General features: G+C 36.0%; 1 protein-coding gene across 3 annotated transcripts; it reads left to right on the forward strand.

Annotated features, from left to right (window-relative positions):
* The first annotated feature begins 32380 nt into the window (after positions 1 to 32380).
* On the forward strand, positions 32381 to 53152 carry LOC131030525 (uncharacterized). Of its 3 annotated transcripts, none has more exons than XM_057961384.2 (10): positions 32381 to 32574; positions 48498 to 49089; positions 49196 to 49326; positions 49511 to 49558; positions 49681 to 49734; positions 49880 to 49981; positions 50070 to 50276; positions 50421 to 50506; positions 50597 to 52347; positions 52469 to 53152. In XM_057961384.2, the coding sequence occupies exons 2-10, from the start codon at positions 48609 to 48611 to the stop codon at positions 52843 to 52845; spliced, it is 3237 nt and encodes a 1078-aa protein (XP_057817367.2). In that variant the 5' UTR covers positions 32381 to 32574; positions 48498 to 48608; the 3' UTR covers positions 52846 to 53152. The 3 variants fall into 3 exon arrangements, with proteins under 3 accessions (XP_057817367.2, XP_057817362.2, XP_057817372.2); XM_057961379.2 differs by having other exon boundaries at positions 32382 to 32574; positions 48494 to 49089; XM_057961389.2 differs by lacking the exon at positions 32381 to 32574 and having other exon boundaries at positions 48928 to 49111.
* The last annotated feature ends 18937 nt before the right edge of the window (positions 53153 to 72089 follow it).

A 72089-nucleotide genomic window follows, 5' to 3' on the forward strand; every position in this document is an offset into this window, starting at 1 on the left:
AAATGAATCAGTAGTTGAGTTTAATAAAAGATTTAATAAAGTATTAAATAGAATACCCAGAGATGTCAGACCTGTTGATTCATTTTTGATTAAATTTTATTTGAATGCTTTTGACAACAAAACCCATTATGATATTTTGTCTCATAGACCTGATACTTTACAGCAAGCATTCAAGACAACTACTACCATTGAGAATAACATGAAATTTGTTGGGAAGGTTGCCAAGAGAGATGATCTGAAGTTGTACAATATTAGGGTTCCAAAAAAAGATGAGCTTACTCAGATTATGGACATGCTTAAGGACCTAAAGGGTAAGGAAAATCCTAATGAAAAGCCACCATATAGAAACAATAAACAAATGAATTACAATAGACCAAGACTACATGATATGCCATATAACACAAACTGGAAGGATGGGAAGCCAGTGAAGCCTAATGTAAGCAAAGAAACTCCTGGTCCATTGAAGAAGGCCACAAATTTTTTGGATGAATATCCATGGTGTGATATGTGTAATTTACCTCATGTTGCTGAACAGTGCATGATTTCCCAAGGTTTGATAGTGGAGGAAAATTATAATGAGGATTGTGAACCTACTGTAAATGTACTTTCATCTGATCCATATTGGGGAAGGGATAAAGACTCATCCGAGGGTGAGCATTTTTCTGATGTGCAACAAATGAGAGAAAACCAGCATTACAGTATACAATAGGTCTTTTCAGATGATGACGATGATGACATTCCAACTTTGAGAAGATTGTTTCAGGATGATATAGTGCCTTCACTAAGGAACTTAAAAGAGGAAGAAAATAAACCCTTCACTATTGCAATAGTAGAACAAGTTAAGATCAATTATCAATTGAGAAGCGGGAATGTAAATAATGAACAGGGCAAACTAGCAAGTATGTTTGCCAAAATTAAAAAACCAAATAGGAACAAAAATAACACTTTCAAAAGTAAGGATGCAAATGCCAAAAAGGGAAAGGAAGCAATGCCAGAATAGGTCAAGAAAGAAGAAATGCCAAAACTAATTAAGCCTATGGAGAAGAAGCAAGTAAGTAAGCCCTTTTCAAATAGTAATTATTTCATGTCTCAGGCGTTGTCTCAAGTAAAGATATCTATGCCCCTGCTAGAAGTAATGAAATTTCCAGACTACAAGAATGAGACGTTGAAAATTATATCCAATGTTGGAGAAGTAAGTAGGGAAGGTCTTAAATCAAAAGAAGATCCTCCTATGGTGTATCTTGGCACGTCTATTACCAAAAATCTCACTTAGGTAGATCCTTTCTATTTAACATTGTTGATAAACACAAAAATACTAAAAAATTGCATGATAGATTCAGGAGTAGCAGTAAATATCATGCCAGAGGACGTCATGAAGGAATTGGGAATGCATGTTGATACACCTTATGGTAAATGCTACGCCATGGACAATAGGTCAGTTCCTATAGTAGGAATTATGAAGGACGTTGAGTTCAGATTCCCAGCCTGCCCAGACACTACATATAAGACAGATATCACAGTTGTACAAGTGCTTGTGAACTATGGGATGTTCTTGTCCAGACAATGGTCTAATTTGGTGGGTGGACATGTCCAACTTGACTTATCATATGCCACTATTCCAGTAAAAGGGACAGAGGTGAGGATAAACAAAGAATCAAGATCCCCCTACCTCATAGAAGAAGTTGATCCTGATGAAATGACTTGTTTTTTCCACTCATATATGGACAACTTTCAGGTAAGTATTTCTAAACCTTTAAATTTTAATAAAATTACAGAAACAGTTAAACAAAATTAAAATTTTATTTGGAAATTATATTTTGATAGTGCATGTAGTAAAGATGGAAATGGAGCAAGAGTTGTACTTATTTCACCTAATGAAAAATCTTTTAAATACTCTTTCTTGTTAGCTTTTGAGTGTACTAATAATATTGACGAATATGAGACTCTTTTATTAGGACTTAAAATAGCAAATAAACATGGCATCAAGTTACTAACGGTTTATGGTGATTCGGAATTAGTTGTTTCACAAGTTAGAGGCAAATTTGCTACAAAAAATACAAAATTAAGAAGCTACAGGAACGAGGTTTGGGATTACATTGATCTTTTTTATGCTTTCTCCATAAATTGGACTGAAAGGGCAAATAACATTTTGGCAGACTTCATGGCTAATCTGGCAATCAAACATAATGATATCCCTTTTGATGATATTACCCAAGTAGAATTCAAGACCGGGCCATCAGTCCCTGACAATATAAAGAGTTGGCAAGTATTTGATGATGACGGGTATTTGCTAAAGTTTTTGTTTTGTGAGAATCAATATGAGCACTAGCTGATTGATTGGAATGGACTTGTCGAGGAAATTGATGGCAAGGGTACTGTACTTGGGCAAGACGTATTGCAGCTAAAAACAAATAAAATTCCAAAAGGATTGATAGAGCTTGAAAGAATGTTTGATGATAAAGTTTCAGACCTAATTCAGGAGGATGTGAGGATGTTGAAAAAATAAACTTGGGAAGTGAAAGCAATCCAAGAGAAGTATATATTGGAAAAAGGCTCACACCAAAAATCACAACGGTATTGATTAATTTGCTAAGGAAGTACATGCATGTCTTCGCTTGGTCATATGATGACCTTATAGCATACAGAGAAGACTTGTTCCAGCATGAGATACCCTTGAAGCCTGATGCAAAGCCTTTTAGACAAAAGAAAAGGCCAATAAATCCTACTTTGGCTCCCAAGAAGAAAGAATAACTGATGAAAATGAGAAATATTGGTATTATGAGGCCCACAAGGCATTCAACATGGGTGTCCAATTTGGTTCCAATCAGAAAAAAGAATGGTGATATCAGATTGTGTGTGGACTTTAGGAATTTAAATGTTTGATCTTTAAAAGATAATTATGTTTTACCTAACATGGAGGCTCTTTTGCAGAAAGTCACTAGAAATGAATTATTATCCATGATGGATGGTTTCTCAGGGTATAATCAAGTCAAAGTTAGGGAAGCAGAAAAGTTCAAAACCGCTTTCACCACACCTTGGGGCACCTATGTCTATGCTAGGATGCCTTTTGGAATGACAAATGCAGGAGCCACATTCCAGAGGGCTATGGATGTAGCTTTTGAGGGGTTGATTGATTATATCTTGGCAGTTTACCAGGATGATATGACTGCTTATTCTAAAAGGGCATAAGACCATTGTAATGACCTAGAAAAAATCTTTATCAGAGCATTAGAATATGGCATATCTTTAAATCCCCAAAAATGTCATTTTGGAGTTATTGAAGGGAAACTGTTAGGTCATATTGTTTCAGGAGATGGTGTGAGAATCAATCCAGAATGGATTGCTGCTATTAATAAGATTCAAATCCCTAAAATAGTTAAAGCAATTCAATCTTTTCTCGGTCAAATTAACTTTGTAAGGAGACTTGTATCAAATTTCTCTGAAATTGTAAAACCTATTGCTAAGATGTTAAAAAAGGGTGCTGAAATAAAATGGACTAATGAAGCCCTTGAAGCTTTTGTAAATATCAAAAGAGCCATCAAGGAAGTTCCTATATTAAAGTCCCCTAATTTCTCCAAACCTTTCCAAGTGTTTTCATTTGCTTCATTCCATACAATTGTTGTTGTCATGTTACAAAAGAATGATGAGGGCCATGAACAGCCAGTGGCATTTTTTAGCAAAACATTGCAAGCATCTGAGTTGAACTATGATTTGAATGAAAAACAAGCTTATGCTCTTGTGAAAGTAGTAAAAGCTCTCAGACCTTGCCTAGTTGGGGCCACTGTTATTGCATATGTACCAAATGTTGTTGTTAAAGACATCTTTAGACAATTAGAGACTAGAAGTTGGTGAGGGGTCAGGGTTTAGCAAAATTGATGGCAGAATCCAATCTTGAAGCAGCGCATGTAAATCAAATAGAGTTGGAGGATGCACAAACGAGCATTGAGAGGTGCCCTTGGTATACAAATATTGTTTATTACTTAAAGTACATGAAGTGTCCTGATAGTTTAAATGATAGTCAGAAAAGAACTTTAAAGCTTCAAACATCTAGGTATGTATTACTTAATGGAGATTTATACTAAAAAAATAGAGATGGTATTCTCTTATTGTGCCTATATGAGTGTCAAGCATCTGTTGTTTTAAAAGACTTACATGAAGGTGTATGTGGAGGCCACTTCTCAACCAAAACCATTGCTCATAAAATTCTTAATGTCGGTTATTATTGGCCTCAATTTTTCAAGGATTGTCATACTCATATCAGAAAATGTGAAGCTTGTCAAAAGTTTTCAGGGAAGCTCAAGTATAATGGAGCTATTCCTCTCAGACCCATGCATACAGAAGAACTATTCCAGATGTGGGGTATTGACTTCATAGGGGAAATAGCAAATTAATCTAGTGGTGGGCATAAATGGATTTTGGTGGCTACTAATTATTTTACTAAGTGGGTTGAAGCTATTCCCACAAGACAGGCTACAAGCAAAGTGGTGACAAAGTTTCTCTTCGAAAACATTCTAACCGGATTTGGGGTACCTTGGAAGATTGTGGTAGACAATGGAATGTGTTTCAAATCTAAGAAGTTCTCTGATTTTTGTGAAAAATATGGCATCACTATATCCTATTCATCACCTTACCATCCCCAAGGAAATGGACAAGTTGAATCAAGCAATAAGAACTTGTTGAAGATTATTAAAATGATGTTAGGTGAAAATAATAGACCTTGGGATTCAAAATTGATCTCACTAGTATGGGTTGATAGAGTGACAGTCAAGAAGTCCACAAGATTTGCTCCATATGCGCTTGTATATGGCAAAGAAGCAAGATTACCCTAGAATAATTTGCTTCTAGTTTATAAATTTGTTACGGAAAAGTGTTCAGAAGAAGTAGACCTCATGGAGGACAGGTTGATGGTGTTGGCTGAGTTGGATGAGTGTAGAAAGGAGGCCAAGGAAAGAAATATTTAGAGGCAACAGATGGTTAAGGCTTTACATGATAAAAAGGCATGTGACAGAACATTTGAAGAAGGGGAATGGGTACTTAAATGGAATGCCAAAGACCAAGACAAAGGAAAACATGGAAAATTTGATGTCCTCTGGCTAGGACCCTATATCATCTTGGAAAAACGTGGAGAAAATTCATATTACTTGCAAGATACTGATGGCGAAGTGTTAGAGTTTCCAATCCATGCTCAATACCTTAAACATTTCTTCTCTTGATAAGCAGGGAGTATTTCTTGTATCATAGTACTATAGTTTTCTTTTTTCTGTTATCGGTTTTCAATTTTCTATTTTGGTCTGCTTTCTAGAGATAGCTAAGATCTTGCTATGTCCCTAAAAAGAACATACATCCCTAGAAAGAGCCATTGTTAGCACATATTTTTATAAAATATTTGTGTGCTATATATGGATGCTTTTGCTTATAATTCTGTCATGGGAGCATTTATTTTTTGATTGTATGTGCAGGTGACATGATTGCAGTGTCTTCATAAAAAGGCATAACTTGGGCATATTCAAGGGAAGTGTTGAGTGAAATGCAATTAGTCTCATTACAAAAGCTAAGGCATTCGGTGTGGACATCAAGCATGAATTTACTGATTGCAAGGATATTGTCAGATATGGTATACCAGATATTATGGATGAGGCAGAGCAGTTGAAGGACAAAGGGATTTGGATTGCAGAATGCCAGAATGTACTCAACACAACCCTTAATGTTGTCCAGGAAGATGTTTTGGATATGAAAGAGATAGGTGAGCAGATGGAGAGAATGGTTACCATGGAGATCGCTGTCAGGGACATTGTATTCAACACCAGCACTCACCAGGATAGCAAGTACTTGGAACATATTCAGAAATGTAACACATTATGGGACGACCAAAATTGACTTCTTAGTTGTAATTTTGTTTTATGTCTGGTAGTTAGGCAGTTAGGTATTAGGTTTTAGTTAGGTTTAGTTTAACAAGATGAAAGGGTGTGTCCTTTCACTTGAATCCTTTGGCTCACATATATGTAGTGAGTCATTTTTGTATCAAAAAGAGATAGACAATATTCTGCCACTGGTTGGGCTACAAGTGTTATGTTTTAGAAAAGTCTAATAGGAATGAGGATTTTATTTTGTGCAAACTGCATATATTGGAGTATTTATAAGTGTATTTTTGTGTACATTCTTATTCCATAAGTTAATATACAAGATTTCATGCTCTTATCTTCAGATTGTTATGTGTAATTTTTGTGTTGGATAGAATCATATGTCCTCTTGATAAATCTTTTAGATTTGTTGTGATGTGCCATCACATGATGTTGTATTGAATGTTAAATTGGATTTTTATTGTTCATGCAACACATAATAAAACTTTCACAGTGATGATCTTATAATTGTCTCTTGAGTTGATAGTGATTCTTTTCCGCAAGGTTATTCATTAATGGTCAGATAAAGGCACTGGTCTATTATTAATCTTTGTTGAATAAGTTTGTATGCATTAAGTCCTTATCAAAGAAACAAATCTTCAAATTTCTATCAGTACCGCTCTTTTTCATAATGGCCTAAAGTCCTAACAGTAACCTTTTGCGTAATACACTATATTCACACTTATTTTATCAGTCTTAAAGGCATTCAATAAAAAGCACTTATGTTAGCATAGTTGCAAGAAAACCTTTTTCCATCCCTACAAATGCTAATTCCCACAGTTTAAACTCACTCAAAACAAACCTCTTTTGTGTTTGAGAGTGTAAGGTACACCCACCTAGGTTAAGTGGAGCCTAAAGTGTAGAGGGATTTGGTCTTCAACCGTCCCTGTTTGTTGGCCAAGGCTGATTGGATCAACTAAGGATTAGGCAAGTCATTAGTTTTCCAATCTGTGGTTTTGGGCACCAACACTACCAAGGAATCATCATCGAGTTCCTTTACCACAACTGAATCAGGTGTAAACTCAACCTTTTTCCCATTCCCATAGTGAGTGATTTGGTAGATAGAGAGAATGTTGGTAAACAAGTTAGGAACATAGAGAACATTCTCAAATGTTCCATCATCCATGTCAACTGAACCTTTCCCTTCAACCTCAACTTGTGTATCACCACCTATGTAAATGGGAGGTACCTTTGATGGCTCCAATGAAGAAAACTGCTCCTTTGTAGAACCCATGTGATAAGAGGCACCCGAGTCAAGTATCCACTGCTGTGAAGAACCTGTTGTAGCCACAAATGCTTGCCCTTTTCCCTTAGACTGTGAGGAAGAGGAAGGAGATGAATCCTTCTTTGTGTAGGCAGATGGCAAGTTGATCTTGTTTTTCTTAAGAAGATTTGTCAACTCATCAAAATTCTTGGTGTGGCATCGATGCTCATCATGACCATACTTCTTGCAATATGCACAAGTTGGTTTATCCTTCTTAGGTGGAGTCCCCTTCTTGGAAGAGGATGAAAAATTACCTTGTGATGGAGAGGATGATTGCCCTTTTTCCTATTGTGGCTTTGACTTAGATTGCTTCTTCTTGTTGGAATCTTTGCCTTGACTCCCTTGATTAGCCACCAAAGCCTTGGACTTTGAAGACTTGAGAAGCCCCATGTTCAACAACTTAGATTGTTCCAATATCAACATTTTTGTGAAAGCATCAAATGAAGGCATAGTGTAGGAACTCCCCACTGTCAAACGATGAGTTTGGAAGCTTGAAACAAATGCTGCATATTCTGGTGCAAGCTTGTCCAACAAGTTGAATATCAACTGAGCATCCTTTTTGTCAATTCCACAATCCTTAAGCTTTGCTCTTAGCTCATTTGCTTTGGTGACATAATCTTGGATTGTATCGAAATTCTTGGGAACCAAGTTGGTGAGCTCATTGTCAATCTTGTAACCTCTGATTTCATCAACTTGACCATACAATTTCTGAAACATATCCCAAGCCTCTTTGATTGTAGTACACTTCTCAATGTGAAATATGAGGTCATCTGATACATACTTACGTAAAGTTCCAAGAGCCATGTAATTCTTAGTGAGCCATTCTAATTGAGCATTAGGATCAGGTAGTGTTGCTATTGTTCCATCTATGTAATGCGTGAGACCTTTTTCCATTAATTTGCTCCATACTTTAATTTTCCATGATGCATAATTATGTGGAGTTAAAGGTGGAAATTTATGAGGATTCATTGCAATAAAAATGAAAGAGCGCAAGGAAAGAGAGGCACAATCACACAAGACACCCCCCCAAATTCACTCAATCAAAGAACCCCCCCCCCCCCAAATGATGATTTGGCACTTTATACTTAGTGCGTGTACAATGGGCCACTTGCAAAAAATGGCAAAGTGGACTTCTGATTTCAACTTACAACTGCCTCAATAAGGCCAAAGGAGACTCAAACTAATAATGCAAGAGATCTAAACTAATATCCAAGCAAATTACAAGTACCAAGTAGGCCAAAAAAGACCAATATCTGAAAGTACAATATCCACTCAAAATCTCTGAAAACTGATCATAGATTATGAAAGTAGAAGGAAAAATATGCACTTAAAAAAAAATGGCACCTGAAAAGGAGGTTGTATGAGCTCAAACGAAGCCTTTGAAGTTGCAAAATTGAGGATTGGACAGGTACAGCTAAGAGAATCCAAAAATTCTGAAAAACCTGTGCACCAAAATCAGGAAATAACCACACCACTACGAAGAGCACGAAAAATTAGCCCAAATAAAAAAAAAATTGCATCCAAAAAGGAGCAAAATTGAGCAAGTTATGAGCCTCCAAAGTTGACCCAAAAATCCAAACTGCTCAACGGAGAGGGGTCTAAAATTTTCAAAAAGTGCTGACGTCAGCAAAAAACTGTGCTAAATTTGACAGTCATCTAACCATCAAAATGGTCGTCGCACCCCTGGACCAGGTTAACTGTGCACTGCTGATTGGACAGAAGGTACGAACCCCCCAAAAAAAAAGATTTTCAACTTGAAAATTATTTTTCAGAAATTTTATTTTATTTTTTTGAAAAAATCCAAAAATTTCATACCGTACCTCCCGAATTGGGCAAAAAAATTTTCGAACACCCAAAATTTGACTTTCACCAAAATAAGACGAGTTTATACTCGATTTTTATGGAAACAGCCTCCCAGACGCAATGGTGAGGTCAAAAATGCTCTAAGATGCCTCAAAAATGCATAGAACCTCAGATCCAAAAATATAAGCCTTCCAAAATGTCTTCCAAAACCAATCAATGAAGCCCCAGTAGCTTTGATACCATGTGAGATTTTGCCAAGATCAAGGGCACAATGAAAAGCATAAAGAAAGACAATAGAATGACAAGAACAAACTGTATTCTCATCAATATACAAATGATCAACTAGATTAACCAATACAATGAATATGGGTCTACTTATATAGGTAAGGCCATATGGATGTACGAGCACACAATCATGACATGTGGCTCAATGAGAAACAAGGGTGGGTAAGAAATACTAGGGGTAGGTAGGAGAAATAATATAGTATTCCACAAGAGGTGGATGACCCACCGAATGTGGAGTGTAACAACAAAATAAGATCACAAAAGGTGGAATTTCTCCTACAAGCTATATCCTTATGTGCACACTTTCCTAAGTGTCTCATATCCAAACTACGAAGAGATGCATTATCCTAAGTTAACTTAAGTAAAGTGTAATAATATCCATGATGAATATTTATTTACACCAACATGTACCTCAGTATTGAGGATTTTCATTAGTTTATGATGTTCTTATGTTTCATGTTCTTGCTTTGGTATTATGCCTACGAGGCATTTGTGAAGGCCCTATGCTTGTAATGATTCATATGTATGCTCTATGTGCAGTATGTACTCAGTGATGTTATATGTTCTTAAAGGCCTTTGTGAGCATTATTTCATGTGTTGTGATGTCATTTTATGTGTTGTCCTATGGCTTGGCATAGATTAGGGGGAGTGGGCTTCCTTGTGATGACCGAGGTCACTTGAGTTAGGTTGCTTGGCACCTAGACCACCAGGGCACAATGGGAGTTTTCCTCTTTGTAATTCAATGATAACATGTAATAATTTATTGGGTTTGGGTTTCACCTAATAAGATAATTATATTTGGTTTGGCCATATGAGATGACAAGATAATCTCCCTTGTACTTACATAGGTTGAGATGGTTCCACATGTCTATTAAGGTATTGTTTTCACCCTTCTTTTGTGAGGGTAGCTTGTATGACTATTAGGAGTATATATTTCTCTTCTTTGTGAGTATAGCATACATGTCTACTATGGGTGCATATTTACCTTCTTTGTAAGGCTAGCACATAGGAGTATGACTAGTAAGGATGGCCATATTCCCTTCTATATGAGGACATCATGTGATGACACTCTATTCCTACATGTGACCATGTCCATATGCCATGATTTTATTGTACGCCTTTGGAAGAGTCTATTGTTGATTTCAGCCTTGTGTTGTCATGTGATTATTGTTATGTTGAGTTCATTATGTGCTATGTTGAGTCCCATGGTTGTTAGGTGTCATCATAGGTCTTGAGTGAGTGTTGGAACCCCATGTCATCTCCTAGCACAGGGGGTGGTTCCTATTTGGTTCCACATGGTCGAGTGGTTTGATGCCTTCTCCCATTGGGATATTCTTCATTGGAGTTGTGTGTGTGGATGTGGATTCTATTGCTCTTCATTATGTGAGAAGACTTGTAGTTGATTCTATGTATTGTATTACTCGTGTATTCATGATGGCATTGTATTAAGGAAAGGATCATGTACCTTGTAAAAGTGAATCTATGTAATGTGACATTGTAAGACTAGAAACTGTATGTAGTAAAATGATATTCTTGAATGTGACATGAGTTGTCCTATTGTATGTTTAAAGAAGTTTATGTACAATTCTTAGATAGAATATGTACTTTGATTAGATATCATGGATGTATGTTAATGTAATTGTATATGAAAGTAATCCTAAGGTTATGCATAAGATTCCTATATCTAAGGTAGTCTTAATGGAAGTAATGATTGATTATGGAATTAGTATCATGATGTTAGGAAGGACATGTGTTAGCTTTATGATGATAGAATGTATGCAATATATGGAATTAGGAACATTTGGTATTGGTGCTTAAAATGAACCTATACTATAGGATGTTACTCTTAAGTAGTGACGTTGAGATACCCTAGGGGAAAAGATGATATGATATGTTATTCCGCTTGCGTAAATTGTGTTATGATGTGTTATGTAATGTAGTAATTAAGAATAAGATGTAACTTGTAATGATGCATTTAGTCGATGAAGTATTTGATATGCATTAGATGGATGATATAGATGTATATGTTGTTTAGTATATGAGTTTTAAAAAAAAATATCTCTATTTGTAGTTAGTTTAGGTGTATTTCTCTAGGGTATTTTGACGGGCATTACATAAATCAAATTTGAAATCACCGTCTTCACAACTATAAAGAAATGAATTAATCACATTATGGAAAAAAGATCCAATGTAAGAATTGGAATTCAATAATAATGAAATGTAATATGGTTTGAAATGTAATTAAATGTTGATAACTATTCACTATCAATTAATATGGAGTGATTTTGAAATCCATAGAATATATACGAAAGAAAATAGTCTTTGGTAGACACGGTTTTTGGCATACACGATATCAAAAAAACTCAAAATTCATCTTTGAAAAGAAAGAACAAGAACTTAAGTGGAAAATTCACAGCTAATAGCAGAGAAAGGAAGGTAGCTAGCTTCACATTGAACGAGAGAGTCCTCTCAACAGTACTTGTAGAACAAACTCTTGCCAGGTTATGTGCCTTTCGTCGGGCTTACTTGTTATTCTTTTGAAAAGAAATTAAAAGTTATATTGAGCATTATTGAGAAAAGTCTCATTTATTTAGCTAATAATATTTATGAACTCTTTCCCATTGAATATTGTTTACTATATAAAATATTAGCTAGATACATGTGTAGCTAAATTGAAAGCTAGACAGTGCAGCATGAGAAACATAATATGATTTAACTTCGATAAGTTACTTGAATATAAATTGAAGTTAATTAACACAAAGATTGTTATGTTTACCATGAATTGGTATCATACACAAATATAAACCTGAAATTTCTCAAGGAAGGAATTCATTAGATGCATCTACAACTTTGAAATGGATAGTTGCGACTCATTTGGGAGATATAGAAGATAAAGGAAGTTTAACCTGGTAAACTTAGCCATGGTTAGAATCAACAAACACACTTCAATTTGGATAGTAGAACCAAAAGTTAGAAACCAGAATTCTGATATGAAATACCATGAAAGAATAAGCACAGAGGTTTTGTGATTTCTACAAATTAGCAAACTTCCAGACTTGATGAAAATCTTGGAACAATTAATAATTGAAAGTATAATTATAGCTTGATGATAGATTGAGTTCCCATACCCATGAATAGGAGAGAGCGGGTTAGCTAGCTCATGAGCACAAGTATGGGACCAGTAGATAACATCAACAAAGAAATTAAATATAAATAAAGTGGGTTTCATAAAGAATGAATAATAACCAATATTCTTATTACAACAAGTATGTTTTCTTCTAAATTAGAAACATATGTGTAAGCCTAGTAAGCCTCAAATAGAGCCAGTATGCAGTTAGCATAAGAGACAGTCTTGATGGTTTGGAAACCTATCACTTGTTTTGGTCTAGCTGAGTAGGGTGATGAATAGTTACTACACCCATTAACATGTTGCAAACTTGTGAAACCTTCGGTCGAGGTGATGCTACGATAAGTATGCATCAATCAGTTCATTTGGGATGGATGTACAACCCAGGTAGAGGTCATACTAGTTAGGAGCTGCTTATGGTGTGTGATCAACTAGGGTTGTGTAGGGTCAAACATCAGTCTTAGATGTCATTAGATCTATCATTCATTTATACCTTGCAAAAGGTTGGGCCCTTCTAGTTAGAAGTGGCATGAAGGATTGATAAGTTTGTGGTTGGATGAAAAATTGCCCTGATGATACTTTCTCTCTTATCAAAATGCAATGATTACTTAAAAGTTAAGAATGAAAACCGAGAATCAGTAAACCCTAAACTTCTCTTGAGTAAATTTGTTTTGTAAATGTTAATAGTTTAGTTTCTTATTTTGTTTAAGCTTATATAGTCATTCTTGAATATTTGTTGATATTACTTTCTAGATAGAATCATTTCCTTTTGTTTCAAAAAAAAAGTTGAATCTAAATTTATTTAAGTTAAATTGTTTTTATTCTTTAGAATGTTACAAGATACCTTATGACAGTTGAAAGAGCATTTATAAGAGGCTGTTTTTGGAGGTAGGTGTGAGTTTTCCAAGGGGTTTTCTTTCCTATTGTTTGGTGATACCATAGTGATATTCATCCTCACAAAATCCTATAAATTGGTGCCTTGAGCTGGTGTTCTTCATTTAGTCTTATTCAATTTTTAGGGTAATAGAGTGTTGTCAAGTTTTACAAAGTTCTATATAGAAGTGTATTATCATTATATTCTTCATTGTATTAGTAATATGCTTACTTCTCTTTTCGTGGTGGAGTTTTTTCCCCCAAAAGGGTTTCTCCACATAAATAAGGTGTTTCATGTGCAAAGGTTTTCTTGTTCTTGTTTTTATTCTACTGTCACTATGTTAATGGTTAATCTTTAATTTGCAATAAATTTTAATTTAAGTTCATATTGCAAGCTTTCTTGACCCTTTTTTACAATAGTCATATGATGAGAAGCTCCTGAATCTAGAATCCATCTTCTTGATACATGACTTGTATTAACATGAAGAGCTTGTCCTTTGTTCTCACTTGTCCTAAAAGTGTCTCTCTTTTCCTTATCGAATTATGTTTGTTTTAGATGAGAAGAAGAATTTGAAGTAGATATTCTACAAGGAAAACTAATTATATTCCTCTTAAGAAGACGATTCAATTCATCAATATCCTGCTTATAACGATAGTGTTCTTCGTGTCCCATCTTCTTGCAATATATAAAATTAGGCTTCTCCTTTTTAAACGATTCTCCCTTAGGAGAGGAATTTTTATATTCTTATGTGGAACTAGATGTGGATTGTGTGTTCTTCTTAGGCTTGTTCTTAGATTATTTTTGTTTCTTGCTAGATCCTATTTCATGGATAGCCACTAAAGCTTATGACTTGGATGACTTAAGAATACTCATGGAGATCAATTTTCATTATTCAAGCATCAACATTTCTGTAAATGAATCAAATGATGGTGTAGTATATGCACTCCCCATAGTCATCCGATGAGTTTGGAAACTAGAAACAAAAACCGCATATTTTGAAGGAAGCTTGTCCAACAAATCGAAGACCAATTGTTCATGCTTCTTATCAATGCCACAATCTCTAAGTTGTGATCTTAGTTCATTTTCCTTAGTTACATAGTTTTGTATTGGATCAAAATTCTTAGGATCTAGATTAGTGTGATCATTATTAAGTTTGTATCCTCTAGTCTCATCAATTTTTCCATACAATTGAGCAAGTTTATCCCAAGTATCCTTAGCTATTTTTCACTTATCAATATGAAATATCTAACCAATAGATACATATTTTATCACAATTTCAAGAGCCATAGTACTTTTAATGAGCCAATCCATTTTCAAATTAGGATTGTTGGTCTGGTATTGATCCATTAATTTAGTGAATTAATCCTTTTTCCATTAGTTTGCTCTGTGCATTTGTTTTCCATGTTGCATAGTTATGTGGAGTTGAAGAGAAACTTATGATGACTCATGGCTAAAATTTGAAGAGCACAAGATATAATTCAAAGCAAAACCACCCAACACGACCCCCCAAATTCACTCAATGAAAGAAACCCCCCAAAACAAATGATTTTACACTCTATATTTAGTGCAATTACAATTGCCACTTGCAAAACAAAAGATAAGTGGAATTTTTATTTGAATGCTTTTAATTTCCACAATTATGCTAGATCAAGCTATGATCAACAACAAAAAGATTAAACTATGATCTATGTAATACAATTGCCCAAATATGCCAAATAAGGCTATGTACTAAAAGTACAATTTTTTCTTACAACGACTACAAACTAATAGCACCATTACAAAGTACACAAAAAATTATGCACTTTTTAAAAAAATGCACATAAAAAGGAGCCAATATGAGCGAATAGAGGCTTATGAGTTACAAACACTATATTACTTAGCAATATCATTTGCATAGGTAGGGACATATGGCCCACATAAAAAAAATTTTGCCTGAAAATCAAGTTCATCCAAAATTGATGAATTTATAGTCAAAATTCATCTCTCGGGCCTTCTAAGTGTAATGGTGAGGTCCTTTTTTACCATAAATCCTCCAAAGTAGTAGCCACCTCCTGGATTTGGTAACCACCTTCAATCTTCAAATTATTGTAGATTTGGCCTCCAATGCTCAACTAGGACAAAAAAAAGGCAAATATGGATTTCTTGAGCACTCCATATGTAATGATGAGCTCATATTTGATGCAAAAAGATCCTAAAATACACCTATAATATAAATCCAAAAAGGAACCCTCCATAATCTAGTATTTCTATCACACCTTTTTTATTCTCAAATTCGTATGGAAATGCAAGAGAAGAGCATACTTGATGTTTCAATAAAATATAAGATTTGCACTCGAGATATCTCAAAAGAATAACCAAAGATAATCAACAAGCTCTGACACCATGCGAGATTTGGCTATGGAGATGACCACCCAAGATCTAGAGGTCAAATAGAAGTCACAATAACATGGGAAGATCAATATGACAAGAATAAATTGTACTTGTATCAAGAATGCAATAGACTAGATAGACCATGTATGGGGGACCCTTGCTTATATAGGTCAATATGAGACATAGGATAGCATAAGATTATGAAAATTATATTAAGCTTAAGATATGAGACACAAAGTCATAACTTATCATCCACTTAAGGTGAAAAATTAATAATTAACCACATATGGTGGAAAAGTGATAACTATCCACTTAAAGTGGGAAGTATCCTATGTGGTCCCTAAGTAAAATTAAGCAACATGTTTGATTAGGACCTAAGTGATGAACAAATTAATTATGACACCTTATTTACACCAACAATAATCCCAACAATGGACCATCTTCATTACAAAAAGAATGTAAAGAAGAAATAAACATGACCTATGAATAATAATGACTCACAAACACAATAATTCATGAATCTAAGCAATAGGAATCCATATATATCGAATAAGTCAATGCTATAATCACACAAGTCATATCTTAAGTTAACAATTATTAATGGACACGATGTCTAAGATATATCCATGCTATGGAAAATTATAAAAGACAATAGAATGTGACTAGGATTGTAAATTTAGCCATGATAGTAATTGTCGTGCCTGTGAAGTGTATATCTGCAGCTGCAACACAAAACACTCAATAGATCATTACAAGCATGGTTAGCAAATTTAAAACAAATAAAGATAAAACTATGGCTAATCAATCTATTGCCTCCTAATAAATGCGAGTGTAGATTTTCTCTCAGATCTAGATAAGCAAATTCCAGTGACTTGACTACATCTAGATGGAGGATTTAAGATGATAATGATGCATTTAAGGTAGAAAAGAGAAGATTAAGCTACATGATTCAACAATTATGCTAGGAAATAAGCTAGATCTAAGAATGCAATTGCCTATAATAACAATTCTCAAATGATATGCTAAGAGATATTATGCCTATAGTAACAATGATCAAAATGCAAATGAGATGAGATGATTATTGCTCCAAAATGGGGTCTATTTATAGGATTTCCAAGGCCAGGGGTGAGGTGGTAGGAATCAACGGTCAAGATTAAGTCTAAAGATATCGATGGTAAAATTGGAGAAGGTCAGAAAAGAGGTTGGATGAAAGGGAACATTTGCCATCTCTATGGTGACAAGTGTCAAGAAGCTTCTAGAAGAGGTTGGATGAAAGGGAACATTTGTCATCTCTATGGTGACAAGTGTCAAGAGGCTTTGTTCATGAGAGAGCAAGTGTCTAAGGAAATGGGACATGTGGCCCAAGAATGCCATGTGTCTCAAGGGGAGAGTATCCACACCATAGGAGGTTAGGATAAGGAGGTTAGGAAGTGCAAGCTAAGATAGGTTTAATTAAACCCAGGGTTAGATGGAAGGGGTTAGGTTTAGAAGGGTTAGAAGTTAGGAGGCATGTGGGTAATTTGAATTTAAAATTCAAATAAGACTAATTAATTCTCAACAACTCATTAATTGATTTGTTCTAATTAATTAGAAGATTAGAATAATTAATTAATTTGAATTAATTAATCAAAGGGGATTATGAAAATGAACCTATTAAATAAATCCTTAGATTTATTAATAAGTAGATGAAAGGGGGAATTTAATCAAATTACTTAGTGAATTCGATTAAATTGGGAAAGGGGATTAATTAAATAATTGCTTATTTAACTAATTATCTTCGGACCATTTTCAGGTGTATACAATAATTACTTCTCTAAAGCCAAACCATGTAGGGATATCAATTCAACATTTAGATAAAATATTGAAGACAACTATTAGTGTAATTAAGGTGTTTTACCTTCGTTATTCTCCACCTAGGTACTAATTACACATCACTTAAGCTTACTTAGGGAACTACATAAGAGTTGCTGGAGCATTTCCACTTTAGGTGAACTTATCATGTTATCACATTATTATATTCACCTTTTGTGGTTGCACTTTTCCACCTTTTGTAATGTTATTGCACTATCACTTTTCCACTTTAGGTGGCATGATAGATTATCTCTTTTTGTCTCATGTCAAAAGAGTGTGACACTTGTCATAATCTTATGCACTCCTATGTTCCAACCTTGGCTATATAACAAAGGGCTCTCCTATGTACATTCAATCAAGATGATCATATTGCATTGCATCATTGATGAGAATATAGTTTATTCTTGTCACGTTATCTCTCTCTTGTTTATGTGCTTTCCATTTGGCCTCAAGATCTTGGATGGCAACATTCATAGCCAATTTTGACAACAACACTCTCAAACATACATGATATCTTTTTTTTGTTTTTGAGCAAACATACACGATATCTTAGATGCCTATGTAATACATATTTCTTAATGATACACACAAATAATTGATAGATCTAAGAATGAGATTTAGCATGTAATGATTGAACCTATGAGATGATAGTCATATCCAAAAAAATAATCGAGGCTTATCTATTTAAATACAACACAAAGAGTCATATGAAATGATTTCACACCTTGAATTAGCTCATAAAAGTTTACAAAGGGAGGCAAAGACAACCCCATTTTTAAATTTGAAATTTAAAAGTTTAAGAGATTATTTTTACATGTGTGAAAGTGATCTAAACCATATTTTATAAATGAATCCTTACTAACTCTAAATTTTTTTCTCTTAATCATGGATATTTTATCATCATCATTATCATTCATTAATTAACTAACATACTTATGTTTATAAAAATACATGTAAAAAAGTGTGATAGATATCAAATAAAAACAAATCAAATCCAATTTTTGCTTCTTAAAAACAAATCAAATCTAATTTTTATTACTTTATATGGTGCTTGCTTTGTTTATTGTTTTTCTTAAGTTAATTAAAAACAAATAATCCATTTTTTGCTTTTTAAAAACAAATCAAATCCAATTTCTACTTTATTTTAGGTCTCCTTTATTTATATTAAACTTTATGTTTTTCTTACATGGATTGTGCTCACCTCCTATAGACCCTACTACCATTGTAGAATGCCTATTGACATAATAATAATAATAATAATAATAATAATAATAATAATAATAATAATAATAATAATAATAATAATAATAATAAATCAATTGTTCTCCACCAATCAAAAATGATTATTATTTTTGTTTTATAATGTTAGGATTTATATTTTTAAACTTAATATATTAATTTTTTTTTATCTACACTCTAATTGGTTTAAATTTTTTGGTGTTATAGGAGCAATTTTTTAGGAATGATAGATTTTTTAGGTTTTTTTGGGGATTTCTTTATATTTAAAAAAGAAATGTCTATTTTAAAAAGTTATTTTTTAATTTTTAATTTATATTTATTGTAAATAAAGTGACTTTTCTATTTTATAGACTATTTAAATTAAATTAAATAAAAAATTAAAATATTTCATTACAGACATATTACACAACAATATTTCTATTGAAAAAAAAATTAATTATTGTGTTTTTTTACAATTGTAATTTTATGTAATTTTTCTTAAATCATGTAATACATTTTGAAAATCATAATTTTAATATATACAAAATAATTTAATCACTTCTAATTATAAATTATATATTTTTGTCTTAAAAAATATAAATTTTCACTCTAATGTTTATATTATACAATTTTGTAACTATTAGTAGTTATTTTATTAAGATTAGTTATAATTAATATTACATAAATATAGCCCTGTTAATGGGCTGCTGAGGGCTAATCTTCAGAGTAAGGGAAATCCAACCCCAGAGTGGACTCCACCTGAGAAGGGGGGGATTAAGATCAATTTTGACCAAGCATCGAGGGGCAATCCAGGGCCCTCGGGTGCTGGGGTGATTGCTCGAGATGATCATGGTAACATTCTGGCTATTGCGGCCAAGTGATTGGTGGATGGGTCGAACAATGTTGTCGAATGTCAAGCTGCGGTGGAAGCAATCCTTATGGCTGGGAAATTGGGAGTTAAGAAACTTCATTTAGAAGGTGATTCTCAGGTTGTGGTGAATGGGATTGCGTGAGGGCGACTGGAAGCGTGGTTTCTAGATAAGTTGGTGCGTAGGATGCAATTGCTGCTGAACAATTTTGAAGATTTTAAAATAACCCATGTCCCGAGGGAGGCTAATTTGGAAGCTGACAAACTTTCTAATGTGGGAGCAAATGGTTCCTTGGAAAATTTGTTTAGCATGTTCGAGGACTTTAGAGATTGTAGTCTTCTTGAGTAAGATTGAGTTGATGGCTTTGGAAAAGTGAACCCAAGTTTGAATTTTTGTGACCACATGCAACCTTAGCACTATGGGAATTTAAGTCCCTCGTGGTGTGTGTTCTTCAAACTTGTTGCAAGTGGCCTTGAAGTGTTGGTTGATGATGGAGGTGTGCGGAGGGAGTGACTGGCGATGATGTTGGGAATAATGCGAAGCGTGTGAAGCTTTCATGTCAAGAGATGGAGGCGGCCTTTAAGTCTCTTGTGGGTTGATTCCTGACATTTTGTGGGAAAGCTTGGTTTTTGACGGAGTGTTCAGGGTTGTTTTTCATGTAGCGGAGAGATAGAATGGAGGCGAATTTTTCATTGGAGTCGGACGGACAATTGCCTGCTTTTCGAGGGTCGGTTTCGAGTATCAGGCTTTCGAACGTTTTCAGAGTGGACAGAGATGTCTTCTGGAGGGCAATTAGGCTTCTGTTGGGAGAGGAATTTCTTTTTCAGGACTGGCGACCCAGAACAAATCTTGACATCTTGTCTCTGTTTACTGCCTTGGCCTTGCAGGTGGGGAAGTCGACGGAGGAAGTGCAGCGGATCTCTTCACTGGTTTTACGACCCAAATGGGCAGGAGGTTTGTAGGATGTGGTGGCTCGTTCTGTCATTGGTGTGGGGTTGAGGATGGCGGAGGGCCCAAGCAGGAGGATTGGTGTGGATGTTGGGGAGTTGCAGCCTTTAGTAGTTTGGTCTGCTTCTCGGCCAGTCGCTTCGCAGGTGGAGGACGCAAGAAATGGCTGGGCGGAGATTGTGAACTTTGTTCACTAGTTGGGGCCGACTGAGCATTTCAACATCCATGGGAAGGTGACTCCCATTCAGTCTAAGACCCCCCTGGACGAGAATGGGAGGCCTTTGGTTCGACATCGGCTCCCAAAGAAACCAGCAAAGGTGGTGGAACGTGGGTCATTGTGTGGAGGAAGGCCTGGAACGGTGCCAGGTGGTGGGAGTGAGCAGCAAGTGGCTGGTTCCAACAGGGGCATTCCCAATTTCTCAAGAGAGGAAGCTTTGGGATGGTTTTGTAGCTAGGTTGGGCTAGCTGGGGTTAGTGGTGTGGTCCTTTTTGTATTCGTAAGCGACCCTTTTTGAGACTATGGGTCTTAGTAGGTAGATGCTTGGGTTTTTTGTAGTAGGGGCGTGACCCCTTGGTTTTGCAGATTGTCTTTCTGCCCCTCGATTGTAATACTTCTCTTTCAAAGCAATATATTACTATATGTTATCGATCAAAAAAAAATATTACATAAATATTATTTAAAATATATAATATTAAACTAATAATTAATAATTGAGTTTAAGATTAATTTTATTATTATAATTATATAAATTTGTTAATTAAATTAAAATTATATTTTTACTATATTTTTAAGAAAAATGTATATTTCTACTATAATATTTATATTAAATTATAATCATTAATAATATTTTATTTAAGTGAGAGATAATTAATATTACATAAATATAATTAAAATATAACAATACAACATAGAGAATGGAGCGGGAGAAGGGAGAAGCGCTGCATTTGAATTCAAGGTAGGGCGGGAAACCCTGCAATGGATAGGCAAACCAGGGAGAGAATGGAAAGGATGATTCCCGAGACTGCCTGGATTCCTCTGAGCCGAGTGGAAAGGACCCGACAGATGGGGACTCACAAGCAGGCGACAAGCCTATCGATCCTGATGGAGAAAATGGAGAATCATGTGCTGGAGACATTCCTAAGCATGAACCTGTTCGAAGGGACATCGGTCGGTCTTGGACTTCTCTATTCAGTGTCAAACCAAGTAGAAAGTCCTTGCTCCCTCTAGTTCGTAACATCTCAGACCCAGAAAAAGGTAGATTTGCAAATTCCAGACCCTATTATTGAACATAATATTAATCTTATGGCAATGACACTGGTTGGAAATTTTTTGTGCCCGAGGCCAAATATTGGTATTCTTAGGGCATTTGCTAAACACAAATGGGCGCTTAAAGGTCAAGTAAAGATCACTGCTATGTCCAAAGGGGTGTTGTCATTGACTTTCTCTTGCAAGGAAGACATGTCAAGGGTGCTTGTGATGGCCCTTGACTGATCAGGAAATCAACGCTAGCTTTGCAAAAATGGTCGCCTAAGATGGACCTAAATGAATCCTTCTTTGTTCAGGCTCTAGTCTGGGTTAGACTATCGAGCCTTCCCTTAGAGTTCTGGATGGAAGATGTGTTTAAGGGAATTACCAGCTATTTCAATGAACTCCTTTCTATGGACCCTATCACAATGGCTAGAAGAATACTTACTTTTGCCAGGATCTGTGTGAGAGTTATGCAAGGCACACATATGCCCCTATCCATTGAGATCAATTCTAGATTGGGAAAATGGAACCAACCTTTGGAATATGAAAGTGTCCCTTTCGCTTATTTTCATTACAAAAAAGTGGGACATACAGCAAGGAAATGCCCTCTTCAAGTTGTCAAAGAGAAAGAAAAAAAAGAAAAGGCAATGCAATGGAAAGCAAAAAACCCTGTTAAGCAACCCAAGGGCTTTGAAAAAGAAAAGAATCGAAGCAACCCAGAGTGTCATCATCCCTGACACGATAGAACAACAAGTGGATGTTAATGTGGAAAACCCAGAAATACCTTTGCTTGAAGAAGGTAAAAAGGATCAAATAGGCAAAGACAATAGAGAACAACAAGATACAAATCAGGAGGATCAAAGAAGTGATAACCTGGAAGAAGGATAAATACAAGTGGTGTTACAGGACAATGAGGAAGCAGATTCGAATCATATTACAGATAACACCAACAAAGATGACCTTAGTAGCGACTATGAAGAAGCCCAAAAGCGTTTGATCCTTGGAGGAATCTCGTTGTCGAGATCACAACAACCTGTGGAGATGGTGAAATCCACCTTCCAACAATCACCAACTACCTCACTGCTTAATGCTAAGTGGGCTGAGGTCGAAGATGTTGACTAGAAGATAACCGCCCAGAATATTCAAGAGGAAGATTTCCATACAAATGGGCCTGTTAATGGGCTGTTGGGGGCTAATCTTCAGAGTAAGGGCAATTCAACCCTGGAGTGGACTCCACCTGAGAAGGGGTGTGGATTAAGATTAATTTTGACGGAGCATCGAGGGGCAATCTAGGACCCTCGGGTGCTGGGGTGATTGCTCGAGATGATCGGGGAAACATTCTGGCCATTGCGGCCAAGAGATTGGTGGATGGGTCGAACAATGTTGCCAAATGTCAAGCTGCATTGGAAGCAATCCTTATGGCTGGGAAATTGGGAGTCAAGAAACTTCATTTAGAAGGTGATTCTCAGGTTGTGGTGAATGGGATTGCGCAAGGGCAAATGGAAGCATGGTTTTTAGATAAGCAAGTGCGTAGGATGCAATTTCTGCTGAACAATTTTGAAGATTTTAAAATAACCCATGTCTCGCGGGAAGCTAATTTGGAAGCTGACAAACTTTCTAATGTGGGAGCAAATGGTTCCTTGGAAAATTTGTTTAGTATGTTTGAGGACTTTAGAGATTGTAGTCTTCTTGAGTAAGATTTGAGTTGATGGCTTTTTGGAAAAGTGAACCCAAGCTCGATTTGTTGTGTCCACTCACAACCTTGGCTCTGTGGGAATTTAAGTCCCTCGTGGTGTGTGTTCTTCAAATTTGTTGCAAGTGGCCTTAAGGTGTTGGTTGATGATGGAGGTGTGCGGAGTGAGTGACTGGCGATGATGTTGGGAGTAATGTGAAGCGTGTGAAGCTTTCATGACAAGAGATGGAGGCAGCTTTAAAGACCCTTGTGTGTTGATTCCTGGCACTTTGTGGTGAAAGCTTGGTGTTTGACGGAGCGCTCAGGGTTGCTTTCTGTGCAGCGGAGAGATAGGATGGAGGGGAATTTTTCGTTGGAGTCGGACGGACAATTACCTGCTTTTTGAGGGCCGGATCAGGCTTTCGAACGTCTTCAGAGTGGATGGAGACGTCTTCTGGAGGGCAGTTAGGCTTCTATTGGGAGAGGAATTTCTTTCTCAGGATTGGCGACTTAGAAGAAATCTAGACATTTCATCTTTGTTTACTGCTTTGGCCCTGTAGGTGGGGAAGTCGAATGAGGAAGTGTAACGGATTTCTTCCCTGGTATTATGACCCAAATGGGCAGGAGGTTTGCAGGATGTGGTGGCCCGTTCTGTCATTGGTGAGGGGCTGAGGATGGCGGAGGGCCCAAGCAAGAGGATTGGAGTGGATGTTGGGGAGTTGCAGCCTTTTGTAGTCTGGTCGGTTTCTCAGCCAGTCGCTTCGTAGGTGGAGGACGCAAGAAATGGCTCGGCTGAGATCGTGAACTTTGTTCACCAGTTGGGGCCGACTAAACATTTCAATATCCGTGGGAAGGTGACTCCCGTTCGGTCTGAGGCCCCCCTGGACGTGAATGGGAGGCCTTTGGTTCGACACCAGCTCCCAAAGAAAATAGTGAAGGTGGTGGAGCATGGGTCGTTGTGTGGAGGAAGGCCTAGAACGGTGCCAGGTGGTGGGAGTGAGCAGCAGGTGGCTGGTTCCAGCAGGGGTATTCCCAATTTCTCAAGAGAGGAAGCATTGGGATGGTTTCGAAGCTAGGTTGGGCTAGTTGGGGTTTGTGGTGTGGTCCTTTTTGTATATGTAAGTGACCCCTTTTGTGGCTATGGGTCTTAGTAGGTTGATGCTTGGGTTCTTTTTTGTAGTAGGGGTGTGACCCCTTGGTATTGCAGATTGTCAATCTGCTCCTTGGTTGTAATACTTTTCTTTCAAAGCAATATATTACTATATGTTATCGATAAAAAAAAAGATTTCCATACAAATGAAGTAGCGGAGCGAAAGAGGGGGTAAAAAAGGGCCTAAATCTACCCCTTGAGCTAATTCAGTCAAGACAAGAAACCGAACCAAAGTTGACATGAGTTTTAACCCATCTCCTCCTGGAAGGAAAAAAGCAAGTCGGATCAGAGATCAAGAGGCAAGCAAGAATATAGCCGATGGTACTCAACTAACCATCCATGAGGTATGTTCCCTAGTTAGAAAATGAAAATAATTACATGGAATATACGTGGACTGAATAGTCCACATAAATAGGATGTTCTTAGAAATTTAGTCAGAGAACATAAACCAGACATTGTTATTATCCAAGAAACTAAAATGACTAAAGAGAAAGTAGAAAAGATTAAGCTTTTTAAGGATGAGGGAGTTTTTGGTGGAAGCTCTGATGGTGCTTCTAGGGGAATTGCCATTTTTTGGAACCTTAGGCATGTTTCTGGGGAGCCAGTCAAGCAGGATAGCAATCTAACTTTTATCAGGTTTCATCACATTGGGGACGACACCTCTTTACTACTTACCAATATTTATGCCCCTAATAATAGACTTGGTAGAAGCAAATTTTGGAAAAAGCTATAAGTTATTCAGGTTCTTTATAAGGAGGATATGTGGATTGTTATGGGGGATTTCAACACTCGTCTCCTAGACAACGAGAAATTTGGAGGTGTCCCTTCACAGCTAGAAAGTAGAATGGACCTTTTGAACTTTATCAACAACCAGGGTCTGCATGATATTGAGCTCCAAGGAGCCAATTTTACCTGGACGAACATGAGGTCGAGGGAAGATCTTATTCAAGTCAGACTTGACAGAGCCCTTATTTATAATGAGTGGTTTAACCATTATCAGTGCTCCCTCTTTGCTATCTTTCGGATAGGTTCTGACCATTTCCCTATGATTTTTATTGCTGATAATATCATTGTTAAAAGAAATTTCCTATTCAGATTTGAAAGGATGTGGCTGGACCACCCTAACCTTGTGAATGTCATTAAGAAGTAGTGGTGTATTGATGTTAAAGGTATTGTTATGTATAGAATGGTGAAAAAATTAAGGAATGTGAAGGACAATATAAAAAAATAAACAAGGAGGTTTTCGGAGATCTGTTTGCTGCCAAGACCAAAACCTAGCTGGAATTCAAGGAAATGCAGGATACAATCCAAAAGAGTGGATACAATGAATGAAGTGCTAGTGAAGTACCACAAGATTATCAAAAAAGAAGAAGAATTCTAGAAACAAAGGTCTAGATCTCCATGGCTTAAAGTTGGGGACAAAAATACTAGATTCTTCCATATGACCACAATGAAACACAAGTCTGCTAATAAAATTTCTAAGCTGAGAATTGGGGGAACTGAAACGAGGAAGGATGATGAGATCGGGAAGGAAGCTAGGAATTTTTTTACCTCACTTCTTTCGGTGGACTCTGGTATGGATGGTCACTCCAAGAGTGCCATCCTTGAGAACATTCCTTCAACTATTAATGAGGATCAGAACAAGGCCTTGGTGGCCATCCCTTCTGAGGAGGAAGTTAAAAAAGCAGTTTTTTCTTTTGATGGGAATAAATCCCTGGGCCCGGATGGATTTTTGTTGTTCTTCTTTCAAACCTTTTGGGACATCCTCAAAGTTGATGTGGTTAAAGGTGTGCATGAGTTTTTTGGGGCTAGAATGATCTTAAAGGAACTCAATGCAACTTTCTTGGTTCTGATACCCAAATGCCCAAGGGCTGACTCTATGGATAAGTTCTGGTCGATAAGCTTATGCAACTCATTCTATAAAATCATCTCTAAGGTGGTGACAAGCAGGTTGCTAAGGATTCTTCCTCTGATCATTTCACCCTAACAGAGTGGATTTGTTCCCGGCAGACAAATCCTTGACTCTATCATTGCTATCCATGAAAACATTCACTTGCTGGTGGATTCAAAAAAGCAAGGATTTCTTATGAAGCTAGATTTGTCTAAAGCCTATGACCGAGTGGACTGGAGTTTCTTGGGTAAGGTGCTTGGAGCTTTTGGTTTTGGGTTAGGTTTATTCAGATGATTGATCAACTTATCTCGACCCCTTCTTTTTCTGTTATTGTCGATGGGGTGCCTTCCCCTTCTTCAAAACTTCTAGGGGTATCAGGCAGGGGGATCCCATAACCCCTCTTCTCTTCATCATTTTGGCTGAATATCTGGGTAGATTTATCAGCAAATTTGTTTCTTTGGGGCTTCTCTATGATATATCACCCTCTTCTAGTTTTAGAGCATGTACTCATCAACAATTTGTTGATGATACCATTTTAATGGGATCATCCACTACCAAAGAAGTGTCCAATCTGAAGAACCTTCTCAACACTTATAGCTTGGCCTTGGGTCAAACCATCAATTGGGAGAAAAGCTCTATTTTCTTCTTCAACACCCCAGAGGATAGACAAATGAGGATGGCCCGGATCCTTGGATGCCAAATTGGTAAGCCTTTTTCTATCTACCTTGGCCTCCCTTTGGGATTGAAACCCTTAGAGTTATTTTGGAATAGTCTTGTGGATAGATTCAGTAGAAAGCTGGTTGGTTGGAAAGGTACCCTTCTTAGTCAAGCTGGAAAAATACAACTTTTAAAATCTTCTCTCCAGAGTCTTCCGATGTATGCTTTAAGCCTTCTTAAAATCCCTGGCAAATTTGTTGATGCCATTGAGAAAATCTAGAAAGCCTTCCTGTGGTCTAGAGTTGAGGAGAAGAAGATGATGGCTCTCATAGCCGGGGATAATGTGTGTAAACCCAAAAAGAAGGGGGGTCTGGGCTTAAGGAATATCAAAACTTTGAACAAAACTCTTCTTGCCAAACAAATTTGTATAACTTATCAGGGAAAAGGAGAATGGAATGATATTTGGAAGGCTAAATACTTACGGAAAGTTCCCACCATAGAGGATTTCCTGGTCTCTGATAAGATACCAAATGACTCTTTCATTTGGAATAGTGTAATTCAGGCTAAAGGTATTGCTAGTCTCGACAATGTCTGGGCTATAGGTGGTGGCAGGAAAGTGGAATTTTGGGACGATGCTTGGATTGGTAGAGCCCCTCTTAATAAGAAGGCCTCTCAGATGCTCATCCAGAATTGTAAGGAGAAGATCGGTGCCAAAGTGGTTGATTATTGGAAAGATCAAAAGTGGGTGGAGCTCAGTTCTATTGATCCCAAACTCAAGTAGGTAAATTTAATGATCAACCATGCTGTCTTAAATACCAGAAGGGAAGACCACATGGTGTGGAGTGAGACCTCCTCAAGGACTTATTTAGTCTCTTCTGCTATCCTTTTATTGGCTCAATCCCAAGACCCTACTCCTTGCTGGGCTAAGGATTGGTATCCAGGTTTGACCCCTAAAATCAATATGTTTTTGTGGATCCTTTTGCAAAATAAGATTCTAACTACTGATAATTTGAGAAAGAGGGGCTTTTGTTTCCCAAATATATGCTATCTTTGTCTTAATAATGAGGAATCTGTGAACCACATCTTTATACACTGCCCTTTTACTACTCCTATTCGGGGGATGCTTTTTCAAATGTGGGGGTTGAATTGGGTTTTCTGTAAGGAGATTGAAGATTGTTTCAGAAGCTGACATTATTCTACCAATAACATCACCATAGGACATCTGTGGAAGTTCTCTTTTGCCCATATCTTCTGGGGGATATGGAAAGAGAGAAATAATAGAATATTTAGGAATGATATTAACACCTCTGAAGTGGTGTGGATCAAGATAAAAAATAATTGTGTTGAGAATGTGATGGCCAGGGGGGTGCATTGTTGTAGCAATAAGGAGGATTTTGATGTTCTCAAAAGCTGGAATATCCCAGCCTTTTTGGGCTTCAACATTAACCAAATCAATAGAAGAATGAGTTGCTGGTCTTTTCCCCCAATGATTGGTTTAAGGCCAACTTTGATGGCGTGGCAAAAGGGAACTCGAGACCTACTGGTTGCGGTGGTGTTATCCGAAATGGGCTGGCTTTTGCACTAAGGCGGTTGCCTATCCCTTGGGAATTCAGACCAATCATCTGGCAGAAGCTATGGGTTTCCTTCAATCAATTAAATTGGCCTATAACTTGGGGGTCAATATGCTATGGTTGGAAGGTGACTCTAAAAACATTATTAACTGCCTTCTAGGTAAACATCAACCTTCATGGACAATTAAAAACATCATTGATTCCGCCAGGGAGTTGCTTTAGGGGTTTAAAAAATGCCACATTTCCCATGTTTACAGAGAGGCCAATAGGAGTGTTGACTGGGCTGCCAACGAGGGAGTACAGTGCGAGCAAATTATTACCTGGAATGAAAAAGGGGAGCTACCGTGTGTGGCACGTGATATCTTAACTTATGAAAGATTGCATGGTAAGCAAGGTCAGATTTGAAATCATTTCCCGAGGTGTAAGGAGAGGTCATGGCAGCAAGAGCTAGTTTTGTAGGCAACCAAGAAGGAGGTACAATAATCATTGCAAGATCACTTTGCATGCTTTATGGGCATTTTTCTCCCTTTTGAACAAAAGTATTAGAAACTCCTACAAAATTTTGCTGGTTTCTCACAGAAAATTTGTTGCGAAGAAAGGTATTAGTTGGAAATTACAGACAATTGATATCAATAGCATTATGGATGGAAAATGAAAGAGAACGGAGGCTACCACCATTGATAAATGGAGGAATCATTTGTAGGTTTGGCCGGTACTTTAAGTTGCCAAGATGATTGATTTTATGGAACGCATGCAGGAGAAACGACCCAAAATTACGAGAATCTTCAAGAAGGGTTGGAACAAAGGCACATTAACCATAGGCAACAAGAAGGTCAAGGTGATTGAAACTATGATTGCAGAGGCTACAGGTCTTCCGATGGACGACATCAAGTTCTATAGGGATAGAAAGATTTCAGACGCTGTCGTGAAGAAATTTTTGAAGAATGAGGAGAAAGCTAGACTGGTGAAGGGCAACCATACCTACTTCTTGCCAAAGGTAATTAAATTAATTTGGCGAAGGGTTTTGCTTGCTATAATGGAATTTATCACACTCGATGGTAGATATACTAGGGTTTACAACTACCATTTTGTCTTACTTAATCACTTTAGGTATAAAGATAAAATTTCTATTCCATATTATCTTTTCTGCGCCCTTAATGCTGGGATCAAGGATGCAATATCCAATCCCAACATCAACTCAACAATGCATGAAGGTTTGATGGTGATTCTGTATAATCACATCAAGAACACTACCGTCCAGTTGAATATAGCTGAGGTCTCCGAGTCGGAAAATGATTTTGATGACTCTGATGATGAGGAAGGTGAAGGCTATGACACGAAAGCCAAGATAGAGGATGACCCTCAAATTGCTGGGTCGAGCAGGAAAAATAGAAAAACAAAGCATGGGAAACATAATAAGGGTCGACCAAAAAGAAGTAGAGAGTGGAGGATGAGGATAGCTGGTATGAGGAGGATAATGAGACTGACAATGACATGGATATTGTAAGCGAGGAGGTCCAAACCCTTGTGAGCCAGAAGCAGAAAAGGAAGACTCCTAATACTAAGGATGTGGGAACCAAGAACTGATCGCCTCTCATGACTAATTCTAAGGATAAGGGCTGGATGGGGGAGGATACAACCATGAAAGAAGCTTAGAGCTTTGATGTCAGGGAGGTGGGACTGGAAGTGAATCTTGAGACTGCAGGTGATAAGACCTAGGAAGAGCATCACCTAGATATTGACCTCTGTATCAATAATGGCATGGATAGCTTCAAACAGGTGCTCCTCTGGATGCAAAAGGAAATTAATGGCATTAAAACCAATCAGGCCCATGAAGCAGGGAAAATCGAGACTCTACAAGCTTTAGGCTCGAGTAAATTCAATTCCCTCCCAGATTGTCTCAGTGAGCTTACCAAAGTTATTGGTAATGCAGAGGAGATTATCAATGCTAATAGAAATATCTTTCTTAGCTTGGAGAACAGAGTAGGGGCCATTGAAAAAAGACTTGATGGAGTTGGGAACATGCTCAAAAAAATTGGTGAGCAAAGTCATAAGATTCTTAAGGCTGCCTTGGCTAGTATGAAGGCTCTTATCACTAAGCTTGAAAATGACCATGGGGATAAGGCTGCGGCGGACATTATTGAAGTAAATGATGATACCTCAGAAGATAAGGAAACAGATCTCGGGAGAAGAACACAAGCGAGCACTGGAAAGATGCAAAGCCACAACAAGGAAATTGAGGAAATCCAACGAGCAACTAATAATATGGAACAAATGGAGTTGGAAGCTGCTGAAATGCTTTGGAAATTAACCTAAATCTGGGCTTTTGTTGGTCCTTTTGGTTTTTGACTAGTTGTCTATAGTTTGTTGGCATTTTGTTCGTCAACTGTCTTTTTCTTTGTGTGTTGTCCTTTGTGTTTTGCTGTTCTTTAATGTAAATCTTTTGATCTTTTGGATATAATGGGTTTCAGGGGCCCATCAAAACCTGTTTTCCCATATTAAAAAACTAAACAATTATTTGTATTACAATACTACAAGGCAAGTACTCGTCTAATTCAAAATTATAATAATTAAAAACTAAACAATTATTTGTATTACAATACTATGAGGCAAGTACTCGTCATTAAGTAACACTTGTTTTTCTAGATTTGATTGTGTAGATTTTGTTGTTGCCAAGATTTTAGATCAAACACCAGGATCCATCATTAGGGCAAGAGAGCAAGTGAGAGAGCAAGTGAGAGAGCAAGTGAATTGCTAACATTTCATATCAATCACCATGATCCTTCATTAAGGCAAGAGAGCAAGTGAACAAAAAACAATAACAAGCAAGTGATCATTCAAATCAAGAAGAATAACAAGCAAATCATTATGGATTGTGGAGATTTCATGACTTTAATATTTTATTATTTAACTAAGTGAGCTAATTCTCCATTTCAATTAAACATTCATATTCTTGTCTTTTCAATGGATCCCTTCTTTGATTAGTCAACTATGTCTGATTTTAAAAACTTCTTTTTTCACTTACAAGTTTAACTGTGTCTTCTAGTGACAATTTCATCCTCACATTTATCTATCGATTAACTTGAATAATTCCTAACTCATCATTTTGAAATGATAATTTCCTATTTAACAATTAAATTAACTTCACACACTTCATTAACTCATATCTTTGATTTTATCCTCATCTTCTGGCTGATTTTTTCTTCACAAAGTCTATAAATAAGATCAATCCTTTATCATTTTCATATATCTCAATCTTTATACAATTATACTTTGTCAAAATCTACCATCATTCCAATCAAAAATGTTATACTATTGAATCACATCCATATTCCAATAAACAAAACATCACTTATTCTAAGATTTGTAATGAAATTATTAAATTTAGAATCAAATTTAATCTTTATTCATACTTTCAATCTTTATTATTTTTTTAATTTTGGATTTCACTAGGTGTAATACACCTAATAGAAACATATAAAACTTAAATTATAGACCCACTCTCAACTTAAACACACCATGTGTATAATTATTATTGTTACATAAAAATATAACCAAAGTAAAGCAAGTGCAAAAGGAATGAGAAAAGTGCTAGATATTCATTCTTGACAATTACAAGTAGGTAAAACAACATTAACAAAAATAAAAGGTCCCAAAAAGTAAGTTAGACTTGTTAATAAGGCCAAGTTTAATTGGGTTTTGGCTGGAAAAGGAAGGGGTTCCAACTTCTCCATCTGCGTTTAAATTCGCGATCACTACGCCTCTCCATAAGCAAACATCAAAGCTTTCATTGTCCGAGGGTTTTGGATTGATTATACGAAGAAGAAGCAGACGCAGTTCTGCGACCTGCACCCGATCGTCTTCTTTCCTTCAAGGTATTGCTCTTCGTTTCGTTTTTGTTTTTATTCAATCTTATTTTAAGCATGGACCGTTGTGAAATTATACTCCTTTGGAAGATGTAAATGCTCTCTGTATGCCCATATCGGTTTTTGCTAGGTTAGGGTTAGGATTAGGGCCTGTGAGAGTTGATCGGGCATGTATTCATTCTACCTCTTGTTTAATGGTGCCTTGCTGTGCTATACTATTTCAAACCACGATCGATCCTTATTTGTTAAGGAACTTGGGAAAACGTAACTGGGATATATATGTTACTCTGCTTCTTGATAACCCATTACCAATTTACATCTTACTTTGTACTTTCACTTTAACAGACCTTGTCTGTTATTAGGATTTTTGAAGAATGGATATGGGAGTTTTGTCACGATAAGCACTGCTATGTTATATTTGAATTCATTCACACATGCAGATTGTGCCTCTTGCTGCGCTAGGTACACCGCCTGTGTTTAGCTTCAAGTTAAGCCAAATGTTTTATCCTCAAGTTAAATCAAATGATATTATCATTGCTATTAATATTTCTATGTTAAGATTATTTCTCAGGGCAACGCTTTTCTCATATTTTTGAATCGTGTTTCAAGAGGAAATGCAATATTTTTTCCTGGTGTAGAGTATTCTTTATATTAGCAGCATTCTCTGAGACACCACAGAACATATACTAGTGCTAAGCGCAAGAACTAATATATAAAATATATCTTTTATTTGTGTTGCTTTGGGTTTAGGGTGGCATGTGGGTTTGCTTGAACACGGTAATCCTATATGTGTACCTTCTCTGTATGTGGCTCAATTTCAGGTTAAGTTCACTTCAATGACATGCCAATAATTGGTTGACATCTTGCTGTGCTTATTATACACATTGCAATACATACAAATGGTTGAGTTTGAAGTGCTTCACCTACAAGATTAACACATTCAAGCTGCATACTATTTGAATGATCATGGGACCTTAAATTTGTTGTACATTGTCGCCCAAGCCTCACGCCTTTGTCAATCACAAGAGCCTGTTTTTGAGGTCTTGGGTTTTAAGATAATATCTTTAAAGGCGAACACAATTCTAGTTTACCGAGGACATTAAACTTTCTGGATTTTATTTTTCACAGATCAAACGTTTTCCTATGCTATTAGGTCATAGATAAAGATATCGCGAGATCTCAAGACAAAGCATCCCGTGTATTAACATTTTTATTGTATTCAGATTACCAAACTCGCTTCTTTGTTTGCTGCTTGCTATCTTTTAAGAATAAGATGTTTACCAAGGAAGTGGTCCCATGGAGCTGCTACAAAAACTATTATCATGGAGGAGGGAGCCAATGGGAAGAAGAAGACTATGCTATAGGATAAATTATACTTTTATGCAGGAAAATAGAAACCACTACTTTTCAGATTTAGATTTTAAGCGGGTGTCTTTGGGGTGGGGATGAAAGTTTCCACCTCCAGCTTCCTAAATATTTTGTGCCAGATGTCATTTGTCTATAATTTGTTAAGTTCTTGCCAATAGTTTCTTAGATTTAGCCATATACTTGTAGGTTTGACTATAGATTTAGCATTCTTTGTTGCTAAAAATAATCATGAGACCTACAAGCTTCCTAAATTTTTGGAGCTTACAGTTTAAGCTTGTCCTTTGTTACAAAATCTATTTGATCATGCATTTGAAAGCTTCTAAAAGTTTTGAACAGCATCCACTAAGATATTTTAGGAAGCTCGACTCGACGGGACTGCTACCTTAGAGCACCATATGATCTTGTTAAAGACATGCTTGTTATGAAGGCTACACATTTTTGCATTCATATCTCTTTTTGAATTATATTTTCAATCTTGGGCCTGAATTGGCAATTGATGTTAGGCATGTCACGAATTCTTATTTTCTTTGCTTGGCCCAAGTATAGAATATGAGATTAAGAAAATATGGTAAAAATATTAATAGTAGGATTAATTTTTTAGAAACTGTATATCTGTTTTATTAATGGAGTTTGTGACACAGTTGTTGTGATTAGTATTGCATCTTCGAAAATTATTAATATTCAAAAGATATTGCCACCTTAGATCTGTTATTTTAAAATTCTATTGTCAATTTTTTGATTTCAAGTTTAGAATTTCGTACTTAATATTCATATGTTGTACATTGAGGATTTGACCATCTTTCTTTATACTGCATAGGTACTTTGACCACCAGCATCTAGTATGCTCTTTGTGTACTGTCAAATTTTTGATTGACAATTTTTTCTGTCAAATTACTTATTGAAATTCTGATTTCAAATTGTTGATTCCATTTCTAATTACAAGTTTATTGATTGTTGTCTGGTAATTACCAACTCAACAATAGTCCATTTATCAAATTTAGCTGTATGCAGATTTATTTTATTGCTCTTGTATGAGGTTTTTCTATAACGACAACATGAGAGCAGGCTTACATAAGCCAGCAATTTGTTTGCCAATTTCTTCTTTCAAATTGGTGATTCAAATTCTGATTTCAATTGTTAATTCTATTTCTGATTTCAAGTTTACTGATTGTTTTCTGGTAATTCACAACTCAACAATAGTTATTTAACAAATATAGCTGTATGCAAATTAATTTTATTGCTCGTCTGAGGTTTGTCTATATCGACAACATGAGAGCAAGCATACATAAGCCAGCAAATGACTATTTTTACCACAAGATCTCTTCTTGTGCACATTTCTTCTGCTGCTACATGAGGGTTGTCTGTGAAAATACAATTAAATGAACCACACGCATTCCTTAGGCAGTATATTTTTGTAGCTGATTTGGTCTTGTTATATCTGGTCTACTGTTCTTGTTACCACAGGCTCCATTTGAATTAAGCCCTGACATGCAGTTTTGTTTATACTATGACAACATCTAATTAGTTCCTAGGTTATTGGTAATGAGCTTCATTTATGGCAAATCTGGTTGTTTGTTTTCAATTTTTCCCCTTCTCTGAAAAATATTTTCTTGTGGGTATTATGCCGCTGTAAATAAACAGCAGTTGTCTGCACTACCAATTTATGCTTACAAATATACAATCAGTTGTGAGTAAAAGACATCTCTCAACTAAGCCTATTCTTCCAATATTTTGCTCTCCCACTTTCATTTGGTTACTTTCTAACTTACAGAAATACTAAAAAGGAGTATTCATGAATATTTGCTGAGCAAATTCTATTTTGTCTCTTTCATAAGCTCATACTCTTTTTCTAAAGAGTTTTTTTTCTTTTTCTTTCCTTAAGAATGTTTATGAAATTCTCGTGGAGGGTTCTTAATTGAAAGGAGTTATTAGCTTATTGTCTTGCTCCCAAGGGTGAATTTTTTTCTTACAACTTTATCATGTATTTTTTTATTTTTTAATTGGCTTCCCTTTTATCTTGTTTCATACATTGGACAACTTGTTTAGTATACAAGGATTGCCATAGGAAAAGTTGGTATGCTACAATCCTTGTACTATTGAATACAAGTTAAGACATAGTTGGCAAGAAATGCTATTTTCATAATGCAAAATTTCTTAATCATGCCTTGCATAGACAACTTATAGAAGAATCCCATCTATTGGTATCCTAGCTAAAGTCAAAATAGAACATAACCATTTAAATTTTTACTTTTTAATCTCCTCTTTGTTAATGTGCTTTTCAACAAAACATGCAGTCTTGAAGGCAAAAAAATAATAATAATAAATTCCTCACTTGAATATACACACCACTCATTGAGACACAAGCAAATATCATGGCTACATCATTATCTCGGACCTATCTTAGACTCCAGTGCATAACTTGTTGTGATGTCGAGATGAGCAATGCAACCTCCTTTGAGCCATAGTATTATAGTTTTAGTTTTGATATTTGTTTTGATGCCATGGATTTCATATTCCATGAGTTTTGTATACATTTGACAATATTTATTTCCTTCAGCTAAAATTTGTGTTTATAGTTATTTGATCGATATATACTTGTATATATGATCAAGGCAGCTTTTGCTGGATGAGGTTATTGTTTCTTTAAGGTTTATTTATTAAAGGGTGCATGAAACAAGTTTTAATTTCTTAAAAATCTCTGAATTTCCTGGATTTTTCAATTTACTGAGTCTTTGTTGAGTTTGTGGTGAGTCGAATATCAGCTTGCCGAGTCCGAGTCTTGCAACACTGTGTTCAACACCTTTGGGCAATAATAGATCATCCATGTTGTTTCTTTGACACCTTACAACAAACTAGCAAATCACCAATATAGTTTTTTTGATTGGCTTTTCTGGCTTACTTTTTTTTTGTACATGAAATTATGCTTTCTTATTTTCCATGGAAATATTTGGTGAGGAAATGTTGGGTTCATCGCTCGGAAAGTTAAAGCAATTAGAAATACTTTGAAAAATTTCACACTGAATACTTGAGCACTATTTTACTATCATCCAGCACTAGTTTATTGATTTCCTTCATATATCACATTTTTCATCCATAAAGTGACGAATTCACTGGTTTTTGGAGAGGCAATTTTGAAAATGCCATGGGAATTTTCTGTAGTAGAGATGATTTCACTGGGATGTTTTCATTTTTGCAGCCTATGGGAACTGATGATTTCTTCAAACCTGGTTTTTACTTCCTTCTGGCATCTGCAACTCTGTTTTATGACATCTCTGCAATGCTCTGGATCATCACAAGCACATCTATGGCAAAGTAACAGACTAACAGACAATGATTCCATCCTATCTGTAAAAGCTAGGACAAATTTTCTATATTGTAGTTCATTATGATCATTAGAATAATTGAATTTCAGAGAAGAAAGAACTGTAAATATGAACAAATAGAGCATCAATCAAGCCACAAAGTATGAAGAACACAAATTTACACTGGAGAAGCCCACATTTGGGAAAAACCCCAGCAAGAATGAGGTCAGATGGCTTCCTCAACCATTATTTCCATAACTAAAATTACATCCCAAGGACTTAACTGTCTGTTGAACAAGTTAAGAGCTTGAACTCTCCCTAAGATATACATGGCTCTCTAACAAGATTTTCTCATCCGTTCACAACAGTTTGTACAACATATAAACCGAATTCAGAAGATCACAAACTAGGCAATCAATGCAATGGCTTCTAACTAATCTCTAATGGATCTTCCCTGCCTCCTCTTGGGCTCCCATAGGATCTTCTACCACCTACATGATCTTCCATTATGGAGAATACAAATTTACCATGGAGAAACACACATTGTAAAAATTCAGCAATAGTGAGGTCAAATGGCCTCCTCATTCACTATCTCCATAGCTAAAATTACATACTAAGGACTCAACTGTTTGAATGATCAAGCTAAGAGCTTGAACTCTTCCTAAGATGCATAGCTCTCTACATATCTCTCAAATTAGACACTTTCATCTGTTCACAAGAAGTTTTACACAACAGAACAAGTTTAGAAGATTACAAACCAGGTAATCTTTGCAAAAATCAGTTCCTAACAGCTCTTCTCGGATTTTCTTGGCTTACCTTTGGTCTCTCAGGGCATCTTCTAGCACCTCCATGACCTCTAAATCTTCCGATAGAATCTAATGGACCTTGGATGCCAAAGTATTGCCCTCTAGTGCACTAAAAACAATTATATAGACTTCGTATAAACTCTCTGGACCCAAAATGAAGAATCGAGAATGCAAAGAGACGTCTTTTCCATGCCAATTGAATTTATTGCTTTCTGTAAATTGGCAATTTGGAAAATGCTACGGCGAATTTACTTTCACTCCCTATTACAAGTGAATTGACTTGAGTATTGGATATCTCTTTCTTCAAAAATTCTCAACCGTTGAAGCTGGAAATTAGATGTTCTGTAAGCATTTGACTTTGTCAAAACAAGTCCATTGGAATATCTCAAAACCACTTTCACTCCAGCTATAGTGGAATGGCACTTTTGAACTATTTTGGGGAGCCCTAATTTATGGATCACACCTCCCCATTACAGAGGTCTTTATTTCCCAAAAGCTCATTATACTGTGAAATGAGAAGTTGCTTGCAAAATGGTGGAATGAGCATGACACCTTATGCCATATTACCCCTCTTGATACCTGTTGATCCATAAAAACTAGAACAAAGAAGAGATAAAAGTTCAAATATGAACAAAAAAGAGTCCCAAACAAGCCATGGACTATGAAAACACAGTTACCCTGCAGAAACTGACCTATGGGAAAATCTTCACCAAGAATAAGATCAAATGGTGTCATGATCAACTATATCCATAGTTAAAATCTATGTTACCAGAAATGAGAAACAGGAAATGTAATGGCAATGTCATTGGCAACATGAGGAGAAACAGAATATTTATAGGCATAAAAACTAGAACAAAGAAGAGATAGAACTTCAAATATGAACAAAAAGAGCGCCAAACAAGTCATGGGTTATGAAAAACACAAATTTACCCTGGAGAAACTGACCTATGGGAAATCTTCCCCAAGAGTAAGATCAAATGGCCTCATCATCAACTATATCCTAGTTGAAATCTATGTTACCAAAAATGAGAAATGAGAAATGTAACGACAATGGCAACATGACGAGAAACAGAATATTTAGAGGTTGTGTATAAGAAATGGATTATATGCATATACATGTATATAATTAAATTTATTATAAATTTCATCTCCTACTAATACGTGTAAATTAAAATTTTACTCAAATCAGTCTTATGAACATAAAATAAATTTACATTAATTTTAAAGAAATTAAAAAATATAACTCTATGTTTTAACTTAATTATAGTTTATAATAAAAATAAAAATATAAAACTTATAAAACTAAATATCATTAAAAAATTTAAATAAATATTACATGATAAAAGTTTAAAAAAAAAAACTGTCTTCGGATGTGTAGTGTTGTGGTTAAAACACTTTGTTGGTGAAGCGGCGAGCAAAATCCCTGCTGGACCACTGAGTGTAAGTCTTGTGCCTTAGCTGGGCTGTTGAGCTCATGGGTTTAATCGTGAATTGTGGTGATGAGGTCCCCTGTTTGTGGCCTCACCAGTACGTGGAGCCGGAGGGTGTGTCGTGCCAGCGTCACCGGTCACGTTAAAAAGTTTCAGGCATAGTTTTTTTTAATTTTTTAAAAAGATTTAAAATAAGAAATTAAATTGATACCTTTTTAAAGATCAGGAGAAAAGCTTTTCAATGATTTTTCAAATGAATACCTATACAAGCAACTTCAAGAACTTTTAAATCAAAACAAATTCTTAAAAATCAGCCACTAATATGCAAGAAATTTTTGCTCATTGATTTAAATGTTAAATTTTCAAAGAAGGGTAAAAACCAATGATATAGCCAAAAATTTTGTTTGTTCGTGGAGGGAAAAGGCAATAAAACCGCAGAATTTTTTGTTTATTCTTCTTTCAGAACTGAAAACTTGGCGACGGATAGAAATGACATGATGAGCTTAGAAACGGTCTTCTGCATCAGAGAACCCGTCCTGGCTGTCGCGTTTCTGGTAACATAGGCTGAAATTGATCTTTAGTACTTAACATTTCAAATGATCAAGTTAAGAGCTTAAACTCTTCCTTGGGTGTACACGGCTCTCCAAGAAGACACTCTCATACATTCATAATAGTTTGTAGTCTGTACAACAAATAGAAAAAATTCGGAAGAGCAGAAACTGGGCAATCTTTACAAGTGGCTTTTAACTAATCTTTAATGGATCTTCCAAGGCCTGTGGGGCTTCTAGGATCTTCCTGTCGTACTCTTGGGCTCTCATAGGATCTTCCTGTCGTACTCTTGGGCTCTCATACGATCTTCCAGTACCTCCATGACCTCTGGATCTTCCAACAGATCTTCAATTGTTCTTGGATGTCAGACTATCTTTCTCAAATAATCTTACATGGCTATTTCTGCTATTTCTCTACTTCTTGGCACTGTAAACAGTTATACATGCTTTATTTAAACCCTTTGGAATCTGAACATTGAAAGAAACGATTGATAATGAGGAATCTGGAACATCAACAGGTGTCTTTTTTGCGCAGATTGAATTTACCTTTTTCTGCAGATTGACGATCTTGCTTTTGCTTTAGCATTTTTGAAATTGCTCTGGCAAATTTGCTTTTGCAACCTGTTACAACATTCAAATTCACATAGAGCACTGAATACTTCCTTTCTTCATATTTCTTAACTATTAAATCAGGAATTGAGATGTCCCATAATTATCTGACCATCTTCAGCAATCAAAGCCTTCGAATCTGACATAACCTTGCACATTTTCACTTGGAATATCTCAAAAATGATGTCCACTTTTATCAAAATATAATGACACTTTTGCATTCTTTCAATGACTTCAATTTGGATACTTGTCTTTAAAAGCATGTTTGGAGCATTTTTAGATTGTTGTTCGCTATCATTTTAGATTCACTTCTTGACTCGATTTTGGTGACTGTTGAGGATAGATAAGAATTAGGACATTCATGTTTCTATGAACATTTTTTGCTTTGGAGTTGTTATGGCTTTCAGTTTTGGCAATTTAATGAGCTTGTAGTTGCTTGTCTACTCCAAATACATTGCCCCAACAAGAGTAAGACATAGCTTCCTGTTTGTACGAAATCTGGTAAAGCTTCACACAAAAGTCTAGGACATTTGTATAGCAAACTTAAATTCAAGGCACCTCAAGTGTCTTATTCTGTACAGGTTGATAAGTGTTTGGCTTTGCTTGAAAAATAAAGATTTATGAAGATGAAACAAAATACGATATTCTCCAAGTTGTTGGTTCAATTTGGATTATAGTTTGTAAAAACCAAGTCACCATTCTCTTTAGTGAGCAAAGTTATTCTCTTTAGTGAGCAAAGTTACTAAGCATGCAACTTTAAACACTATAAAATCTGAATTACGATAGAGAATAAAGTATAAAAGGTGTATATGCATCTCTATAGAGATTGTAGATTGTTTTGAATCTTGGAGTCAAAACATGACTGAAGCTGTTAATGAGAAAATAGAGAAAAGTGGGGTGACAGTTTTGTTTTGCTTTAGTGGTTTAGCAAATGTTATGGTGATTAAGTTTATGTCATGACAATTTTGATGACATGTAGCAGTTTTGCTAAGGAGAAACAGACATAAGATTAGTAATTGCAAACTGTCTCTTACAGTTCATTGGTTCTTGAGCTTCTTGATGCAAGCCTAACTTGATGTAAGTTTATAGTTATACTCCCAGTGTTCATTGTAAAGCAGTTCTTAGAATTGTTATTGTAAACTTACATTAACTTATTCCATAAACCCCCTGCCTTATTCCAGCGTGCTCTAAACAAGGATAGGTGGACTAACAACACTTAATGAACACATGCAATATTTTTTCAAAACAACAAGGTATGAGTAGCGACAAGCATCTTGAAACATGCCTTACTATACTCCTTGCTAAACTGTACTGAAGGATAGGGACAGACACTTTCCATGTGAGGTCATACAACAAATTTGGAAAGGGACAAACACATCTAGCTGTCATTAGTTATGAATAGGATACACACTTCTATTCACAAAAAATATTTTTGGGGACAAACACATGCAATCAAGACAACCAACAATTATGACTGAAGACAAACACATTCAATCACTACATAGACAATTGAATACTATGTCCTTGTTGTGTATGTAGCCTTATAGATCATATTGCTATGATCACAAAGGATAGGAGATGGTTATCGTTACCACTTGGGATCTAATCTTTTGCTTTAACCATTTTGGCACAAATAGTATTGCAACTAATACAATTTCATGGCAATGTGGCTACTGACAAACAAGTGGATGTTGTGTTCCCACAAACTCCTGTGCTTCCATCCCTGAGTACGTTTGCTTCTTTATTAGCAAATTTATCTCTTGGTCTCAAGTTTATAACGACCCCCAGCAAGATGGATGTTGCATACAAGTGATAGTGTGTCTAATTACAATTAATGCAATTTTTTATAATTAATTTTTACACTTGGATTTTGATAGACATACTTTTAATGTCATGACAACTGATGACTTGTGAAAATGGACTCTATTTTAAACAATATCATACAGCTTGAATTTGACTTGCTTTGACAGCATACAATTTTTCTACTGGACTTTTAGACTATGGCACAATATTTTTTATAAGAACTAATATAAGACATTTTGAGATACTAAACCAACAATACAATAAATTATAATAACAATTTAACTTAAATAAAAAAACCATCATTGGATGATAAATCTGTAGGGTAGACTTAATAAAGTAAACTAAATAAAACAAAATTACTAATTTAAATGGCTCGACTTAATGCTAATTGACTTAACTTTAATTTCTAATATAATTACAAGGTATATGTAGAAATCAAATCATTTAAAACACAACTTTATACCTATGTGTTGAAGATGGAGAAGTAGGGTTTTAACAACATGCAATAGTTCTATAAGCATGGAGATAATGGTTGGAGTCTCGGAGACAACACTAGCATTATAAGTTGACAAGGATGCACATAGATTGATAGCTAAACACGATGTTGAAGTAGATTGAAGATTGGTAGAACTGATAGATCTCATATAGGCAGAAATTTTGCAGAACTGCAGACATCGAGGATGGTGTGACAGATCCGTATGCACACATTCATGCTAATACCAATAAAGCTCCACTTTTAATAATGTGGTACAATAGGATAAGCACCAAGGTTGTTGCATCTTTTTCTTTAATGGGACAATGGCTCTTCCTCCTATTGTGCTTGTCCCTTATGCATTGGCTTAGTATAGAAATCTACACAGATCTCTCCCAAACACACAAATTTAATTCATTGTTGAGATATTCCCCAACTTTCTTGGAAATAACAACTATATGCCAATATTGTTATAGAGATTGTATTATTTGCAGTAAGAATGGATTCGGAGATCAAAGTCTTTTCATATTTTGTGTGCTCAATACCAATACAAATCATGCGGGATCCTGTAATTGTGTGCACAGATATCACGTACAATAGGGAGAGCATTGAGAAATAGATATATTCATTGCGGAAGAACCCCTACCTTTCCTCAGTGCAAGTCCGCAATTGGCAGTTCATACCCAACCACAACCTGTGCTGACTTATTCAGGAGCGGTGCATCCCTAATCCTCTATGGGTGTACTGTGCAACACCACACTCAACACTTGGATACCTATCTCTCAATGAATTGGTTGGAGACGTTGGGGCCAGCCTAGTGCTACCTTTTCAAACAAATCCAACAGAAACTCAAGTTTGTAGTGTGTGAGAACAAAAGCAACAGCCTGCCTTAAATGCTGTCAACAACAACCACCTTGCATTCCCAACAAAGAACAATTAATGCTGCCACAATGGTTGCACCAACAGCAGAATGCAACTTCTTTTGAACGGCACAAAAGATCTCACATGGAGCACTAGATTTCAGAAATCCCAAGCAGGCATATATGTTTATTGATTTGGTAAAGGATATATTTACATAGTGAAGTCCGTCATCACTTGAAAGACTTTTGTTTTTATTCTCTAACAAGTAATTATTATTGGAACTCATTAGGATCCATCTACAATGTGATCTACATGCATGTGCAACAACTCCAATAGTTACAAGACCCTGCTTCTAATGCTCAAGAGGAGTTTGAAAAGAATGATATTTTGCAGAAGAAACATCAAAGAGAGTATGAAAGCTGGCAAATTCAGTTTAAAGGACAATTAGCAAGCAAAGAGAAGATGGGGGAATCATTTCCATGTGTAAGGAGTTTGAAAGCTTTTGGTGATCAAAAGACTCCTTGCTGGGAACTTGCAATTCAAATATGCTAAGCCACTATTCAGCTACAATTCAAATCGATACAGCTTGTACTTAAAACACTCTTTTTAACACACTTTAAACAATAAATTTCAGTCAAGAATGAAGTCGAAATTATATGGTCTAAATACCTTAGAGTGAAACAAGTTGAAGTGGGTAAAATTTTGTAGGTGATACATTACAAGATGTTACAGGATGACTGTTTTGCATGTGCCTATGGTATTATCTCTATGTATGTGGTGGTTTTATCTCGATGCATGGGCTAGTTTGTCCAGAAGAAACAATAAAGAAAAGAAACAGTTGGAGATTGTGCTTTCTCTGTTTAGTCTTTTATGGTTCTTGATTTAAGCCTGAATTGATGTGAACATGCGACTATATTCAAGGAATCATTGTCAAGCAGTTCTTTATTCTTTCTATTCGTTTAGTTAGTATTACTTTGTTGAGTGCGTGGGGAGTTGGTGCAGTAGGAGAGTACATTTGAGCAAGTTACCTGTTACACAGCAGTGCAAATGTTATGCTACTGCTGTTATGTTGTTTCATGTCATTGAAGGCATCAAGAAAACAGTAAGCTTATAAATTGCAGTAGAGAAGCAGCAAGATAAGAAACAAGAAAGAAAAGAAACTGTTGGAGATGGTGTCTTTTCTGTTTAGCCTTTTATGGTTCTCGATTTAAGCCTAAATTGATGTGAACATGCGAATATATTTAAGGGATCATTGTAAAGCAGTTCTTTATTCTTTCATGTTCTTTTTGTTCTTTTAGTTAGTGTTACTTGGTTGAGTGCATGGGGAGTTGGTGCAGCAGGAGAGTGCATTTGAGCAAGCTACACAGCACTGTAAATGTTATGGTGTTGCTGTTATGTTGTTTCATGTCATTGAAGGCATTAAGGAAACAGTAAGCTTGTAAATTGCAGTAGAGAAGCAGCAAGATAAGAAAGGGCTTTACTCTACAGGAATTTCTTCCACATTGGGTTTTTCAGGGTAATCTCTTGTTTTGAGCTCTACTTTTTGTTGTTTTTCTAGTTCTTGTCTTTTTATAGGTCAGGTATATAACTATCTATATTTGTTTCAACAATAAATTACTCCTTTTTTTAAAGTACATATTGACTGTTTTTGTGAGCAAATATAGAGGGAACAAGACACCAATGGAAAGATAAATTATTCTGCCAGTCAATTAGTTATGGGGTATCTATACTAATAATGGTCGTATAATCTTCGATCTCAGTGTGACATCCATGATGCTGTTAATGCGAGCAAAGTTGAAGTTGTATGCACCATTTCACATAGAGACAGAGGTTTCAACTCCTATTGGCAGGAGATGCATTGTTTTTTGGACTCATGCCAATTGGTAGGGGAAGCTCTACACACCTTGTCGGCTGTAAAGGAACTCTATCCGTCTAAGCCAAAAGGTTCTCTGACCACACTTTTCTTGAAAGCTGCTCAAATCTCATGTTGAAAACTGAAATCAGAAGAAATTTCCTTTGAGCAGGCAGATGATGGGGACATCAATTATACTTGGCAAGTTCAGTATGGTTATTTGTCCATCAAATCCATTTCTAAATAGGTTATAGTGGAATTATTAAAAGGGTAGATAGGATGATATTAAAAATTATAGTTATTTATCCATCAAATCCATTTCTAAATAGGTTATAGTGGAATTATTAAGAGGGTAGATAGGATGAGGTGGGATTTGGAAACATAAATGTGAGATTTGTTGCTTATATTTACACACTTATCTTATTTAAATAACCATTCAGAAACAAATTATTACAAGTGACAAATTTCTTGAGTGGGCCTAAGTGAAGGGCAGGATATGTATGCTTTGTAGGGGAACAATATATAAGGTAAATGGATAGACAAATGCATTGTGGGATTCCACAAGAGGGGCCTCATACATCAAATTGATGTCTTTCTTGGTGGGGACCTAAAAAACTACCTTTTCTTTTATATGCAACTTGTGAACATCTTGCAAGTGACCATGATCAGCAAAATTATGCAAATTATATTGTCATTAAAATTAATGGGCTTTACTGAAATAATAGTAATATTGAAGCAATCATGGGATGATTGATATCAATATTCTAATCAATAATTGCTCCCATAGTTCGTAGACTTGGACTATAGGATACACGGCAAGCCCAAAAGTTTTTTCGGTATGAATTTGATGACTTAAAAAATACTATGATTTCTAATAAACCACGAGGAAGTGTTTTCTATTATATTTTATCTAGGTTGCAGGGAAACGTCTCCCTAACCACCTGGTACGGGTATCCGGTACTGGTTCGCGTATCCAGTACCGGAGGCGCCTGAGGATTCTCCGGTGCGTCTGGGAGACTTGGGTGGGAGACGGGAGCGAGTATCCTGACGAATCTTGGTCGGGAATAGTGACGCGCGACTTTTTCGCAACTTTTCCGCCCGTCAAAACACTGTCGCAACCTTAAAAAGTTTCTTTTTTTTGTATCAAAACACTGCCGAACACGTCTGAGTTGCGCGAATTATTTTATTCAGGCATTTTTAACCACGCAAAGGGTTTTTTGGGTTTTACGGGCGAGGAAGGGTAATCCGAATCGAATTTGTTCTGTGCGAACTGTGAAACAAAAGATAATCTGTAATCGCAATAATATTTTGATTTTCTAATTTTCGTTTTGTTTACCGTCGTTTTTTCATGGGTTCTACGATTTTTTTGGGTTATACGATTTTTCACAGTATATGAACTGTGAATGTTCGATGGTTAATACCATCGAACATTCACGGTTTATATACTGTGAATTTGTTTTTGCATTTATAATGTATTTCACAGTATATAAACTGTGAATGTATCGAACATTCACAGTTTATATACTGTGAAATAAATGAAAAAGAAAAATTTCACAGTTCATATACTTAAAATAAAAAATATTATCATTGCTTAAATAGAGTAATATTAAACAGACTAATTTATTTCAAAAAAATTAATTTAATAATTTTCAATGTTTCATAATACTTCTAATTTAATTTTTTTATATACTAATACTCAGTATTATAAATATTTTTACCAGAAATTACTATATTATATAATAATTCTGGTAAATTACTAATTAGTAAAAAAATTTAAAAAATTATATACTCACACCTGCCAATACATGTTTCACATTTCACATTCTATACTCATTTCACATTTATGTACCTAAACTTCCTAGTTAATGTTAATTATTGTTTTGAAAGTTCAATGTTATTATATTAAATATTTTCAGATTTTCTATAAATTATTAAATTATATTAAAAAAAATTGGCGTCTCCAAGTACCCCGTCTCCTATTTTGAAAAAATAACCATACCAGTACCAGTACCAGTACCAGTCTCCGACGTCTCCAAGTATCCCCGTACCCATGCAACCTTGTATTTTATTCTTTGATACACGTGGATTACAAAATTGTATCATCATGCTAAGCCAGATAGTGGATACAATAGCTAGCTGTGAACTGATAACTATAATGAATTTATGATGTCTGTCTTTAAAAATCATCATAAATTTCATATCTAGGCAAGTAAAAAATACAACAATTTGAAGTCGTGTTTGTATGTGAAGTCGTCTTGTTTATCTGTTCAACATGTGTGGCAATTTTTGACAATGTCAAGTTTTTTTTTTAAAACAATTTAAAATGGTTAGAAAAAATTCTTGCATCACAATTTCTTACAAAGATATCAAGTTTAGGCAAGTACTTGCCAAATAATACTGGCAACTTTTCACCAGAAAATCATCCCTGCATTCTTGTGAGTTAAATCTGCAAATACTCGTGCAGGAAAAAAACCTGTGAGTACTCAGTAAGTACTTGCAGGATTTGCAAACTATGCTCCAAAGGCATGGGGGCTTATTTTGTTCTTGCAATCTGTAAAATTAAATCAAATGTGATACCTTTGTGGACAATTGCACTTGGTCAATTTTTAATATCTGCCTAATCTAACGCTTATGCACAAGGAAACTGGACTTTTGGATCCGTTGGCACATTCAGAGCATGTAGAAATTTGAGGATCAAGATAAACTTATATATGGCAGAATATTAAGATTTGGAAGTTGACTGAATTGTATAGATGGCTTAAATTTGTCTTGATTTACTATTGAGATATTTAATCATGATTTACGTTTGGTTTCAAGAATTCCAAAACTGCCTTTTTAATTATTTTGATGACCTGTCTCTTTCAATGGTTCTGATAGGTAGCTTGGTGAGCAATTTAGCATTCATAGACCATTCTTACATATCTCAAGAAGTGGTCAAAACAGCAGCAGCAGACAGTAAAAGAAGAGGATTGCAAGTCTCTTACCATTTATCATGCGGTCTTTTGAAAAACTAGCAGGGGCAAGTCTGTTTGAAGCATCGAATTTTGAGATGAAAGCCAAGAATCAGGACACATCGGTTAGAAAAGAACAGAAGACTCTGGACAACCTCATTAGACAAACCATTGGAAAGGATTCTCTTTTATCATTTCCACGGTCAGGAGAAAATCCTGCCCAATTGATTCACCTTCTTCATGCCTTCGAGCAACAGAGTGGGAACAAGTTTTCAAAAGGCTCAACAGTTGAGCATGGAATGGATTCAAAAGATTTCACACAAGAGCAGAATGGAGTTGCTACTCCATTTTCAACAGAAACAAGTACTATAAAGGAGTCACTACATAGTAATCCAAAGGAATCAAGATCATTTGGAAACAGCCAGCAGAATCCAATGGAGCATATGTCTTCCCTCAAGTTCCCGGAGGCTGTTGTTGCTATTGCCCAGGCTGCTGCAAAGGTCAATGGTGAGCCTGAAAAATGTATGTCAGTGTCATGCAGCAGGTATCTTTGGCATAGTTGTTTGCTTCATTGTATTGCTAAGTTGAAGTTTGTCTTGTTTCTTATCAATTTTCAAATATTGTACAGATCTTCCTGGATGGCCATTATTATCTAAGGTGCAAATGCTTAAATGCGAGAAATGCTCACGGGAGTTTGTTTCTCCTCTTAATCATCGTAGACATATACGAGTGCATCGTCGCCTTCTAAACCTGGAAAAGGTTATTTTTTGTGCTATCATCTGTGAGGGAATGGTTTAATACTCTGTTATAATGTAGCTCATTTATAAGTGTTTATATATATATTGTAGTTGGATGCATTTGTACTATTGTGAAAAATGTAAATTTAGTTGTTTTCAAAAATCAATACTTACATATGAATTCTTCAATTATTTGTATTCTGCAGGGTGACTCACGGAAAAAAAGGGCAGATTTAGCTGAGTTTTGGGACAGAGTATGTTGTGTTTTTTAGAGAATACAGGCATCCATGTGTTCCTTATTATGATTTTTGCAAGTATTTATCTAATAGCTTCTAAAGCTTCTTGTCTAATATTTATTATATGTGTGAATTTGCAGCTTTCTGTGGATGACGCAAGACAAATTCTGTCACTTAAGAACGTAATGCTGGAGGTGATTTTTTCTGCTAATTTTACTGAAAAGCTTGTCTATACAATGAATTTATTTGTTGTCCTTTCATGAGGAAGAGGAAATCATGTTTATATAATTGATCTATAATAATATATACCACCTATGGTGAATTTTTTTTGTTTTGTAGGAAGTATCTGGTTCGTCTATTATTAAGGATATGACATCATTTATTCGCAAACCTGGTCGTCTATTGCCACAGTTCTATGTCAAAGCTGGGGCTGCTCTCCTGGTATGTTATTCAGTTGTGTGCTCCACTTTCAGGTATGTTGTACACAGCTAAACCTTTAAGATGTTAATAGATATGGTTTATGTTACAGGATGTGGCTCAAATGAAGTCTTCTAGATTTCCACTTTCGGCTGCTGATCTATTTAGTATACTAGATGATGCAAGTGAGAAAACTTTTTTATCTCCGGGTACAGCTCTTTCCGTGCAAAAATTTGTATTTGCTGGAGAAGCAGGGAATGCTATTCTTGAAGTCAGGAACCTGGTGGCCTCCATGGGGTTCTTGGTTGAGCAGAAACTTGTATGTTCATTTGGTGTTTAGTTTGTGATTCCATGTTGTCATGATGTGTATACTGTATTTGCTTTGAAGCTTCGACAAATAATTTATTATTAAAGCTTTAAACCTGTTGGCATTCAACCCATTATGATGTGTCATACTGGGCAGGTAAAAGCCTGGCTTCTTGACAAGGATGTAGAGGCTCTTCGGTGTCAAAAATTGCTTGTTGAGGAAGAGGAAGCTGCTGAAAAAAGGTAACACTTTTTAGTTCATTTGATAGATATACATTTTCCTCATTTGATATCTGGATTCATGATTTTAAATTTTAAATTTGTTTCTTTCAGGCGAGCAGAACAACTTGAAAGGAAACGCCTTAAGAAATTAAGGCAGAAAGAGTTGAAAGAAAAAGAGCAGGTGATTAATGTGGAAATTGTGTATATTCCAACAAGTTCTCCAGAGGTTGAAGCAGGAGGATCTCTTACTGCAATATCAAGTTCTTCCAGCACATTATCTGAAGATGCATCTCCTAGACAGATTCCAGCCGCAAGCTGTGCAGATTATTACAATGATACAACGGTTGCTAGAGAAAATGACTTAATGTCTAATGCAGATCATATAGGGCCTCCTGATATGAATTTAGAATCCAGAGTTTCTCTGGATTCCGCAACAGGAGTTCCAGTAGATCCAGAGTTGGATTATGCCAATCAGCAGGGAAAATGGCAGGATAAAGCTTGTACTAATGTTAATTTTGTGAGGAGTGGGAGAGAAAGGAAAAGTTCTATGGAAACAGATCTGGTTCTCTCTCAGAAGTATGTTTCTGGATGTAAAAACCAACAAACCTTTCTGAAGAGAACGAAGAAATCTTCCAATGCTTCATCATCTTGGCAGGTCTCTTCTTCAAATGGGGTCTTAATTTCTGATTCAGTATCAGGCCAGAGGTTTGGTAGTAGCAACAAATCACTGGCCCAGCGAAACTCCTTAGGAGGTAATGTGTACCGAATTTGGACAAAAAAAGTTCATCAGATGCCTATGGAAAACATCAACATAGCTTCTAAAACTGAAGATAGACCAAAAGATGGTGCAGATGCTGCTTGTGAGGTGAAACTGGGTGATTCCCTTAAGTCTTCATCTGATTTTTCAGACAGTGGGCTAACTTGTGAGAGCACTTTAATGACAGTGCAGGAAGACTCTGGTATTATGGCTGTTGAAACAAGTACAATATCTGATGTGAATGATGCACAAATAACTCCTATTCTGAATGATGATAGTGTTACTAGCCATTGTACAAATCCAGAAGTCACTGGTGGTGAACTGTTGATTGGGTCAATGTCTCTATGTCTTGATAGTTTTCCAAATGGAGTATCAAAGCCAAGGCAAGTCTATAAGAAAGGCATTCTATCGGAGGAATGTGAATGCAGTGCTGATGGGAAGGGCTATAATTCAATTTGTAATTGCTTTGACAGTTATACTGAATGTACAAGTGCTTCGAGTACTGCTAGACCATTGCAGTTAAGAGTGATAAATAGTTCCACTGCTAAATCTCACAGAGCTTGTGCCGATTCACCGAGTGGCAGGGATTGTCTTGGACATCCACCTAAGCAGACTGGTCAAGGAATGTTTGGCAAGCAGGAACTTAGGCAGGATGGGATTAGTAAGCCTGGGACAAAGATTTGGCGACCTATTAGCAATGCTACAGACTGTAGAGGGGAAGAAGGTATAACAGACTCTATTATGAACAGTGTTCAAATAGAAGACTTAATGATTGATTCCCAAGGAAGCGCTGCAATCAATGCAAGTGCTCACTTCCCTTTGAAACATGAGAACTCAAGACATCTGATTTGTACTCAAAATGGAGACAGTTGCTTTGCTGATTCTGAATCTGAACCAAAAATTGATGCTCATCAAAATGAAAAACAATTTGGAGAAACTGTTGATAGAACCTTAAGAAATGAAAACAAACTTCAGCTTTTAGACACCACAAAGGAAGGAAATGAATGCTTTAGTAGGAACCAGAATGAAATTGTTGAAACTGTTGACCAGCGTGAAACTAATTTTGGATCAGCTTGTGATGCAGCAGCAGCTTTCCTTTCTCGAAGTGAGGAGAGCTTTTGTTTTTACTTTTTTTTGATGAAATTTGCTTAAACTGTATCATGTCTTAAGTAGTTACGGTTATCTTAGTTATTATACTTATTTGGTTGTAATTGTATGCACTGCAGGATGGGAAGTTGCAGTTATGAGCAGTGAAGCGGAGGTTCTAGAATGCTTGGATTCTAGTGCAGTTGAAGGGAATTTCAGTGTGTCTTCTGTAGGTTCTGAAAGTGGTCGCTTGATTTCTGGAACAGACTCAGAAACCAATTATGTCTCAGGTGCAAGTTTTCAGTCTAAAGATGGAAGTGACAGTTCAAATGCTTTTCAGGGAAGGCAAAAATCATTTGATTGTGGCTTTGGAGTTTTTACTGGTGGATCTTCAAGTTCACACTATTCACAGGTAGCAGAGATTCTGGAAATAGAAAGTAAGGGTGATTTTATTAAACCATCTGCATTAAAGCCAGAAATAGAGCATCTGAAATACATGCCAAGGCAAAGAAATTGAGAATGTGATGAAACTGTCACTGTTTGATGTATTTCTCATGTGCCCAAGGGCTCCAACAACGGATGTGCTTGGATAGCTTTGATTTAGTCCATTTTGGAGTTATTGTTGCAGAATACTCTATGCTATTGGGTGGAACTCAAGGCTGCATTTCAGTTCTGCTTCGTGTATTGGGGCTATGTAAGCCTCAAATTTAGATTCCATTCATCAGAATGAAGGCTTGTCTGCCTGTCAAACCTGTAATGGATGTTGGATGCAACGGCTTGTATAAAATTGAAAGTGAATGAGAATTTAAATTTGTTCATCTTGACATGTTGCAGTTGGTCTCTTTTTGTGTCGGTTGCTACTTATGTTTTTCATTTTCTTTATGTTAATTATTTATCAGGATAAGATATCCCAGTGGCATCGAGATATTATGAATTTTGTTAAACTCAAAATCTACATGTTCTGTTAGAAGTTTAGAATCCTGATTTAACTTGGATAATTTTAGTTCAATTTCCTGTTTCTTTTGTGATAGTTATATTAAAGTTGTATTGTTGAAATGTTCATTATTTTTTTAAGTGAACTTTTATGTTTCTATCCTCCTGTGCCTCCTATTTTTTGTTGTTCCACACGCCTACAATTGCACAACAGTAATCACCAATTTTTTTATATATTTATTCTTTATGTACATGTATGCAGCCTATCGTTTGGAAATTTTACTGACGAAAATGAAAACTGTGTTTGTATTTCTAGTAAATTATGCAAGTTATTTTTTGAGCTAATGAATCTAGATGCCATGTCATCTACATTTCAATGTTGTGAGAACACAATTGGCTGAGGGTGTGGAAAGCTTCATAATAAACGGATTAACTTTTAAAAGTGCTGGCGTTCAATGGCCTAGTTGTAGAGGAGGGTGCTTATCATGGAGGCAGTACCCATTCAAATCTCACAGGAATTATTTACCAGCTCCTGGAGAAGAAAACAGGGTTTTTCCTATTAAAAAAATCCTTGGTAGGAGTTTTTAATGTTTATCACTTAGCAATCAATATGCTTGAATCAAGAAATCCCAAACATTGCCCTTCAGAAGATTTATCAGATTAATCCTACTGCTTCCTGGCAATTAATATCTCGTTCATCAACTATATGTAACATATAACATGTGGAATGTGAATGTTACAAATGATCTAAGCTTAAGTACAATATTTATAGTTCGACTGGTTGGCAGACTGCTTAATATTTTATATAGCTGTGGTTTTTTAATTGGCCCATGGAGCATTCTTATGAGAGGTGATCTCCTTGTTAGATTTTTCATATGCAACATTACTTATTCTGACGTTTCTGCAGCCTCCTTTCATGACTGGTTTTCTCGAATGTTGCAAATGAACTATTCTAGGGCACAATATTTAGAGTTCATACATATGCCTGGTGAGTGGGCTACTTTTAATACAAACGTGGTTGCTTTTTGATGGCTAGTGGAGCATTCTTATATGTCTGAGCTGATCCTTTTGTTGGATTTTTCACATGCACAAATACTTTCACTCATGGCGTGTCTGCAGCCTTCTCTCCTGCAAATGGTTTCTTTTCGATGCAACCTGGAGTATTGGTGGTTCAGTAATAGATCATGCTTTTGAACAGATTTACTTACATTGCTGGCATTTAATCATATTTAGCCAGAGATATCTTTTAATTATAGCAGTGGCATAAGGGAGTATAGTTTATCGTAAACTAAACTGCAGAAGATAGACTGATAATTGTTATGTAGTTTGAACATTTTAATATTATGGGAGTTAAGTTGTTCTTGTTGCTTGAACATTTTTAATACAACTGTGGTTGCTTTTCAATGGTTCGTGGAACATTCTTATCTGTCTGAGAGGTGATCTCGTTCTTGGATTTTTACACACATTTACTCATTCTCATGGTGTCTCTGCAGGCTATTCTGCTGCACCTGGTTTCTTTTCAATGCAACCTGGAGTATGGGTAGCTTTCTTAGAGATCAAAAATTTGTATATATTGACAAACACTACTGGTGGGCAATCAAAAGGAGTCCCAGAAGGGCTTCGGCCCTAGCTCGCCCGGTCGTGGATCGCAACTTAAGGCGTGGGTATGCTCCCCATGGTCTTGAGTCCGAGTCCCCAGCTGTGTTAACTCTGTGTGTGTTGCTACCTTGTGAGCGGGTCATATACACTGGAGGATTAGTCTCGCTTCGATGAGGACACCTCCAGATTCCACAATAGTGTATTAAAAAAAAGGAGTCCCAGACATTTTAATTACAGCAATGGCATAAAGGAGTATGGTTTATTTTAAACCAAGGTGCAGTAGATAAGCCGAAAATTGTTATGGATTTCGAACATTTTAATATTATGGGAGTTGCCCTTGTAGATTAAACACATTCCACTCTGGTTATGTTGAAGTTGCCTAGAGCACGGGACAAAACTTGGGTAGAATTTGCCTTAATTTATACATGTCTAAATCTTGATAATATGTATGAAGTATGATCTATCATTTGGTTTGGTTTCAGCTTTAAATTTGACTACTATAAAAACTATAATTAAGTTTAGCAAGTGCAAAGAGTTATTTGTTACAGTTTTATTATAATTTCACATTTAATGGAATCTGACAAAAATAAAAAAATGGCCAAACAGATTTACTACGTAGCGAGAAAGCAACTTAATATATACCTTCATTTCTTTCTATAACGCAGATGTAACAGAACGTTAACAAAAAAAGAGACGCCTGTTACTTTGTTGGATTGTTTGAGGGAGTAGGCACATGTACTGTAGTAACAAAACTTATTTAACGTAGTTGAACCGACAGGGTGATGGGTCAAGGAGAACCACTTATGTTAATGGTGCAAAATGATTTGTATCCAAGAAATAGTAGAACATCAAGTTATAATGAATGCAATGGCGTGATTGTCGCTCCTTTGAAGTGATTTGGAGCATCTTGAGAGTTTTCGAAACACGTAGCAGACTTCAAAAACTAAATAGAAAACCTAAAATGATGTTTTTGTAGGATACCATAGGTGGCAAAAATGCCACCAACCATGGTGAAATGTTTCCGCCTCTTGTGGAAGTGGCAATTTCTTGATGATATAGAGAGTGAAATGTAAAGGGTTTTATCATTTGAATTCACTTTTTGGAAGTTTATTTTTCCATTTTAGCGCCATGGAAAGAGAGAGGAATAAATAATAATGCTTGTCCATGAAGTGGGAAGGGTTACTTCTCATGAATTCTCTCATTTCTAGTTCATTGCATTGATTGAAAAGTGAAAAGCAGGGTTGCAAGGTTGTAGAGATGCATTGCAGCTGTGTAGTGTTTGTTTATGATGTAATGACTCCCTAGGGCCATTTGTATGTCGATTAAGATTGTGGATTGAGAAGTTTTTTGTTCATTCTTGATGGAGTTTTCCACCTTTTAAGGGCTTCTCTAGGGTAAGCTTTTTTGTTGTAGTCTTTTGTGTGCTCTTTGTAACATGCATATTCTAACAACTTTTAAAATACAACATTTAACCATTTGTAACTTTTAAAATAGTGTTTGTTGATGATATTATGATTTCAAAGGGCCATTTGTATGTCAATTAAGATTGTGGATTTAGAAGTTTTTTGTTCACTCTTGATGGAGTTTTCCACCTTTTAAGGGTCTCTCGAGGGTAAGGTTTTTGTTGTAGTCTTTTGTGTGTTCTTTGCAAGTTCTTTTGATGTTTGCTTCATTGCGAACATATGATTACATATGATACTGTAATTGGCGTCCTTTGGAGAAGATAGACAATGTGTGAGAAGGTTTTGGTAGAATTGATATAAAGAAAATATGCAGGTGTCAACCACTAGTAGACTTATTCTCAATGATAAAATGGTATTAGAGTTGGGTTGTAATGACTCCAGATGCCCTATAAGGCATTGCAACATTTGTATATCGACTAAGATTGTGGATTGAGAAGTTTTTTGTTCACTCTTGATGGAGTTTTCAACCTTATAAGGGTTTCTCTAGGGTAAGCTTTTTGTTGTAGTATTTTGTATGCGCTTTGCAAGGTTTTTTGATTTTTTCTTATTTACAAACATATGATATTGTAATTGGCATCCTTTGGAGGTGATATACAATGTGTGAGAAAGTTTTGGTAGAACTGATAAAGAAAATATGTAGTGTCGATCACTAGTAGACTTATATTCAACGTCTCATGGATAAAATGGGATTAGACTTAGGTTGTGAGTATCCTAGGACTCTTTTGTAGTTATGTCTTCCACAAGATCGAGTAAAAGTGCTAACTTAGTCCCTTACAATCTTGAAATTGGCATAGGAAAGTGGACAAGGACTATCTATTGATGGAAGGGGAAAAAACGATGGAGGGGCTCAATTCAAGAAGCTAGATGATGATGTTGCAAAAATCTTCTAGTATAGAAGAAAATGTGAATAGGTTGTAGAGCTTCCTAATTGCAAAGAATGAGAAGCTTGGCATGACTCGACCTAATGAAGAAAGACAAGGAATTGGGGAAAGCTAAATCAAAACAAGGTGAAATATTAAGGGAAGGCTTCTTCAAAGAAGCAAAAATATATGAACCATTTTTGATGGGAAATTAAGTGTTAAAAATTTGATCAATGTATTTCTCAAATGGAAGTCTATTTTAGCCTCCACAAATTGATTCCTCATTAGCAAATATCCTTTGCAAGCTTCAAGCTATCTAGTCATGCTTTGACATAGTATGAAAATTTGCCCCATCTTTAGAATACTAAAAGGGTCTACCTATCATGAATTGGGAAAAATTCAAGGGGTGGTTGAAGAAGTAATTTTATCCACTTTGTCATGAAGAAGAGAGGGTGATGCAATGCCACTATCTTTGATGAAGGCAAGATCTTATGCTCAAGAGTAAATTAGTGAATTTCAAAAGAGAGGAGCAATTGGAGAAATATGTCATGGATATATAGATTCTAACAAGGTATATAGATGTGCTATTTGGACACTTGTTATGATAAAAAATACCAATACATTGACATAATGTTGTTCATGAACATATTATCTTGAGTTAGATAAGAAGAATACTACCACTTTCTAACAAAACAAAATGATAAAGAACAAGAAGACAAGAACAAACATAAAGGTAACAAAAGATAAGCAAAGGAAGAATCCAATACATCAACTCAACAAAAGGATAACAAAAGGAAAAAGGTAAATTTCATTGTTCTCATTGTTTACATTGTGAGGGTAGTCATATGCTTGATAGGTGTTGGAAATTACACCTCAAATTAACACCATTGTGGATGAAGACAAAGTGACAAAGACAACACCTACATGAGAAATAAAAGATATAGATTGCCACTTTGAGGTAGATGAAAAATTGCCATGCACGATACTATGGAAGGGATGTGTATGGTGAGAGAAAGTTCCAAGGAGGAAGAACCCCTCAACAAGTTGTTCCACTTCACCATCCAAGTTAGTCAAGGCTAATAAGATCAATGTGATTTTTGATACATGCTTGTGAACTAATTTGATTTCCCAAAAGCTCACTGGAGAGCTTGGATTGCAAACCATGGATCATCCACAACCATACTCTATTGGTTGGCTGAAACAAGGGTTGACATCTCAATCATGAAATGATGTAAGTTTTTGAGTTTAAGGATTACATACTTGTAGAATGTGATCTCACTAGATGTGTATGGAATTATTTTTTGGAATCCCTACTTTTATGTGCACGATACTATCTATTTCAAGAGAAAAAATTGGTGTAGATCTTGTTTGAATGGTCAAACTTTCAAATTGAACTCCTATGTGCAAAAATCTAATGTTTTTATGGCAGTTGAACTCAAGCCAAAATGCTGATCAAGCTTAAGAAGATACATGGGATACAATGCTTATCATGAATAATGAGAAATAAGCAAGCTTGTCAAGTAGTTTTCAAGGCTTTTTCTTGGAGTCTAAGGGGCTTCCTCCTAATCGTGTCATAGAGCATGAAATCTAATTATTGCCAAGCTGTCATTTTCCTAACCTAGGTTTGAATTGTTAGTGTGTAATTAAAGAAATTAAAGTCAAATAACAACTAAAGGCATTGATATAACAATTAGTCATAAGGCGAATCCCATCCTCTTATAGTTCTTTTATTGTCATAGTTCCTAATGAAGATGTAACATGCCATACATGTTGAATACAAAAAAACTAAATAAGATTACCATTAAGAATAAGCATCCATTGCTCTAGATAATGAATTTTCTTGATCAAGCTTAACATATAAAGTACTTCACCAAATTGGATTTTGAATCTAGATATCATTAATCTTGCATCAAGGAAGAAGACAAGGAAAACAACATTCAAGATCAAGGCATGCCTCTACGAGTGACTAATTTTATCATTTGAATTATGCAATGCTCTAATAGCTTTTATTTGGTTAATAATATTTGAATTTGTCATAAACACAAAAAATCTTCCTAAGACCTAAGGCCTATCTGGTAGTTACAAAACTAGGAAAATGAATAAAGTTATTCTATTCACTATTATGAAGAATAATTATAAAGAGATTTGTGTGTGTGTGTATATATATATATATATATATATATATATCTTGGATGCATGAATCAAGGAGATGACATGTCCACAAGGTATGAGTTTAGCTCCCAATTGCTCTGAATAAGGAGACAAATTTATTCAATTTAAGCAAAAGTGAACTTGACTAAATAGAAGTGGCACCTAATTGCCATCAATGAAGGATTAATGAGGTAGTGGTTGAACTCAAGTACTTCTAGTCAAGGTGAACACATGCTATTTTTTCTACCTAAGTGAGGGAAATCAAATATTCCTATTACCCCAATTAAATAACTAAGTGCAATATTGTACTTAGGATGAACACTATCTTAGGTTAATTGAAATACCAACATCACCCCTTAAGTATATGCAATATAGGAAGAAACATAAACATGTCCTAATAACAAGGCCATGTTAAGCACCCATATATAATAATATATCCCTATAGAAGCCCCCATCCCTAGAAGAGAGGAAGCCCCCCAAAAGAGAGAAATGTAAAGATAGATGTGAAGATAGAGATTTAGCCCTCCTATATGTGAGACAACTTGTGCTAATGGTGGATGCTTGAATTTGAATGCTAAAGAGGATACACAATCATTAAACAATATTTCTCCCCTTTAGAAGAAATAAATCCAAAGGTGAATGTATAAGATTTGCCAATTTTAAAAGGAATATGTGGGAAAAAAATATAATGTCTCTGGAAGCTATGTAATGGTCCCCATGTTAATTTTGAGTAGTGAAATGATTAGATTAGGAGTCCCAAGCCTAACTGAGAAGGATGGTTGATAAAAAAGTTGATAAATTTTATCCTAATATGAATATCTTTGGTCATTTTGGATGCAAGGGCATAGTCTAGTTTTGAGTAGCTTGCCTCTTGCAAAAAACCTCAAAAGATTAAAACAAACACTCTATTTCTATAGTGTTAAGCTTCCAGTTGTTAGATCTACACAAAATAACCCAAGCTAATATGTCTATTATGGACAATAGTGAACTTAGAATATCTTCACCATTCACAAAATATGCCAAAAACCTACATCTTCATGCTTCTAAAACCTAGTAAAAACTAGGCCTATTGCATTATGTCTCTGATACCATGTTAGAAGTTGTCAAATACTCAACAAATCTACCTAGTTCCCAATGCTTATGAGCTAATCACAACACTAGGAAAATTAATTAAAAATATTCTATTTAGTTTCATTGATCAATATTAAAGAGAGATTTGTACAAATATATAGACCTCTTGGATGCATGCATCAAGGAAATGACGTCCCTTATGTATGAGTTTAATTCTCAATCACTCCTTGTTAGGGGGTAAGTTGTCTTGTCTAATTGAGAAAGTGGCGGCCCTAACTAAGTAAAGTTGACACCTATTTTCCACCTATTAAGGATTATTGAGGCAATGGTTCCACTTGAGTAGCTCAAGTAAAGTCAAACACATCATTATTATCTACCTAGGTGAGGGAAATCAAATATTTGTGTTATTCAAACTAAATTTAGCAACATTACATTTAGGATGAACACTTTCCCAAGTGAGTGAGATATTGGCAAATGAATGAGATATTGAGACCTCTCATAGATTCATGTTTCATTGTTTACTTGGATGATAGTTTAGTGTTCAATAAAACATATGAAAAGTATGTTTCACATCTTGAGGTGTTTAGGTTTTGAAGGAGAACACACTTTTGTTACATGAAAATGCGTGATTTTGCAAAGTCCCCACTTGTATACCTTGGCCACTTGACAAGGAATGACGTGATAAGATTGATTAATATAATATTGAGTGATGATGAAATGGCTAGAGCCCATATTGATTTTGGAGACTAGGAGCCTTGTTGGGGCATTCCAATACCTCTAAAAAACTGTCATTTATTTTTTCAATTTTTTTATTCATTTGCATGCTATAACAAGGGATGCAAGAAATTGTAGGTGGGTGAAACTAACACTATGATTTAATGACCTTAAACACAAAATAGTAATGCACCAATTCCATCTTTCCAAATATTCAACAACTTTTTGAAATTAAGACTAATACACATGATTATGTCATGAGAGTGATTTTTTTGTAAGGAAGCAAGCCCATATGTTATGATTTCAAGTTGTTTAAAGGAACTACCCTAAAAATATATTACATATGATAAGGAGCTTTACACATTGGTTTTCATAGTTAAGAATTGGAAATAGGAAAATAAATAATAATACATATGGACCATTAACGTTTGCATTATATTTTAGACATAAATGAAACTTTAACAATCCCATCATGAAATGTGTGATCAAATATAATCGTGTTGTAACAAATAAAGTGGCTGATATGTTTTCTAGACCATGCATCTTTTCTTGATGGCAAGCATACTTTCTATTTTGGAGCTATTTGTAAAACTAAGTATATATTGGGAAATATGATCATTTTGATAATTTTAAAAAGATATACCAACAAACAAGGAGAGATATGGTGGCTAGGTCTAAGACAAATCTTGATTACTACTACCTTTAGGACAGTCTCCTATATAACGTAAAACAAACTAAGTGTATGTAAGAGAAGAATTTGTTTATGAGAGAGACTCACACATCATGCGTTGCAAGACATTTCTTGGTGACAAAGATGGTCACTAGCTTCTAAACTTTTTAGGTGTTAAAATAAATGTAGCATAAGTAAGCCAAACAATTGTAAGATTGCGTTGTACCAACCTTTTCTTGTACCTTGGTGACCATGGAAGAGAATATCCTAGGATTTTGATTAATCTTGGGCTTCCAAAGATAATCATATAAGATAAAGATGCTTGCTTCTTAGGAAAAATTTAGTGTAAACTATGGAGGAAGATGTACATAAAATGGAAAATAGCGACCACTTTCATCAACATATGGATGGTTAAGTAAATTTTACAAATACAACATTGGCACAATCTATCCAAAGGAATAATTAGAGGTTTCCAAAAGGGTTGGATGAGAGATTGTATTACATAAAGCACTCCTATAATAGGACAATACACTCTTCAATTAAGTTGTCTTGATTGAGGCTTGTTTTGGGTATCCACCTTTAATCTTTTTGATTTTTTTTTGAAATAATCAAAGTATGTTATAAGAGAGAGATATTTAGAAGAACAAATAGATGATAAATTCATTTATTTGGTAAGGAAAATACACCTTAGTTTGAAAAAATTATTTAAAAAGTCCTTGGAAAAGAAAGCATTATTACAATCAACATAGGGTGGAACACAAGTTTCAAGTTTTGACAAGGTTTGGGTGCATTTAAAAAAGGAGAGACTTTAAATATCATCTACGAAGAAATAAATTATGTATTGTCCCATTTAGATTATTGTACAAGTGAGACAATGAATTTCAATCAGACCTAAATGCATAAATGAGTTTAGTCATTAATGTGGATAAGTTGTGGCTATTTGAGCCTTCTATGTTAGATAAGGAAGATGATGCTATGTTTTACTTAGTAGATGAATTAGCTATAGGTGGACAAGTAGAGTTAGAAGGTGAGACAAGAAGGAAATAAGAACAAGGTGTGGGAGACATAAGACATGGTTTAATAGGTAAAAAGAATCATATTTTGAGAAAATATTGAATTCCCAAAGATGAAGTGGGTAAAAATTCTCAAATTTGAAAATCTAGTCAAACTAGCTGGACCAATGGGGTAAGGAAAACTGATTTAGTTAGAAAATGTTTGGAAGTGACTTGAATCCAAGAGATAATCATTAAGAATCAAGTTATAATGAATGCAAGGTTGTGGTCATGCTAGAGGTGACCTAGAGCTTCTCCAAGAGTCCTTGGAACAAGTTTAGACTTCAAATCGAAGTAGAGAACCCAAAATGATGTTGAAATTGGTTCTCAAAGGTCACAAGACATCACCAATTAGGATGGGATTTGATCTACCATGTCAAAATAATAAATATTAAGGTGAAAAGGTTTTCACCTCTTTGATAAAGCGGTAATTTTTTGATTGTGTAGATAAAGTAAAATTTGAAGGGTTTTATTGTTTGAATCCATTTTTGTAATGCTTATTTTTCCATTTTAATAACATGGAAGGATGAATATGGTATGATGATATTCCATGAAGTGGAAAGGTTTGAATCTCAATAATTCATTTATTTCTACATTTATTACAAAGATTGAAATATGAAAAGTAGGATTTGAAGGTTGCAAAAATAGATTGTAGGCATGGATTTTTGTTGATTGTGTCACCACTCTAATTAGTTTATAATGCATTATAATTTTTTTTAATATTAATTGTGATAATATAATGATTAGTTTGTTTATCTCTTCCTATAGTTTTCACTCTTTGAGGTTTTCTTTAGGGTGAACTTTTGTTGTAGGCTCTTGTGTGCGTATTATTTGTATTTTCTTTATTTTAGCTTTTGAGGTTTGATTTATGTTTAATTTATGTATCAAAATGTGATATTGTAATTTAAATAATTTAGAGGCGATAACAAATGTTTGAGAAGGTTTGAGTAGTGTTGACATAGATAAAATCATAAGTGATGATCATTAGAAGACTTATCTCCAGTGTACTAGATGTGTGATTCAAACAGAGATATTTTGTCTTCTTATGTAGGTGGTTCCAATAGACACGTAAGAGGATAATTATAATATATCTTCTATCTAGATGGATTTATAAATATGGGGATTCAGTAGATTACTTATTAGTAATTGATTGATAGTCATAATGACTTTTCCTAATGTTTAGTTGAATGGATAGAACTATTATAGAGGAAATGCCAACTGAGGCTTTTCATTAATTTAAAAAATAAAAAAATCACAATTCATCTATATGCCCTTACACTTTTATGAACGAATCCTTATTTTACATTAGGATACTTCTAGAAAATATTATTCTAACCACCAAGACAATAGTGATATGGGTCCTACCTCCTATTACGTGTAGTGTGCATAGGGTTATGAGTAGTCAACTTGTGGCTACCTTAACTCTTAATTTGATATTATTAACATATTATTATATAGATAGTTAAGTTGATCTTGATGACATCCAAAGCATTATTTATATACAAGAGCTAGTTGATAGTTACAATTATTGCATTGTGAATTGTGTTTAGATTTAAAAAGTAGCAAAACAAGGGTGTTGACCCTTTACAAAGTCAAGCCAAAAAGGCTACTAACAATTGGTCAAGAATAGACCTTTGACAAAAAAGGCCAAACATCCCATTTACAACACACTAGCAAATCCATTGATAAACCACCTCAAGGATGGGTAGAAGTTTCATCCACAACTCAGGGAAGAGTTTGGGAAGAAGAGGAAGAACAATCTTTTCTCCTTTGATGAATGGCAGTCCATGCAATACTATCATTTGGAACACCAACACAAGGGGGAGCAAGAGGAATCTCCTTAGTGGGACTACCAACACTAGGAGTAGGATGCTGACTAAGTTTCGAATAAACCATTTAAGACTAGAGCAGAACAAAAGCAATGGACAGAGAAGGGGAGCACACTAGTAGCACAAGGCAAAGGAGAATACATGGGGATTGAGGAGGCCACACCAGTAGCAAGAGGTACAACATCATCATGTGAGGAATAATCACCATCCTATGAGGAGCCATCAAAGGAAGTATCAGAAGCCAGGTTATTCAGGTAATCATGATGAGCGTCTTTCCACCAAGTGTTAGTGCCTTTGTGGTGCAAGAGAGAAAAATTTGTGGCCAAGTGGCTAGTAGAGAAGCAACAACAACAATAGAAGGGGAGGCCTTCATAATCCAATAATTGAGTCCATTTTCAAGTATTTGTAACACATTTCCTATTATATAGTTCTATTTTGCATATAACTTCATTACATGTGGTATTAGAGCATGATATTGGCACTTGAAAGACAAGAAAGAAGGTAATCACTCTAATTTAGGAGGTCAAATTGTGAAACATTTCTCTCTCTCTCTCTCTCTCTCTCTCTCTCTCTCTCTCTCTCTCTCTCTCTCTCTCTCTCTCTCTCTCTCTCTCTCTCTCTCTCTCTCTCTCTCTCTCTCTCTCTCTCTCTCTCTCTCTCTCTCTCTCTCACAATGGCATATTTTTTTCTTTTTTAATTTGGAGGTTTGATAAATTAAGCTACTATAGTCTAGATTTGTGGTCATTTGGATCAAACTCGAGGGAATTATTTTGAAATTAGGGTTCCCACCTAATTCATTCCAAAGGTTGCAAAATAATGATTTTTCAAATAAATTATGGATATTTCAACATGGGGGCATTAATACATTTAGAATCCTAATTTGAAGTAATTTGGAGAGTAAGCTATTATAATTTTAATTTTTTTTTCATAAATTCATTCCATAAGGTATAATTGTAAAAAATTTCTATATTTGTTTACATTTTTGGGGCATGCTCTATAAATTTTTAATTAATGATCAAAACAATTCTAAAATCAATCTATGAAGGTTTGGTTAAAAAAATTAGGTTTTACACTATTGAGCCTTAGCATGGTAGAACCAAATTAATAGGGTTGAGAATTCCTACACTCTTGGAAAGGCTCTTAACAAAGGTGATTCATAAGTAGGGGCTATTGATACTGTAGATAATATCTACGCTTTTGGGGGTCTATGGTCAAGGCATTGATGGAAACATGTCAAAATCACCTCGAAGGAGATCCGGACCGATCAGAGGTGAGGAAAAACTGAAAATCTAATTTTCGGTTTTTTGTCTGTGTTTCAGTATTCTTCATTTTCGAAGGCCTTCGGAGCAAGATTTGGGATCGAAACTATTCACGGTCCCATAAATCGATAGCCAAAGGCATAGTGTTAAGGGAATGAAACTAGATCTTTTGAAGACCTTTCCAACGACGTAAGCGACTTGAGATTTCGAGCGCCGAGCGGAAAGTTATGATCCCGCCAAGTCAAGACCAGTTTGTTGCTGTTCGCGAGGAGTAGGTATGAGCGCGCCACATGTCAGAATGGCATAGTTTCTCATAGGCCCATGGCTTCGCACTCTCCCGAAGGCACGTGGGGGTGCCACGTGTCAGCACCATGGGGTGTTCAATGACGACGAAAGGAAAGAGGGCTCCAAGAGCTCTGCCTACGTGGACCGACAAAGCATGGGCCTAGAGATTTTGTTTGAGCCTGAGGAGATTTCAAAAGCGTGCCATTGTTTCTTTCGAGGGTGAAAGGCCGCGGAAGGCGTCGCGTAGTGAAACCAGAAGACGCGAATGAAGGAAAAGTAAAAAGCCCGCGTGATCTAGCGGTTGCAACAGAAAAAGTGAATTTCAGGTGGCAACCATGCCACGCGCATGGAAGAAAATAGTGATGCAGAGATCAAGCTCAGGACAGTTGCAACAAACTTCATGATGATGGTGGACACATGACAAGCATGCAAAAGCCTGTTTGGCTGCAACCATCATTCCAGATCAAAGATTTTTTCACTATATAAGCCCGAGGGCGCATTGTAAAAAAGGAGGGAGAACCTTTTTTAAAAGATAGACTGATATTCTGTGGGATTTTAGCCTTTAATCTGTTGTTTTGTATTTCTGAAGACAAGATAATCAAACTATGCCCGTGGCCTTTATGATTGCTGATATTCAGTATGCATTGGATAGTTTTCTGTGCATCTATGAAATTCTGACATAACTTTAGAAATATATGCCTAATACTTTGCTGATTAAACTATGTTTTGCACTTGTTATCTGGTGGATGCGTGGTGCGTATTGCTTTATGTTAAAAGGAATTCTGGTTATATCTTGATTATGGTTCTGTCTGGGCATGTAGATTGTTGAATGGGCTTTAAAACTGCATGTCTTTGGGTTTTATATGCTGTTAATGTTTTTATAAGATGCTCTGGCATATCGCCTTAGTAGTTTAGATCTTGTTGTTTTGAGTTTTCCTTTCTTTCCCCTTTTCTCAAAATCATAAGGAAGAGCCGCCTTCTCAATCTCGGAGGTCATTCAGTGAACCTTGCGCAATTGGTCCCCCATCACTGAATTTCACATAAGGCTGTTTGTTTCCAAGGTAAAATTTAGAGTCAACAGTTCTTTTTCTAGCACACCCGGTGGGACAAAATTTTGTGTTTTACATCGCTCACTGGGGATTTGGTGCATTCTTCAGCGTTTTCAACCTTAAAAGAGGTATTCTGCAAGCACTTGGCGACTCTGCAGGTTTGGATCATTTGGGTGATTCTATTGGCATGTACCTGGTTCTCTATTTTTAGCAGACCTTTTTCTCTTGTTTAAAACATCATCTATAGATCCTCTGTTTTCCTTATGCTTTATTATGGAAGGATATTATGAACAGTGCATGTTTCCACCTCCTTTCCACGAAAATCCAAGCATTTTGCCTCCCCATCAACAACATCAAGCTAGATATGCTTCCTGTTTTGCTTCATATTCCCCTACTACAACAAGTTATGAGCAATTTCTTAATGCTTGCCTCCCGCCCACCCCTGCACGACCTTTTGGGTAGCCTGCATATGCATACCAACAACCGAAAGAGGCTTATTATGTCTCCCATCAGCATGTCAACCCCTTCCCCGAGCATCAAAATAGGCTGAGTTTGGAGAATGCTAGCGTCAGAGAATAATGATGATTTTCCAAGAACAGTTGAAGTCTATTGATTTGGAGCAAGAATATTGCCTACAACAAGATCAACTTTCTTACCATGCCCAACTTCAGCAGCAGCAGACAAAGGCTCGGAGAAAACAACAAGAGTAGTTCCTTGCAATGCAAGTTTCTACTAGGGAAGAAGAGATCAGACAGCTAGCGATTATGGAAGAGAAGCTCATGCAAGAAGGGAAATCGGCCACCAGTGGAGCTCCCGAATTTGAAACCCCAAGCACCATGCAGGGGATGCCTTCTAACGACCCCCCTCGATCTATTTTGCAAAAAATCTTTCCCCCTCAACTCCCCATTCCTGATACCATTTCACTCTTTAAGGGTGGACCTATTGTTTGGAGGGCTAATTGGTCTCGTGAACAGACGAAAGAAGGGGAGCAGTTTGCCGGTTGTGAACTTCTTTATGCTTGCAAGGTTGAAGAATCACCCTTAGAACCAGAGGAAGATGAAGGTGAGTAACTGCAACAACAAGGCATCAACCAAATAAAGGAGCAAAATGAAGAAGAGGATTTATTCCTCTCATTTGATGAACTTCCTTGCTTTGTTGGCCATGAGGAAGATGAATTTTCTATTTCTACAATGGAAGAAGTTCTAAAGAAGCAAGCAGATGATGAGGAGCCTGGTGCTTCTATAGATCATCATGAGAACTGCTGTGAAGTAAGGGTGATCTATGTCATAGAGCGAAGCAAGGAGGAGACTGATGAAGACCTATTTTGGGATGAGTTGGAAGCTTTTTGCTCATCTATTGACATCAAGCCATCATCTCCTAAGCTGGAAGATCATTATGAGCATGCACAACAGGGGGAGGTTTTCATGCTATCAGATGAGCCATCTGGGTCAAACCTTATTAGTCAAAAAGACCTGGAGGAAGCAGATAATGACCGCAGGTCCAATGCTGATTTTCTGGACTTGATACTTTCACGAGGATGCCCCGTTTGACATCTAGCTCAACTAGAGAACTGCAAGTCGCTCCTGGTCATGCTTACCTCTAAGCATGAAGATGAGCATCAAGGAGAGCAGGTTCAAACCGTCCATTCGCTACAAGAAGAAACCAGTCAAGGATGGGCAAGATTCTTTGTTCTTGACCTGTGGGAGGCATTCCAACAGTTTGTTGGATGCTTGTTGTTTTTCCCTTTATGGTTGCTTGTCCATGAACATGTGAAGCATCAAAAATTGGTCAGAAAGGGAAGTTATTTTGGTAAGCCAATTAATGGCTTTGTTTAATTTCATTTTAGAGTGTGGAGATCATATAAATAATAGTTAGATATATTTTCCTTTCCAAGAAGTGCGGTTGCACATGTTGCATTCTCCTTAAGAGAATGCATGTTTTAGTTTCCAATTTTCCTCCAAGTGCAATAGTGCACATGTTTTGTGGATCCTTTTGTGACTCTGTTCCTAATGGACAACTAAGGCTTCTAGTTATCTAATGTTGACATTTGTGTGCCCTTATGATTCATCATTGAGAGCCGCTTTGAGATATCTGGAACGAATCAGCAAGGTGGAAGCTTTCTTTTGGCATGAATAAGGCATTTTGGTCTGTGAAGCCAGAAATTTTGGGTTCAACCTTCGTAGGCAGAGGTTCCCCCGTGAATCACCAAGAACTGTAGATAATATCTACGCTTTTGGGGGTCTATGGTCAAGGCATTGATAGAAACATGTCAAAATCAGCCCGAAGGAGATCCGGACCGATCAGAGGTGAGGAAAAACCGAAAATCCAATTTTTCGGTTTTTTGTCTATGTTTTAGTATTTTGCATTTTCGGAGGCCTTCGGAGCAAGATTTGGGGTCAAAACTATTCATGGTCCATTAACTTGATAGCCAAAGGCATTGTGTTAAGGGATTGAAACTAGATCTTTTCAAGACCTTTCCAACGGCATAAGCGACTTGAGATTTCGAGCGCCGAGCGGAAAGTTATGATCCCGCCAAGTCAAGACCAGTTTGCTGTTGTTTGCGGGGAGTAGGTACGAGGGTGCCACATGTCAGCATGGCGTAGTTTCTCATAGGCCTGTGACTTCGCACTCTTCCGAAGGCACGTGGGGGTGCCACGTGTCAGCAACGATGGCGAAGGGAAAGAGGGCTCCAAGAGCTCCGCCCACATGGATCGACAAAGCGTGGGCCCGAAGATTTTTTTGAGCTCGAGGAGATTTCAAAAGCGCGCCATTATTTCTTTTGAGGGCGAAAGGCCGCGGAAGGCGTCGCGTAGTGAAACTAGATGACGCGAATGAAGGAAAAGCAAAAAGCCTGCGTGATCTAGCGGTTGCAACAGAAAAAGTGAATTTCAGGTGGCAACCATGACACACACATGGAAGAAAATAGTGATGCAAAGATCAAGCTCAAGATAGTTACAACAAACTTCATGATGACGGTGGACACACGACAAGTATGCAAAAGCCTGTTTGGCTGCAACCATCATTCCAGATCAAAGATTTTTTCACTATATAAGCCCGAGGGCGCATTGTAAAAAAGGAGGGAGAACCTTTTTTAAAAGATAGACTGATATTTTGTGGGATTTTAGCCTTTAATCTGTTGTTTTGTATTTCTGAAGACAAGATAATCAAACTGTGCCCGTGGCCTTTATGATTGCTGATATTCAGTATGCATTGGATAGTTTTCTATGCATCTGTGAAATTCTGACATAACTTTAGAAATATATGCCTAATACTCTGTCGATTAAACTATGTTTTGCACTTGTTATCTGGTGGATGCGTGGTGCGTATTGCTTTATGTTAAAAGGAATTCTGGTTATATCTTGATTATGGTTCTGTCTAGGCATGTAGATTGTTGAATGGGCTTTAAAACCACATGTCTTTGGGTTTTATATGCTGTTAATGTTTTTATAAGATGCTCTGGCGTATTGCCTTAGTAGTTTAGATCTTGTTGTTTTGAGTTTTGCTTTCTTTTCCCTTTTCTCAAAATCATACGGAAGAGCCGACTTCTCAATCTCGGAGGTCATTTAGTGAACCTTGCGCAATTGGTCCCCCATCACTGAATTTACCATAAGGCTGTTTGTTTCCAAGGTAAAATTTAGAGTCAACAAATACCATACTCATGAAAGATATAAGGAAAGTAACCAACAAAATGGAGGAAATTGTGTTGATTGTTGAGAAAGTGAAATAAGTCATTAGTATGAAAGAAGACACGATGACTTCCATCAAGGATGTTGTGCTCCAATTCCAAAATTTTTTATCTCATTCAAAGGGACAACATGATGTTTTAAGTAATCCAGGTGGATCATATATGCCAACCAATCTAGATCCAAATGCTAGCGCTCATGTGAGATCTAGGAATTTTATATATACACAAATTCAATGACATGGATCAATTGAATTAGATAAATCAAAGAGTAATTTTTTTATGTACATGAAATTATAAGTGGAAATAAGTGATAATAGCTTTTGCATATCTAAAACTAGGTAAATTCATTTGGCATCGATGGTTATGTGCTTAAGGAAGAAAAAGGATCTTATTGAAAATTGGTCATTTTTCATAGGATTTACAATCACACTATAACAATACATGTTAGATAACTACTACACAACTAATTAGCTAAACCATGTCAAATAGGATTAGCAAAATATTATTAAAATAATCTAGAATCTATCCTTGTGAGTAGAGACAATTGCAAGGGAGAAATTAAATGACTTGTTTCTTGGTGGGATCAAGGATCACATTCAAAATGATGTAGACATGTGTGTTCCAATTAGAATAAACGGGTCTTTTGTCTTATAAGGTATATGATAATTTTTTGTTACTAGAAGGCAATGATTCAATTGCATAAGAGAGAAGATATTTTCAACAAAACCATTCTCTCAACCTACTAGATTGACTCAATAAATTGAATGAAAAAGGATAAAAGGGTTATTTTTTAATTGCGATGGAAAATATAGTAGAGGAAATAAAATATATTAGATTTTTGAAATGAAATAGATCAGGAATATTATTGATAAACTTAGGAAACACTCATAATTTTAACAACAAGAAGTTAATTGCTTGTCTAAATTGTTTTATCTATCCAACTCCATCATATTAGGTTATCATTGTAGATGGGGAACCATCAACTATTTAGGGAGATTCCATAACATCAAGTTATGCATGGAATAACATATGGGTCGGAGGCTTGGATTGATTGGTGAGATATTCTTGTAGTAAAGTACGAGGCCATGAGGTATAATCTCCTCCTAGCCCACGTGGTACAAGAGTACGTGTTGCGCTAATG

The sequence above is a fragment of the Cryptomeria japonica genome, chromosome 4, assembly GCF_030272615.1.
Source record: "Cryptomeria japonica chromosome 4, Sugi_1.0, whole genome shotgun sequence".
Classification (NCBI taxonomy): domain Eukaryota; kingdom Viridiplantae; phylum Streptophyta; class Pinopsida; order Cupressales; family Cupressaceae; genus Cryptomeria; species Cryptomeria japonica.

Bases quoted from the DNA above. Each gene is read 5' to 3' on its own strand.
- LOC131030525 (XM_057961384.2), top strand. From the start codon at position 48,609: ATGCGGTCTTTTGAAAAACTAGCAGGGGCAAGTCTGTTTGAAGCATCG. The intron at 49,090-49,195 runs GTATGTCAGTGT...AATATTGTACAG, and splicing joins CAATGGTGAGCCTGAAAAAT to ATCTTCCTGGATGGCCATTA. The intron at 50,277-50,420 runs GTATGTTCATTT...CATACTGGGCAG, and splicing joins TCTTGGTTGAGCAGAAACTT to GTAAAAGCCTGGCTTCTTGA.